This window comes from Engystomops pustulosus, chromosome 5 (genome assembly GCF_040894005.1).
Source record: "Engystomops pustulosus chromosome 5, aEngPut4.maternal, whole genome shotgun sequence".
NCBI lineage: Eukaryota > Metazoa > Chordata > Amphibia > Anura > Leptodactylidae > Engystomops > Engystomops pustulosus.
In genome coordinates, this window is record NC_092415.1 from 47,351,957 (window position 1) to 47,424,045 (window position 72,089).

The 72,089-nt window shown below is 42.9% G+C and overlaps 2 protein-coding genes across 3 annotated transcripts in view; one reads left to right on the top strand and one right to left on the bottom strand.

Annotated features, from left to right (window-relative positions):
- The window catches only part of UBXN2B (UBX domain protein 2B), a 27,646-nt gene extending 15,364 nt beyond the window's left edge, over positions 1 to 12,282 (top strand). For both annotated transcript variants that reach the window (XM_072151873.1, XM_072151874.1), the window contains exons 5-8: positions 1,942 to 2,051; positions 3,052 to 3,189; positions 6,427 to 6,588; positions 7,334 to 12,282. In XM_072151873.1, coding sequence (XP_072007974.1) covers positions 1,942 to 2,051; positions 3,052 to 3,189; positions 6,427 to 6,588; positions 7,334 to 7,496 — 573 coding nt within the window. In that variant the 3' untranslated portion in view covers positions 7,497 to 12,282. The remainder of the gene's footprint in view (positions 1 to 1,941; positions 2,052 to 3,051; positions 3,190 to 6,426; positions 6,589 to 7,333) is intronic.
- Positions 12,283 to 49,851: 37,569 nt separating this feature from the next.
- On the bottom strand, positions 49,852 to 53,956 carry CYP7A1 (cytochrome P450 family 7 subfamily A member 1). Its single transcript, XM_072151875.1, has 6 exons — positions 53,631 to 53,956; positions 52,582 to 52,822; positions 51,476 to 52,080; positions 51,250 to 51,380; positions 50,972 to 51,150; positions 49,852 to 50,868 (listed from the first exon to the last, which is right to left on the bottom strand). Exons 1-6 carry the CDS (start codon positions 53,708 to 53,710, stop codon positions 50,569 to 50,571), a joined length of 1,536 nt encoding a protein of 511 aa, XP_072007976.1. The 5' UTR covers positions 53,711 to 53,956; the 3' UTR covers positions 49,852 to 50,568.
- Between the last annotated feature and the right edge of the window lie 18,133 nt (positions 53,957 to 72,089).

Genomic DNA, 72,089 nt, shown 5'->3' on the forward strand with positions numbered 1-72,089 from the left:
CCCTGACCTCGGCGTGTACCTGGCCATTCTCAGCCTGCCACAGTGTCTCGTAACCCAACTTCCACCTATATTGAGACTAGATGTAATATCCCAAAAACCAAACCATCGAAATGCGGATCCCTGTTTAGGGGTTAAAGGGCAAATACTGACAGATTGTTGAGATAATGTATTTGGGATTAGCTCTAACACAACAACTGTTAACAATTCCTGTTTTGTAAAGCAATACCTCTTTGTAATTTTTTTACAAGCTATATTATCCCTTTATACAAGTGATGATCAACTTTACCAGTCCAAGGCTTGCATTGTCATACTGCTCAACTTCAAGGGACTACACTATTTGCAAGAACACTAAATGCACCAAAAAACCACAGCACAGTGCAAAATGTCACCCCAGAAACCAATTATTGCTTTTATTCAATAAGTTATGGAGACCCCAGAGCAGACTACATATACATTACTCATACAAGACAGTAATAATAATGGAGATCCAACAGCAAACTTATAATACTGGAGACCACCAGAACAGACTATAATACTGGACAACCAAAGAGAAAAGTATATTAAAGGAGACCCCCAAATCAGACGTGTAACATAAGAGACCCCTAGAGCTGAACATAATACTGCACACCCCAAGTACAGACGTAAAATTCTGGAGACCCTCAGAACTGACCATAATACTGGAGACCCCCAGAGTAGACATACAGGAGACACCCAGTGCTTACATGTAATATTGGACACCCCCAGAGCAGACATATAATCCTGAAGCCCCTCAAGGCAAACATATAATACTGTAGACCCTCAAGGCTGACCATAATACTGCTGGAGACCCCAGAGCAGATATATAATAATGGATACCCCCAGAGAAGATGTGTAATACTGGAGACCCCCAGTGCTAATCATTATACTATATTACTAGAGACACCCCCAGAGCTGACTATTATACACGGGACTCCCAGAGTTGATTATTATACAAGAGATCCCCAGAGCAGACAAAAAAAAAACATTTTCTCTCCTGCATCATCTCGTCCTTCCTGCTCCACATTGGACTTTCTCTTTCCTCTTCTGTGCACTGCCAGAACATAGAACCAGCATCAGGGCCCAGGACAGTGCGGTGCCCAGAGTAGAGGGAGACCCAGGAGCGGTGAGTACAGAACTGATGACCTAAACTCACTGCACCTGTGGTCGTCTTTTGCTCCGGACACTGCACTGGGTCATCAGGACCCTGAGAAGTTCAGTAGGAGAGGATACGGGATTGGTGAGTACATGTCAGATGTACTCACCTCTACCCGGGCTCTTACACCGATGAGCACTTCTATCAGTGATGGAAGTGCTCATTGGTCTTTACAGCCAGCGGAGTACGAGCCACAACTCATAGGCTCTGCAGGCTACATGCTCCCCGTGGATTGTGCAGCCCTGCTTTATACAGTATAATATAATGACACAATCTGCTGCAATAAAGTATTCATGAAGCAATGTATCACCGTAATCTTGTGTCTTTATCATAGTAGTGAGAGAATATACTTTAATGTATTTCTTGGTAAGTGAATGTCTACAGGGTCAGACGCTTTGTTTCATCATTACCTTCCTCGGCTTGTTATTACATATTCCTCTTATCTCTCAGATGCGTCACTGAGTGTTATGTCAAGGCTGATTGACCATTTCAAGGGCACCAGCCTGTCTCTGAGCCAACACGTTGGTCATCTTCTGTGTTCTCATGCCTGTGACTCTCATTGTCCATGAACTTTGACTTAGAGTCTAACAGTGAAAGTTCACAAATCTACAAAAGCAAATAAGAAGCCACTGTATATAGTTACTGTACAGCAATGTCTATATGGAAGACATTACAATGATTTCATGTAAAAGTAACTTCTATGATACTAGTGACAAAATTACATCATTTTGGACTGTAAATGTAATATTTTATTTTATAACTTTTGGCAGGTACAAATAGTGTTGAAATTATGGAGCAATGGCTTCAGTTTAGACGATGGAGAGCTTCGTTCCTACACAGATCCACTCAATGCTCAGTTTTTGGAATCCGTTAAGAGGGGGTAAATTACTTTTTATTTCTGTATACACATCTACCTCTATGATTTCTATAGTGTAACAGTTTTTGTGTGAAGAACACTAGGTGTAAAGGAATTTGTAAAGGAAATTCTAAAGGAAAGATGTGAAGTTGAGGGTCACCCCTTATGATAAGCCATCAACTTGGAGTCAATACAGGTTCTAGACTTGACAAGTACATGCAGGTCTGTAAAGACAACCAAAATATATAAACCATTTGTCAAGTGGTGGGAAATATAAGGACGTTCAGGAAGCCAAATGACATGAGGTGTGGTTTTCCTTGTCTCTTCTAGGAAAACCTATTTGTATATTTCCCAGAATCCCCTAGTGGAGCATCAATGGCTATAAGTCTCCACATGCCTGCAAAGCGGCCTTATATGGCAAACTCTCCATAAGGAGAACTCTTACTTCCTGACCTATGGTTTTTGATGTGATGTCACTAGCGGTCTCTTTATACAAACAGAGACCCACGGTGATGGCCAGTACCATGGCTAACCAGGAGTAGGTAAGTATAAGCTCTTTATTATTTTCACACTCCCCTCAGGAGCTATATAAAAATCCTTTATGGATCTAAGTGGCTTTGACAAGGGCCATATAGTGGTTATTTGGCAACTGGGTCAGAGAATCACAAAAAAAAATGGCATGTTTTATGGGTTTTCCTAGGAGGCTGTGGTAAAGTAATGACATAAAGTAATGACATAAAGACATGACTGCTGAAACGTGTTGTTTGAGTTTGTTCACCAAGCTATGTTCCTGTATTTTAATCTTGATGAATAAAAGAATGGATTTTATGTCAACCTTTGGACTACAAACTTTTGCTGTACCTAATCAAATAGTACAAATCGGCAAAGAGACACAATCTGAAATGGGTTGGGGCTTCGATTAGAAGCAATATTAAAAAATATTATTTGTAAATATGTACTATCGCCAATGAAAGAAAATTGTTATTTCACCAGTGTATTACAGTATATATTGTTTATATTCCAGAGAAATTCCTGTAGACCTGCAAAGAATGGTACACGGAGGTCAAGTGCGATTAGACATGGAAGACCATCAAGACCAAGAATATGTTAAACCAAGGCTAAAATTCAAGGCCTTTAGTGGTGAGGGGAAAAAACTTGGAAGGTATCAAAGTAATTTATTTAGTTTGAAATGTTGTGTTGTAGATATTGTATTTGCTCACATCTTCTGTATTTTGTGTGGCAACACTACATGTAGATTGAAATGCAAGCGTGTCTGAAATCAGAACCAAAACCCCAGTTTTGTTAAACATTTAGGCTCTGAATGGTGGCCATGCGAGATAATTCTATTTATTGCACTACTAATTTAAAATGGTTCTCCGACCTATGTAAAAAGCTGCTTGGATGTAGCAACTATATAAAGAAAAACATGATTCCCGACAGTGTTGTCCACCTGGACAACCTAACTTTTTATATGTCAGGTGACCCCTTTAAAGGGAACCTGTCACCAGGGACCTCATTTTCACTAAAGACAGGTTGCAAAAGCCCATTACACCTGCAGTGCATATCTGTCTTTCTGCTTTCTCCAAGCATTTGTATAACAATATAATTGTGTGTTATAAATTACCTTGCACTCTGACAAAATCCTGGGGTAGTCACAGGGGTTGGACTTTGGTTTGGATGCATTTAAAAAAACAACATGTGACTTGTCTGTGTTACTCACTCCTCAGATCTTAGCCCCCATCTTTGTGCTCCTGTACAGCTCCACCTCCTGCTCCTTCTCAGAGGTCACAGCCTGGTGAGATGACATCAGTGGGGGAGGGACAAGCTGTACAGGAGCACAAAGATGGAGACAGCCTGCAGCTCAGACAAGTCACATGTTGTTTTTTGAAATGCATCCAAACACACAATTATATTGTAATGCAAATGCTTAGAAAAGGCAGAGAGGCATTTTTGCAATGCAGGTGTCATGGGCTTTTACAATCTGTCTTTAGTGAAAATGTCTTCTCCATATTGGCGTTCTTATGCCATAGCATTGACACATAGGGGCACATTTACTTACAATGTCACTTGAGTTCACTAAAAGTGCATTGTCCCTCTATAATGCTGCATGCACAATTTACTAAGAATCATGAATCTGTCACTTCCCTGGTCCGACAGAGTTCACCTTCTTTTTTGTGGTGTACCTTTAACATAGTGCGTGCAACACAGTTTGAAAGTTAAATATGGTGCTCCGACCGAATATTTGTGTCGCATGCAAGCCAGCGCAGCTGCCAACAAAAGGGTCGCGTGCAACACAATCGCGGCACAGACACTTTTTAAATACCTGTGCAAGCCATTTTAGCCATGAAGAACGTGTACGGTCCAAAAAAAGTGCACTGTGTGGTCCTTAGTAAATGTGCCCATAGTGTAAAATCAAGTAAGTTGATCAACATCCGAGAAAACTTGAAACTTAATTTCAAGCCTTGCCGGAGTTCAACGTGGAATGAAGAGGTGTGTGCTTTTTCTAACATCTGGCACGTTTACAGTGCATTGGCAGCATAGCAAATATATTTTATGTGTTCATCCAAACATTTCTTCCCTTTCATGTGTCATTCTTTATGTCATTGCTTCTTCCGGATAATTTATTATACTCTAATATTTCCCATAATCGTCCTTGAGCTTACATACCTGCCAAAAAGGAGAAGACAGCATCTGAAAGAGACCTAATCTGAAAGGTGTTAAATAGGTCAATTAGGATGAAAAGAAAGAAATTAGATTTTTATTTCGTTATATGACCATTAAAAACATCTATTGTCACATTGGGGGACATGTATCATAGTTTTTTTTTCTTTGGTGTATATTTGAGACATATTTGGCAGCTCTTTTTCGCACTCATGTATGATCATGTGTTTTTACATGTTCAGTTTTGTGTATCCTGGCAGGCACAAATTTTGGCTTCTTTTTGAGACTTTTTTTTTTTGCAAATGTCTCAAATCCACATGGACACAAGCCATGTGAGCTGGTTATATGCAGGAGTGTAAACTACTGTAAATTTTGGATTTGAGGCCGTGTCCTGCATTTTTAAGCACTGTAGTCACACCCCATGAGTTGGCGACATATTAGGCTGCGGTCACACATTGGGGTAGATTTATCAAGTGTCTGAAAGTCAGAATATTTCCAGTTGCCCATGGCAACCTATCACAGCTCCCCTTTAAAATATTCATGAGCACTGGTAAAATTAAAGCTGAGCTGTGATTGCTTGCCATGGGCAACTAGAAATATTCTGACTTTCAGACAGCTTGATAAATCTGCCCCAATGGGGGTCATTTATTAAGGGCCCGATTCGTGTTGTGGCGCATCGGTGCTGGCATGCACGCGACGGAAATCGGGGGGCGTGGCCGAACGAAAACCCGACGGATTCGGAAAAACCACCGCATTTTTTAAAAAAAAGTGTTGCGGGACTCGCGCTTACCTTCACCAGGAATAGGCCGGTGAACTGTTAACATTTGCATTAACAAAACACATAGTAAACGCGATGTTAACGCATTCATGTTTTTACTGTATTATAAATGAATGTATTAATTAATTATTTATTAAAATTTTTGTTCCAATACATTACATCTGGTACTAAACTTTCTATGGATAGATTATCATCTGCATATTATTTGGAGCCATATTGTCACATTACTGCATGTATATATCTCTATTACATTCTGAGAGAGGGTTTTTGATTCATTGGGGCACATTTACTTACCCATCCCGTCAGGATCCCCGTTCATTGTCCGGCGAGGATTCGGGTCTGCTGCGATTCACTAAGATTGTGCGCCCGATATCCTGCATGTGTCGCTTCCTCCGCTGAGGTCCACCAGAGTTCACCTTCTTCTTCCCGGTGCATGTGAGTGCTGATATTGCGACACAATTTGCTTTTTAAATTCCGCAGTTTGTCCGAATCAGTGGGGTTGTCCGACCTCCATGCCCGCATGCCAGCTGGTATTGAAGCGACACAATCCGAACGCGTGCGCCAAAAACCCAGGGCAATTCAGCGCAAAACTGAAATAATCGCAAAACCCGACAAAAATGCGACGTTCAGACCCTAAGTAAATATGCCCTATTGTGTCCAGTTTTTTTTCTGGCTTTTTAGATGTTTTTAATTGTCGTATAACTGAATAAAATTATCTTGTCCTTCATACACATCTCATTTCTTTATTTTATTGTTAAATGTATCATTTCATGTGTGGACAAAATACTATACACACAACTAGTCCTTTTTCTCTTCTGATAAATAGGTCAATTAGGGTCATCAGATTAATTTCCGCTGACAGGTTTCCTTTAAGTGTTTGCATTTATATCCTATAACTGACACAATGATAGATTTGATGTAATCGATATTTGTATAATGGTTCGTACTTCTTCCATGCAGCTTGACCCCTGAAATAATCAGTACACCGTCATCCCCTGAAGAGGAACACAAACCATTTTTAAATACTGATGTTGAACTCGATGAACATGTTCCAACAACAAAGATTCAGATTCGACTAGCCGATGGAAGCCGTCTCATCCAAAGATTCAACCTCAGCCATAGGTAAATCCTGGTTCCTTAAAGGGATATTCCGGGAATATAAAAACCCATGATGCTATAGATAAATGAATATAACAAAACTCAATGTCATTAATCACAAAATGGAGCTTAAATAGTTTGATTTTATAATTCACAACATTTTATGGCCTCTCTAAAGTAGGTGAAGTTATCACCAAGATGGCCGCCACTGGAAACTACAAGTCCCATGACCCTTTAGTTCTCAGTAACTCCTCCTTCCTCTTATGCTCTGCTCCCAGTGATGATGTAACAGATTTTCTTGCTCAGTTACCATAGTAATGATGTGTAACTGCCATCCCTGCACATCACCACAACACTGGTCATACTGGATGCACTGCAACCAACCGACTACAGCCAAACTTAGTGGTGATCACATGACCTGCCCTGGCACGTGGAGGACATGTGATGTGGACATGTGACCAGCGGCCATCTTCTGTCCTGTGTCTGCTCTGCGCTGAGGAAATCAACGGACTGATTAAAGGGCCAGTAGCATTTTAATTCTTCATTACATTGCATGTCCGCAGCATTTTCTGCTAAGTGGAGCAAAATTTAAAATAATAGCAGTTTATAGCAGCAGCAACATACATATATATATATATATATATATACTCAAGGGCATAACAGAGGCTGCCTCATGTTGGAAGGTTAGCTAAAGGGAAGGGTTGAATATGAATCCATCATGTGCCAGTTATGGATAGATCGGATTCTGATCTTGGTTGTTTCCTTTCAGAATCTCGGATGTACGTCACTTCATCATCCAGGCTCGCTCAGACTTTGCACAGACTGATTTTGTTCTGGTGACCACATTTCCAAACGCAGAACTTACAGATGAAGAGCAGACACTAGAAGAAGCCGATATACTGAACACTGTGATACTACAGAGAATGAAATAACTCTGCCCTCACCCTGGCTGTAGCTGAAGAAATATTTAAGTGCCATTTTCTTCCTCCAACCAGTAGGATTTACATATTATCATTTGTATGCTGGATTTTACAATGCTTTTTTTGTCCCTTGAAGCCAATGATATAGTTTTTACACTCCATCCAATTTTATACTAAATGTAGATAAAAGGTCAATGAATTTTAGTGTTGAAGGAATTACAGGATATATATGAAGTTCCAGTGATTGGACTGCATCATGTATAGATATATGTATGTTAGATATAATATATTTTATTATAATAGATTTTCTTACTAAGCCCGTGAGCACTGATCATAGGGATCATCACTACAGGTGGGGTGTTTGGTCAATGGAAGAGCTTTACAATACAACTAATGTTTTAGCTCATGTGACAGTATCAAAACAGTATCATGGGCTCTACTGAGTAAAATTAGAAAGTAAGGGGGTTTAAAATGATCTTTATTTCTTTAACATCACTAGGAAGTTATAATTTGAGAACTTTCTTTCCTGGGCAAACACCTTTAATTTATATCAATACAGACAGAATCCAACTATCCTCAGAACAAGAAAGGTAAAGCTGTGAATAGTGAAATCATGTTCTACACCAAAGTAAGTGAACTCTTTGGAATTACTGTGGTCTGTTTGTTCTCTAAGTGACAGGAAAAGACAAACACAATGAGGGAAAATTATCAATGTGTCGCACATTAGACAAGTGCAGGTAAAATACAAGTCGGGAAAGTACCGAAAAATAGTCTAAACCCTTAATAAATGTGGCACAAGGCATTTCAGAATTCTGGTGCACACGGCTTGATACATCTCCCTCCATGTGACTAAACTAGAGACACATAAGCAGTTGTACTTGTAAGGGGGCATTCTTCAATTGTGGCGCAGGCTCCGTAACTTAGACTGGGATTCTAGATTGTGGCGCAAGGGCTTAATGAATTTGGAAAATGGTCTGAACTGACTCCACATTCATGAAGGTGAAATAGAACTTGGTAGAACAGGTTTTAGCTCATCGATTTGTGTGCCAAAAATTGTGCCAAAAAAAGGTGTCAGAAACCTAGAAGTGCAGGAAAAGTGTCAGGATTAGTAAGCTGCTTGGCACTGACATTTCATTAATATGCTGCACAAGGCGGATCAAAGAACTAGCAGAAAGCCAATAATGAATGCCACTCTTAGTGTCGTTTATTGAGCACATGGAGTCATTTGCAGGCAGAAAAAACATTAGATTTTTTTTTAAACCCTGTAGATCCCTCCTGTTTTTGTTTAATGGCATAACATTTCTCTAATGTGAAAAACATGAAAGAGTCTACATCCTTGACATATATATATATATAGTACTTGCAAATTGGAGGCTTTTCAATGGGACATGTTTTTCACTTACATCCAAACACATAGATGAGACTGAGATCGGTCGGGAGGCCAATTCAGCACTTATTTATTACTTAATTTTTTTTAAACTATGCATGAACTATGCATATGTGCCATTAGGGAACATACCATACCCCTGAGTGGGTGTGTGTAGTTTTCAGAAATATTGGCACATATCCTAGTGACATACATATGGATGCTGGGTCTTTCATTGCTCCTTGGTCTACATGTGATGCCCATTGTTGGCATAGCCAGTGGTCAGTGGTGGACAAGCATAAGCAGACAGGTTTGTGGCTCTGACATCCAGTCAGTAAGTATCATATTAGTAGGATCCAGAAGTTCTAATACAAGGTTGTGTAAACCGTAATCTAGACATGAGATTTCATCTGCAGATCACTGCCCATAGCTTTATTGAATTTTACTCATATGAAGCCATAATTTTCCAACATAGCTGGATATTTCTTTTGCTGTGGTTCACTTTAAAGAGGATCTGCCTGCAGTCATGACATGTCCGTTTTGGTAAATACTTACATCACCTACAAATAATTACAATTATAAAATCTAATGTGTGAAAATATTCTGTAAAGATGATCCAGAATTGTTCTTTTTTTCAGAAATCCAGTTTTTAATAAAAAGAAATGCCAGAAAAGGAGACAGGCCCTTATTAAAATATTTGAGACCTTATCAAACATAAATTGCACTTTATTGTTATAGGGGTGTTCCAGGTTCAGCACCCGCACTGACCATGAAGTTGAGCAGATGTAGCACTCCACTGTGTCACATCCATCGACCACGTGACCTTTTTTTGTAGTTAAGTCCGAGCCAAATGGCTGTGGAGAAGTTATATTAGAAGCTGCACTTTTTTTGCCAAACAGCCGATGAGTGGGGGGCGCTGGGTGTACGACACTCACACAACTGATATTTATCACCCGTCCTTAGGATTGGTGATATTAAATCCTGGAATATCTCTTTAAATACTGTGTACTTTCAATGAAAGACAATCATCTTGTAAATATCTTCATGAAATATGCCAGAGATGACTTTCCTTGTGTTGTTTATCACCTGTCCTATGATAACCCATCAACACACTTGTGCAACCAACAAATTGAGGTAACCCTTGGTCTGATTGGTTGATATGATCACATCCTCCTAATTTTTCTTTACATATACAGTATTCATTGTATTTTGTTTTGGCGGTTAGGCATGTGCTGGGAAAGAGATCAGGGGCATGATAACAAAATAATTAGGCAATAATCATTTATTCAGTTAAGGAGCATGGATATTATTAACACGGTGAAACTTAATTCATTCATGAATGATACTTTTAAGTCAAACTACAGATAAACCGGAGAACTTGAATGGGGTTGACCATTTCAATCCATTAAATATCAACTTTCATTGTGTATCAGTGTTTTATGTTCTGCACTGTTTTACAGATTAATTCACAAATGCCCATCATCCCGGCTAGACTCCTGTAGTTGTCTGGATGGCACTGGATACCCATGATATTGCAACATTTGACTGTGTGTTATATAAGAACTCAATAACTGTGCTAATAGATTAGCCTAAGCATCACTTTTCTTGTTCTGGACAGCCCCTTGAAGCCCTGTTGTACAGCCAGTCTACAGCTAACAATATTCCAGGGACCAGGAAGTATATCCCTTTATTCTGCAAGATTATTACTAGCCTGTCTTGGTATTGGTGACTGGTAAATATGTATACGTTATTTAATGCTTCATTATATATAACCCTGTAGAAAATCATGGTTTAGTATAGGGTTGCACTGATACCAGAATTTTGAGTGCGATACCGATACCCGGAAAAGTATCATAATACTCGATACCGATACAGTACTTTCAAGAAAGGTAAAAGGTCTAATCTGGATTCAGTGCCCTGGGATGCGTTTACATGGGCCATTCACATTGCGTTTAGAAACGCAATGCAAATGTCTGGGGGCAGGGCTCAGCCCAATCACATATGTGTTTCCAATGAAGGCATGTGATCAGTAACCATCAAGGTGAAGGTTGTCCTGGTAATGTTAATATAAAATGCATAATTTGTTTTGTGTCTTATACATTTTTATTAATTCAATTTAACTATATTAATTATATGTTTAAAACGTAAACAGATAATTTAGTGATATATTTATAGAGATCTATGAGAAGATCCATCTATATATCAGTGCATTGAGCTTATGTCACGGTGCAACTCTATGGAAGCTCTAGTCAGAAAAAATCCCCCCCATTGACCACCAGTAAGTCCATAGTCTAGTGGCAGGTACAGAGTGGAGGTTGTAAGTTCATATCTCCGTCTGGGCAAAAAATTATTTAATTGAATAACATGAAATAATTTAGAGACCTTGTGTCTGGCAAAGCCCTGGGAGATGTAGAAACAGCATACATGGACAGTTCATGGTATTTCCCTGATGACGTGGTTCCTTCTCTGTCGCTGCCCATCAAATCTATTCAAGGGATTCCCCAATCCAACACATCTATACAAAGGATTCCCTACCCGATGTCTCCTGCAGACAGATACTAGTCGTCTACAAGAGCAGAAGTCATTTAGTACCGAATATGATAGAATCCAGTATTGAACCATTCTAAGTATGAAAGTATCGCACAAGTATTGAGTGTTTGATGCATCGTGCAACCCTAATTTAGTACACGCTACACAGTTAATGTTGTTGTAACCCAAGTCATAAAGGTTAAGGGGTACTTGCCATATGGCGCACTAAAACAGCCACAGGTCCTTATAGCCCGATATTGCCACTATTCCAGGTCTGGTTCAAATAAACTCCTATACTTACCTGGGCAGGCCATGGGTGCATGACTAATAAAACCAAGGTGGACTTCCACCATGTCATTACACATGATCACTGAAGTCCATCACTGGCCTCACCTGTGTTGTCACAGAAAGTGGAGGTCAGTGGACTGAGGAAAGAGGTAAGTGTAGGTTTATTTGTTATTTTACATCTCCCCTGCTTCCTACAAAATAGTTATTCATCCAGCTCAACCGCCTCAAGGCCATTTTTACTATTTTATCACATTTGTTTCTGTTATGAAACTTTTAAAAACATTTCGACAACCCCTTTAAGATTCATTTTTTGCTAGGATTCCAGTTTCTAACTATCACACTTCTGTATTTTTGCTATCTACTGACATGGACATCCTATGCAAATAATAACATTAAAAGATTTGTTCCACCACTTTATTAGCGGTATTGCCACAACACTGGAGCATCATAGATTGTAAGCTCTTGGGAGCAGGGCCATTGCGCTTGTTCTGCTTTTTGAACTAATGACTCTATTACCATTCTGTGATGCCTGATTTTGTCTGTATTTGTCCCCCACAATTTGTAAATTGCTGCAGAACCTGTTGGCTCTATATAAATAAATATTTATTATCATTATTTTATGCGTTTCACGTGTTTTCCAGGTGACAGTATATAAAATGGAGTTGGTGCAATGAATCATTTACATGAGTAATCCCACACAATGATGTCATACGATGGACCATTAAGCAAATATTGGTTGTCTGAGGTTATGAATGCTTGTTTGTGTCGGTTGAAAATCCTGATATATCACTGTATATGGCCAGGTTTAATCAGACCAAGGACGTTTTTTATATTATCGTTCAATGTGACAGACCGTATTGTGTGTGTCTTACAGTTAGAAGTTACATTTTCCTGCTCAGCTGCCAGAGAACAAAGATAATGGTTGAAGACCTTCAATAAATTTTATTGCATACTTAAAGAAGATAATATGGGAATTCCCTTTTATCTCAAGGTTATGCAGATATTACAAGTATTGGACAATTTAAAGTCTTTTGACAACGTTGCAGTTATGATAATACAGATTAAATCATTGCTTGATTGTTAAGTGTTACTGTATTAAACTAGGCAGATTAGGCATCATTTTCTTTGTCACATTATAATTTATTGTTATATATTGTGTCATTTTTGCATTTTGGAATTTATTTTACACCTTTAAAGGAAACCTGTCATCAGAAACTGTCCTAATAAACTACTAGCAATATGTTGTCTAGCAGCTTTACACCTTACAGATGAGGTTTCTTTCCTAGCCCAGCGTGGTTCCATCACACAGAGAATGTAAACTGGTAGTATAAAGTCAATGAGGCAGAAAGTTTAACACTGAAGTCAAGCTCTACCTGCCTCTGAACACCTCCTCCTGTGACTTACATCATGCACAAGACTTCAGGACATCTGGTTAGTGATGTCTCTGGGTGCAGGACCATCAATTACAGTGAAGGGGGCATTGTGAGACAGGGAAAGCTTAAATTCAGTGTTAACTCTCCGCCTCCTTGACTTCATACAACCAATTTACACCTCACTTCAAAGTAGATTTTCTGGATGAGGCCACCACCCTCGATCATGAAAGAAACATTATCTGTAAGGTGTTCAGCTGCTTGATAACATACTGGTAGTGGTTTATTAACTATTCTTCTGCTGAAAGGTTTCCTTTAACCGGTTCGCGACCGCCCGCCGTGTATTCACGGCGGCGGTCGCGTCGCGCTGCATGGAGAGGGCTCACGGGCTGAGCCCTCTCCATAGCCGGTAAGTCTTTGCTGCATATTGCAGCAAAGGCTTACCGGTAACATCCGCGATCGGTGCTAGCACCGATCGCGGGTGTTTTTGCAGCGTGGGCTGCCGGCAAAGCTGCCGGCAGCCTCAAACAGATAGCGGCGCATGGGCGCCGCCATCTTACCTGGGATCGCCGCTCCCCGTGACGTCATCGGGGGGCGGCGATCCGTCTCCATGGTAGCCTCGGGTCTTCCGAAGACCCGAGGCTATTTCGTTTTAACCCCTTCATTACAATGTGCTGATAGCACATTGTAATGAATGAGGAAGAAAATCCCCATATACTGCCATACTGTAGTATGGCAGTATATGATAAGATCAATCAGACAACCTAGGGTTAAAGTACCCTAGGGAGTCTGAAAAATAGTATAAATAAAAATAAAAAAAAGTTTAAAAAAAAAAAATTATAATAAAAAAACCTAAAATTTCAAATCACCCCCCTTTCCCTAGAACTGACATAAATATAAATAAACAGTAAAAATCATAAACACATCAGGTATCAACGCGTCCGAAAATGCCCGATCTATCAAAATATGATAACGGTTTTTCATTGCGTTTAACCCCGTAACGGAAAATAGCGCCCAAAGTCGAAAATGGCACTTTTTTGCCATTTTGAAAAATCTAAAAAAATGTATAAAAAGTGATCAAAAGGTCGTACAGTCCTAAAAATGATATCATTGAAAATATTATCAAATTTCGCAAAAAATGACACCACCCACTGCTCCGTACACCAAAGTATAAAAAAGTTATTAGCGCCAGAAGTTGGCAAAATTAAAAAAATTATTTTTGTACAGGAGGTTTTAATTTTTGTAAATGTATGAAAACATTATAAAACCTATACAAATTTGGTATCCCCTTAATCGTACCGACCCAAAGAATAAAGTAGACATGTCATTTGGGGCGCTCAGTGAAAGACGTAATATCCAAGCCCACAAGAAAATGGCGCAAATGCGTTTTTTCACCATTTTCATTGCATTTGGAATTTTTTTCCCGCTTCCGAGTACATGGCATGGAATATTTAATACCATCATTATGAAGTGCAATTTGTTACGCAGAAAACAAGCCATCACACAGCTCTTTACGTGTAAAAATAAAAAAGTTATAGATTTTTGAAGGTGGGGAGTGAAAAATGGACATGAAAAAACAGGAAAGGGCCCGGTCCTTAACCGGTTAAAGATTGTGAGAATGACAAGTAATTGACGTGTATTCAGCTTGTTAGGAATAGAGGTCAATACTATTGTGTGGAATGTATGAAATATCCAAAAATTCAGTATAGCTTTTTTAAAATAGTAGTTTAGATCAAATTGAGACCACATCATGTTCCCCATAGAAGTCTATTACACCCAGTAATGGTGCGGGGAGCTTACAGTGAGGCTCATTTACTAAGCGTCGCATGCTCTTTTGAGCGCAGCATTTTCAGGACCAAAACTGCTTGCACAGGTATTTAACTTGTGTGTGTTCTGGGATCATGTCGCACGCGACCCATTTCTGTGGCACAACTGTGCTGGTCTCCATGGGACACAAATTAGGGAGTATGCTGGAGGACTGTCCAACTGATTAGCACTGAGCGTGGGATTTAACTTTCAATCCGCTAGCACCACAAAAATGATGTTGAACTCTGTCAGACCTGAGCGACACATGCAGGATATTGGGCGCATGATCTTAGTGAATCGCCGCACAGTGCATTATAGTCGGACAATGCAGTGAACTCCAGTGACCCTGTAAGTAAATGTGCTTGATTGTCTCAACGCACCGTGACCGAGCCTGGCAACCGAGCTGCGAAATATAGAGCAGGGGCTATACTGGATTTTTGTCACTTCTGCTCTGCTTCCTATAGAGAGGGGAGGGTTGAGGTGTGCATTAGCCCTCAATGTAAAAATGTATAGTTTGGGGTACATTCCCATGGTGGAATTTGGCATTGATTTTATCACTGTTTGAGCTTACCCTGATGCAACCTTACTTATTATTCAGTAGCATTCCAACTTTTTCTGTTGCTAACACAATTCAACTTGTTTGAATTCTATGGCTTTGCATACCAGGTCAAGACTGTAAGAAGGTTTTAATAATAGGTAATACAACTTCAGATGGACAACAATATGTGAAAAATTGCATTAACAAGGACATAATGCAGAAGCAGTCGATGAAGGAAACCATTACTTTTTCCATAAGAGCTGCTAATCAAATGCTCTTGATAATATGATAATCAACAGGTGTGACCACCTCTATAAAAGTATAAGATTTTGCAGTTGTCTGCACTGGACCTTTCAGGTGAGTGTTAGTACAATGCAGACGAACAAAGACCTTAGCAATGATCCTAAAGAAGCTGTTTTCCACCCTTCAATCTCCTAATGGGAGATTCCAAACAATTGGAACAATTGTCCTTCTACAGTGACGATTATTTACCATCAGAAAGCATTCAAGGAAAGTGACAATCTTCCTGGGAGTGGACATCACATCAAATTTACCCAATGATAAACTAAAGCAATTCAAAGAGAAATTGCCATAATGCCAAAATCTCAGACTCTACCGGCCTGAACATGTTAAATGTTCAAGCTTGGCTGAAATTGGGTCATGCAACAGGCAATGAACCAAAGCCCACAAACTAATCTGCAACAGAAAAATGGATTAAAAAATTTAAGGCAATGGCCCAATGGCAGTTCAAACATCAACTAAATGTAAGATCTGTAGTGAGAACTTAAGAGGAGTTTGTATAAAAACAATTAACATACATCTGACCAGCAGAGAATCCAAACAGAGTAGGCATAAGGCCAGACTTACAGGGAACCTGTCATCAGAAATTGGCCTAATATACCACTAGCAGTATGTTGACAAGCAGCTGAGCAGCTTCTAGATCATGTGTCATTTAGTATGGTGGTATTATACAGAAAATCTACTTTGAAGTGAGATGTAAATTGGTTTTGTGAACACAAGGAGGCAGAGAGTTTAACACTTTAGTCGGTTTTCCCTGCCTCACAATGCACCATTCACTGTGAGTGATGGTCCTGCATCCAGGGACATCATTGACCACAACTCCTGAAGTCAGGCACATGGTGTTCATCACATAAGAGGAGGTGTTCAGAGGCAGGGAAGATGGACTTTGTTAAATTCTCCGCCTCCCTGACTTTATACATCCAACTTACATCTGACTTCAAAGTTGATTTTCTGGATGATGCCACCCCACTGGGCCATGAAAGAAACTTGACCTAAAAGCTGTTCAGCTGCTTGACAACATACTGATAATAGTTTAATATGTCAATTTCTGATGACAGTTTAATAAGGGCAAATAAGGGCACTTGCTGTACTCATAGATCCAGGCACCATCACTGTGGTGATCTTATTATATTTTTATCATTGGCCCCCTTCCTTCTAAAATCAACTCTTAAAAAGATGATAATGAGCAAGGGGGGCGTTACTAGAGCCCTTTTTTGCTGTAGCTTCACAGGCCGTCTTACTGTGCATGACAAATACCCCCTCGACTGTCCACTTTCTCTGTCTGCAGCAGAGAGTTTTAGCACAACGTGGGAAAAGAAGCATCTGAATTACATTTATAATAGTTCATCAATAAGATGATTTGTTCTCCAAAATGTCTCCATTAAAAATTTCAAGTCAACTGGCAAAAGACAAGCTCTCATACAGTTATGTTGACTGAAGTATGGATGTATGTTATCACTGCTTATCCATGTTGCTTTAATGGGGCACATTTACTTACCCGCGATTACCCGCGTTCGCGATCCTCTGCGGTGGATTCGGGTCCGGCCGGGATTCACTAAGGTAGTTCCTCCGGCGTCCACCAGGTGGCATTGCTGCGCTGAAAAGCATCGATCCGCACTGGAATTCACCGGGCCGGACCAAGTGAAGGTAAGCGCGTCCCAAGCGACACTTTTTTTGTTTTAAATGCGGCGTTTTTTCCGGATCTGTCGGGTTTTCGCTCGGCCATGCCCCCCGATTTCCGTCGCGTGCACGCCAGCGCCGATGCGCCAAAATCCGATCGCGTGCGCCAAAATCCCTGGGCAATACAGGGAAAATCGGCGCAAATCGGAAATATTCGGGTAACACGTCGGAAAAACGCGAATCGGCCCTTAGTAAATGACCCCCAATATGTATACATCAGTTTTTCAGAGGGGGCAGTAGTTTAGTTTCCACCCCGACAATGCTGCATTTCTTTCGAGCACCGTTGGTATCCGGCCTTAGTAGGAAACTTCCCCCCACACTCTATTTACGGGTTCCTGCACGACTATGAGATTGATGTAATGGAGATCTGTATCATTCCCATGTAGGTATATGGAGCAATAGCCACTGGGTACTAGGGTCCTGCTATTTTGATATCTTGATACCTTCTTTTGACACCAGTGATTGGATTTGTCAACCCCTTCAATGAAGAATTCTTATATTTGCTGCTCGTATGATGTTTATTGAAGGTCACACCATTTACGTTTCAATTTTTGGAAAAGCTCCAAGAGATTGCAGAGGTTAGATTTTAAAGTTTATTTAAAATGTTAGTATAGATTGTACTCAAAGGTATAATGTCAAGACCTATTAACCCCTTACGATACATTAACTTTTCAGAAAAGTATATATCTTAAAAAAAAAAAATATCACACACAATCATAATCTAAAAATGTGGGAGATTGAAATTCCATAATGAATTGCGGTTAAAGGTTTTTTACCAACATTGATCCACAGATAACCATATGATCGGTGGGGGTCTGACTATTGGGACTCCATCATTTACAAAAGTGGACCATTCTATTTGAATGCTGGATATTGCTTATCATGGGGCTTAGATGTTTCAAAGCCTCAGTGGTGGCATTGGGTTGACAGTGAGAACACACTGCAGAATGTGACCAGCATAAGTCCAGCATTAGCAAATCAAAGAAGTAGCAGCACTCCATGTCCAATTCAAAGGTGTTTATTCACCAGGTAAAAATACAGCATGGGTGTCCTCTTATCACTGTGAAGTCACCCCCTTTAAATGGAGAGGTCTAGGTCTTTATTTAGGAGAACTTTATTATGGCAATTATGTATAAGTGCCCGGTTGTTCTCTTTACCCACCCATTTTTTTAAATTGTGCACAAATCTTAACATTACAATGTTGTAAAATGTAAGCTGCTTGTGATATACAGTATCGGACCCTCCCATGTTTCTTTGCTTTGTTTTCTTCTACTCAGGCCTGGCGTTACACCATGGCCAAGAGGTCAAAAGTATCCAGGCCTGGACTGGCTTCACTATGGCAGGGGTCTCTGTCCATACCCATAGGAGGCCCCTTTCAGTGGCTGTAATAGTACTTTATATGGCCGGAACCAGATGCTCAAGTACTATCTCTACAGGCTGCCAGTAACCTTCCCGGCGTATGTCACACTCTGACTTCGGATGCACCCATCCGGCGGCACTAGAAGACAGGTTGAGATGTATGATTTTTGGGTTTTTTTTGCTTTTGCAACAGGGAGATGTAGCCCAGTATATAAAAATCATTGGGGAGGCAGTTTATATAATTAATGAGGGGGCTAGGACATAAAATTCAAGGGGGGGAATATTATTAATGAGGGGGCAAGAATATAAAATTCATGGGGTGTGGGTGGTGTATATAATGAAGGGGCCCATTAATTAAGTTCATGAACTTATATAAAACTTATGGGAGGTGGAGTATATACAATTCATTTGGGAGGCTGTGTGTATACTGAGGGGTCCCATTGTGTAATTTATCTAAAACTCATGGGGCGGCAGTGTATATATAATTCTTGGGGTGGGGCAGTGTATATAATGAAGGGGTCCATAATGTAAATTCATGAAGGGGGGCAGTATATAAAACTCATGGGGGGCAGTGTATATAATTAATGCGGGGGCCCAGTACATAAAATTCAATTAGTGACTAACAGGTACCAATAGCCTCTGGCATGCTGATTTAAGCCCTTCCTGACATTTGACGTAATAATACTGCATGGCGGGAGGTGCGTTCCCGCATTTTGCAGTATTATAACGTCATGCTTCTGGTACCGGCTCCTGAATGGATGGCTGGCCCGCAAAAAATTGACAAAATAAAACATCTGCAGCGTTTTCTTGTGGGCTCTGTTTTTATGGGTTTTATTCTGTTCTTCAAATGACACTTTCTCTTTATTCTGTCAGTATGATCACAGGGATATCAAATTTATATAGGTTTTAACAGATTTTAAGAAATGTAAATCTTTTGTATGTAAATTCTGAGGCCAATAACTTTTTCACACTTTGCTGTACGGACCTATGTAAGGTGTCATTTTTTTGCGGTACATGCTGGCTTTTAAATTTATATCAATTTGGGACCTACATGACTGGTTGATAATTTTTTATTCAAATATTCATGGATGGGGAAAAAATGGTGATTCGGACATTTGTGTGCTATTTTCCATTACTGTGTTTACATTTTTCGGATAATTTTTAAAAATTTTTTTTACTATTATTTCAGACCCTCCAGGGTCCTTTAACTCTGCAGGGTCTGATTGCTAATATCGTATACTGCAATACTACTGTATTGCAGTATATAGCAACTTTACTGCTGATCTCTATTAGCCTGCCATCTGCTGGCTATTAGAGATCATTACACATGGCAAGCCTACAATTCTCAATGAGACTGTAGGCTGCCATGGCAACTGATCGCCACCCTCCGATGACGTCATGGCCATCCAAGATGGCAGCGCCCATGAAATGTTAAGTTAGGTGCTGTGGACGCCCTGGTATGCGAAGGGGAGGTAGGGGCAGCAAACTACTGTCCTGAGGGCCGCAGGCTTGAGACCCCTGATCCAGATGATCTACCGCATGAGAGAGAGTCATGTGGTGAGTAGTGACCAAAATAGAACTTATTGTTATAAACTCCACTTAACGTGTTTTGGGGAAGAAGAAGGATGAGAACAACCCTAAGATGACAGTGAAGCATCAGGGTGAAAGCATGATACTTTGGGGGTACTTTTCTTTAAATGGGACAGGATGACTTCAACATTTTGAAGGGAGGATGGATTGGGCCATGGATTTTGGCCAACTACCTCCTCCCCTTAGTAAGAGCATTGAAGAAGGGCTGTGTCCCGGTCTTCCATTTTGTTAATGACCAACTAGGGCAATTAAGGAACAGCTCTGGACGATGTATTTCAAGTTTAACCTCGTGAACTTTTAGGGGTTTCAGTTCTTCTGAACCTATATCGTAAAAGACCCTGTTGGATATTTATGGTATAAAATATATTTGTATACATTGATGGTGGTAAAACATATACAAAGACAGCAATTAAGACAATAGGATTCTTAGTTATCTTCCCAAGGTCCTGTATCAGCATGTAGAAACTTATCAGTTTTAGCAACAATTTTCCATTTATGACTGTCATCCTCTGTAAACAACTGGCAAAATGTACATATTCTCAGTATCTTTACTCATTACCTTCACAGTATTTAAAGAATTATTAACCAACTGCTGTGAGAGAGAAATAGTCTTACTGTGCCACATTTTATATCTATATATCCCAGCATAGCCTCATAATGCAACATTAAAGCCCATACCTGTGTTATTTGTGGATGACCCAAGATTCTCTAGCCTTTGTTCTTAGAGGTCTATTAACTACATACAGTATCTCATACATTTAGATTTTTCCATTTCTCCTCTTCTCTTCCACACTTTACTAAGATTAATGCCTTTTGTGTCATTCAAAGTGGAGAGGCTCAGCTCTCTAATTATCAGAACCAGATTATCTGGGGCAAATGGTTGCGCGTGCCCCGGGGCCCCCACCACTTTGCCCTTAAATGGGCCCTCACCAAGTATGGGAGCTTCCTGAGCTCGAATGGCCGCCTGAATCGCCCACTATGTGCTCCGTCATAAGTGTAGCTCGCCGCCTTTAACCTGGAAAATACCTTTAGAGCATTTGATCTAAAAAGTTTTCCTTCAGAGAACACTTTCCCCCATAGTATTTTAAAACACTTGAAGGCTAGGGCAGAGAAACTAAGACTGCATGCTTTGCCATGACTTCTGTTGTCATAACTGACTGTTTTTAGCCTGTGAGACATGCCTGAGGACAGATGGTCTAATTTCACCTGGCCAGGAGCTTTTGGAGGCCATAGTGCTGTCCTTCCAGCTAACAGTGTTGTGGTAAACTGTGCTGCTGCTGGTGTTGGTTTGGCAGAAGAGAAACTGCTTGTAGCTCCACTTTTGCCAAGTACCGGAGCTTAAGCTGCCTGGTTGTGGCCGCCACTGGAGCCTTGGTGCAGTGTTACTCCTGATTTATATTTTAGGTTCTACGATGAAGCTGCTACTGGGAGAAGACTATTTCAAAATAAACTACACTATTGTAAGAGGATCTTTCACAGATTTTGAATCATGTCCCTGGGTGAGACATAGAAGCCTTCAGCTTGGATATAGAAGCCTTCAAATTTGGGTGCACCTTGTGTGAACAAACATATTGCCGGATTGGTGGCAGTGCAGCCAATCTGGCAAATTGATGCCCCTAGCTACTAGCCATAGCTGTGATTGGTCGGGGGACGGACATCCATGGCAATATTTCCATATCGCCTGAGGTTCATTAAAACACTGGTGTGACAGGCCAAAGTATACCCCCAGCCAAGACTATACCCAGGGTTAAAGTGTCCTAGCCCAGATTATACCCCGGGTCACTGCAATATTAACGCATGAGCATAGCCTAACATTATGTTCACATTGCATTTACACAAACTCAGTGAAAACATAATGGGGGTCATTTACTAAGGGCCTGAATCACGTTTTTTCGATTTTTTGGCGGGTTTTTGGTGCACTGGACCGGATTGTGGCACATCGGCGCCAGTATGCACGTGACGGAAACCAGGGGGGGGCGTGGCCGTCGGAAAACCCGACGGATTCGGAAAAAACGATGTATTTTTAAAAAAAAACTTGGTGAACTTCAGTGGACTCCGACGGACTTCAGCACAGCAGCGACACATGGTGGACATTGGGCGCGTTACCTTAGTGAATCGCCGGAAGACCCGAATCAGCGTTGGAGAACCCGCCGCTGGATCGCGAATGGACCGGGTAAGTAAATCTGCCCCAATGTTCAAATTGCGTTTACATAAACACAGTGTAGTTATAGCCTTGATGTAAACTAAGTGCAAACATTGCACTGACATTGCGCTTACATAAATGTAGTGTAAACATGTTCAAATTGCATTTACATAGATGTGGCTTACATTAATGTGATGTTAAAGGAAACCTACCATTTGCTTTTATGCATTATGAACCAAACATACCTTGAGAATGCTGTAGCTACACTGATGCAGAAACATATCTTGGTTAAGCCCTGAAATGAGTGGTTATGCTGAAAAAGCAATTATAAAATGATGATAATGAAGCTCTGTCACTTTCTTTCACATTAGTTATGCACTGCACCAGAGGATGATGCAATCACTGTTCTCCAAGGCAGAATAATCAATTGGACTTTACTAACGCAGAAGACTTTAATTCTCATTTACCATTACTCATGTAATCTGGCTTTTGATTACTGTATGTACTCGAGTATAAGACGAGTTTTTCAGCACAATTTTAGTGCTGAAAAAGCCCTTCTCAGTTTTGCTCGAGTGTATATAAAATAAAAAACTTAGTACTCACCTCCAGAGCTCACCCTTGGCTTATAATTAAAAACACAGTACCGTGCACTAACCTAGTCATGGATAGCCAGGCTAAATTTACTGATATTGGGGCAGATTTACTTACCCGGTCCATTTGCGATCCAACGGCGCGTTCTCTGCGAAGGATTCGGGTTCTTCCGGGATTCAATAAGGTAGTTCCTCTGATGTCCACCAGGTGTCGCTGCTGCACTGAAGTTCATCGGAATGCACTGAACTTCACCAAGCCGGGCTGGGTGCAGTTAAGTACGTGTCCAGCGACACTTTTCTTTTAAAATGCGGCGGTTTTTCAGACTCCGTCGGGTTTCCACACCCCCCGATTTCCGTTGCGTGCATGCCGGCGCCGAAGCGACACAATCCGATCGCGTGCGCCAAAATCCCGGGGCAATACAGGGAAAATCAGCGCAAAACAGAAAAATTCCCGTAACCCGTCGGAAAAAGGCGATAGGTGGTCGTAGAATGTCTCTTGTGATTATTGTCACCTGCTGCTATATAAACGTAGGTGTCATTCAGATAACGAAGATCACGGCACTCTCAGTGTAGCCAAAAATGTATATGGATTTGGTGAGCAGCGGCTATCAACACACATATAAGGGGTATTGCAGCTCTACAATCTACTGCCTCGAATGGCCACTTTACTGGCTCGGGTTTCTGTCTCAGATTATATATGCTGTATGCTGCTCGTAGTGCTAAACTATTAGAGTGGTTAGGGTCACAGCTGCATACTGTCCCTAAATTTCACATCATACACACGCTAGCCCTAAAATTGGCCCTATATGTCAAGTGCAACACACTTCACAGCTCACATTATTGAATCTCTGTAACTCTGTTACACACATCCACACATAAGTCTCAATGTAGGTCACTGTATGTAGTTAGAGCGCTGGCTGACTAGGGAGCAATTCACTGCTAATTAAAATACTGAATTGCCCCCCCCCCCCCCCGACATGTTTCGCCAGATACACTGGCTTCATCAGGGGACTGGGCTAATAGTGAAATTAGTAAAATTGTAAAATATATTGAGTTAAGAATCCCTGCCGAGACACTAGGTCCCTTTTTTGGTGAATTGAAGTAGAGAGCATAGACGTGCCTCTGCCTGCACTTCCAGAAAGCCGGTACAGAAAAGAGAAGAGAGCTGGGGGAGAAGAGGACGCTGGGGTGAATGCGGGAGTTGAGTACTAAGTTTATTATTTCATCATGAAAGGGTCTCTGCTGGACATTTCCTTAAAGGGGGAACTGCCCCATTTTTTTTGTAAAGGATGTCTCTGTGGGACATTTCTTTAATGGGGTACTCTGGTTGACGTTTATTTTTAAGGAGGGCTCTGCTACACATTTTATTTTAATTGGGGACTCTGCTGGACATTTTATTTTAAAGGGGGGCCCTGCTGGACAATTTTTGTAAAGGTGGGCACTGCTAGGAATTGTATTAAAGAGTACTTGCTGCATTTTGCACCCTGGGCTTATACTTGCATCAATAAGTTTTCTCCATTTTTTGTGGCAAAATTAGGTGCCTCAGCTTATACTTGGGGAGGCTTATACTTGAATATATACGGTATTTATTATTGCAAATTAATTTCTACATTAACTGAGATCTTAAAGTTAATTAGGCAACTGCAACATCTGCTTTGTCAATTGTGATCAATATGATCAGATATTTCTCTTGTTTAAATAGACAGTAATAGAGAGATCTGCAGCCAACTCTTCGTCGAAGGGGTTTTCTTAGTCATCACTTTAACAAAACTCATATCCCCATGTTGTTGCCTATTCCCAGTAAAAAGGCTATTTTTTGTTTTTATCTTCCCAGCACAAATCATTTTTTCTAGAATGTTTGTTCAAATGCTGAGACTATAATTCCCATGAAGGGTTGCAAAGCAGGCTGTGTGCATGAGCTCCTCCTCCCTCAGCTCTTGTATTATGACCCAGTCAAAAAGAAACCCCAGAATAGCCAATAAGTCTGAGTATAATACACGTCACACTCTCAACCATGGTTTCCATGCTAGTTCATCCTCCCTGCCATTCTGCAGAATATACCAGCTGCAGCTGTTCATCCTCTCTCCCCTTCCCCTTCTGTGCAGGTCAAGCGCTCACTGACACAGTTAAAGGCTGTATCAAGTGCCTATTGCACCAGTACTTCAGGGGCTCTGGATTCTATATCAACAAACTACTGCAACAATAAAATAATTCTATGCATTCACAAATTTCCAGTAAGTAAATTGGTCACTTCACTGTATAATATTGCCAGGACCCAGGTTTACAAACAGGTCTGAGATCAGTGTATGTTATCAGAGGATTACCTGGAAAAATAGTAAGCTGAACTTGCTTGCATTTGACCTTGACCATAGCAGATGGCTATCTGAAATCTGTGAATTCAAACTCCACTGCTTACGTGGAATATTGGGCAATAAAACCAATACAGACTGTAGACATGTGCTTATGCTATTCAGCTGTTTTTTCCCATCACAAATTAGAGATCAAACAAAAAGGTATGTACGATAAAGATTTTAAATCTTTTGTATATTAAAATAAGCCTGCCCGAAGAAGTACTTTAAATTGTCGATGCGCTATTGTACTGGATGCCTTTACTTAAAAGGGTATTCTCGTCTGGGCATTCACATTTAGTTTCATTAATCTGCCCTATATATACATTTCTTCAATTAGATGTTATCAAAAATAATTTACCTGTGTGAAGAAAATTTTTATAAATATAGTCATATGGTCCCTCAGAAACTAAACTGTGTCCTTGGATACGACCACCTCTACTGGAGTGATTGTACAAAGAAACAAAAGGTTTTTGTATATGAAATGTCCGGGAGTTACTGTAGGTCCCACAGCCGTCCTGTGGTTATGAACGCTGAAACTATGTGGCCAGGCAGGACTCCTGCCAAAATGTGAGGTGGTCGTATCCGAGGAAGCTCTCTCGTTCCTAAGGGACAACATGGCTGCATTTAGGAGAATTCATACAAACAATACTAAGACCAACTGTGCAATCCAAACAAGGTGCTTGATCGTTATTTATTGATGCATTTAGGAGAAATTATCTTCACACAGGAACATTTTTTAAATAACATCCAGTTGAAGAAATGTTTACATGTGGCAAATGAATTTAATTAAATGTGAATGCCCAGATGGGAATACCCATTTAAAGGAAACCTACCACTTTAAAATTGTACTTATAAGCATCAAATACCGTGCACCAGCTCAGAGTGAGCTGGTGCTGTAGAATATCTTCTTTATATCCATAAAGCGCTGTAATGCTTTTTAACACTATTTTAATGTTTATATTCTAGGCAGCTTCGGCGCACAGTGATACGCGCTCGGCGCACCATTAAAAGCATTACAGCGCTTTATGGAAATAAAGAAGATATGCTCCAGCACCAGCTCACTTTGAGCTGGTGCTCGGTATTTGATGCTTATAAGTACAATTTTAAAGTGGTAGGTTTCCTTTAAGCATGTCCTCAAGGTCAGTCAGTAGAAATAATACAGTATGTAACAATACTTTGGTATAACAAAGAACAGGCTGTGGACCTTCTGCACCACTTAGGCTAGGCTGTGGGTACTCTTTGGAATCCAAGTTTGGAGTCCCTGTTGGTATTCCTCAATTAACCACTGTATTAAGATCTGCAGCTTGCATTCTAGCCAACACTAAACTTGACTTATAATGTGGAAATAAGAGTCACAATTTTTTATAGGTATATGGGTAAGATTTCACATAAAAGTCATACCCGATTTGAGGGTGCTAACAGTTTAGTGGGGCAAAACCTGGTGACATGTTTTCTTTAAAGTGTAACCATCATTCTGAGCAAAAAAAAAACTAAGAAACATAATTCTGCTCCAGGTGTCCCTGGGAATCATTCCTCAAAGTATTTTGCCTCTCAGTCCTCATTTAGTACCTTTTTTGACCCATAGCAAATATGGTTTCCAGCTCTCAAAAGAACTACAATCAGCAAGAAGGAGGCACTGAGCCATGAGGTAAACAGCTGTGAGCAGGGAGAGGGGGGTGTGTCTCATGTAGATTCTCCCTCCATAATCAGCTCCTCAGTGAAGACAGGATGTGCCTACCAACAGCTATCTGAGAGAGAACACTGACAACAGGGGGAAGGCTGCACTATACAAGAGGAAGGACCAAGATTCAGTTAACTAATTCAATTGCAAAAGGGCTTAAAATTACCTGCCCTACAACATATCAAGAGTTTTTTTAAATGACGGTTAATCTTTAAAGGGGTATTCTCGTCTGGGCATTCACATTCAGTTTGATAAATCTGCCATATATAAACATTTCTTCAATTAGATGCTATTAAAAAAAAATTTCCTGGGTGAAGATAATTTCTCATAAATGTAGTCATGTGGTCCCTTAGAAACAAGACTGCGTCCCTGGATACGGCCACCTCTGCTGGAGGTATTGCACAAAGAGGTATTGCTCTAGTTACTGCATGTCCTAGAGCCGTACTGTAGTAATGAACGCTGAAACCAGGAGGCCAGGCAGGGCTCTATAGCGCATGTCTGGCCACTACTGCCAGAGTGTGACGTGGTCGTAACCGAGGAAGCTATCTCGTTTCTAAGGGACAACATTGCTATGTTTACAGGAAATTATCTTCACACAGGAACACTTTTTTTTAATAACATCCAATTGAAGAAATGTTTATATATGGAAGATTAGTGAAACTGAATGTGAATGCCCAGACGAGAATACCCCTTTAAGTGCATTTGCCAGTCTGTGGTATTATCCATTTTTGTATGTATTTGAGGAATGTAGTAGACATGATTCCAAAAGGGAGTTGGGAAGTGGTATGCTAATATCCTGGGGAGTCAACATCACACCATAGCTAAGTGAGAGTTGAGTCTGGGAGAGACCTGTGCACATTATGTAATAGGGGGGGTTAAGGATAAGCCTGAGATTTTTTATGGCCCTTGCACCGCTTTGTTACAGTATACGGTGCAGTTCACTGCAGCTTTGTACACTCCATGCTGGATACAGACCATCCACTGATCAGACATTACTAGCCAATCATAAGTATAAGCCATAAAAAAAAGAATCCATGAAAATCCCATTTTTAGTAACGGACAAATTGTACTATACATATGTGTACTAGGAAGGGTCAGTACTGGAAGACCCCCAAAGAAAAATTCAAACCTAGAAGTTCGATTACCTGGTTGAAGATGGGTCAAAAAATTTGCTGTAAGAAGTAATTAACCCCTTAACGACCAGCTCCTTTTACGTTTTTTGTTTTTTATTTTTCACTCCCTACATTCAAAAATGTGTAACTTTTTTAAATTTTACCATGTAAAGAGCTGTGTGAGGGCTTGTTTTCTGCGTAACAAATTGCACTTCATAGTGACGGTATTTAATATTTAATTTCATTTTGCCATCACTATGGCACTAGTAGCTCTAATAACTTTTTCATATTTAGGTGTACGGAGTTGTGTTTCGGGATCGGGCTACCATCAGTGCAGAGCTTGCTCAGGAATGGCAGCAGGCAGGTGTGAGTGCATCTGCATGCACTGTGAGGCGGAGACTCTTGGAGCAAGGCCTGGTGTCAAGGAGGGCAGCAAAGAAGCCACTTATCTCCAGAAAAAACATCAGGGACAGACTGATATTCTGCAAAAGGTACAGGGAGTGGACTGCTGAGGACTGGGGTAAAGTCATTTTCTCTGATGAATCCCCTTTCCGATTGTTTGGAACATCTGGAAAACAGCTTGTTCGGAGAAGACCAGGTGAGCGATACCACCAGACTTGTCTCATGCCAACTGTAAAGCATCCTGTAACCATTCATGTGTGGGGCTGCTTCTCAGCCAAGGGAATCGGCTCTCTCACAGTCTTGCCTAAAAACACATCCATGAATAAAGAATGGTACCAGAATGTCCTCCAAGAGCAACTTCTTCCAACCGTCCAAGAGCAACAATGCCTTTTTCAGCATGATGGAGCATATTGCCATAAAGCAAAGGTGATAACTAAATGGCTGTGGGAACAAAACATAGAGAGTTTGGGTCCATGGCCTGGAAACTCCCCAGATCTTAATCCCATTGAGAACTTGTGGACAAACAAAAACCAACAAATTGTGACAAAATGCAAGCAGTGATTGTGCAAGAATGGACGGGTATCAGTCAGGATTTGGTCCAGAAGTTGATTGAGAGCTGCCAGGGAGAATTGCAGGGGTCCTGAAGAAGAAGGGTCAACACTGCAAATATTGACTTGCTGCATTAACTCATTCTTACTGTCAATAAAAGCTTTTGTTACTCATAATGTGATTGCACTTGTATTTCTGTATGTGATAAAAACATCTGACAAACACACATAGAAACCAAAGGGCAACAGATCATGAGAAAATATAATATTTGTGTCATTCTCAAAACTTTTGGCCATAACTGTAAATGAGTTCAAATCAGACAGCCTCGGGGCCTGGTATGACCTGAGGCTGTATTGTTAACCAATTGCCGCCCCCCCATGAATTCACAGGAGGTGCCAGCACCGACCACGGGTGTCACCGGTGGGTGTTTGCTGCAACATGGGTGTTTTGCTCAACAGCCCGTGAGCCCTCTCCATACAAGCACAACCGACGTGTGATGTACAGATACATCACGAGTCAGTAAGGGAATTAAAGGAAAACACCACCACCAGGAATCAGAAGTAGATCTAATGGTAGATTCCTTGTGTCTGCCTCTGCCCTAATCTGTTATTTAATCATCCTGGAACATAACCTAACTTGTTAAAAAACTTTATTTAAGTAATATGTAAATTAACTGCAGTGGCTACAGCGGCCTTAGCTTTCAGTGCCCGGCCAGGCTAGTACACACCCCAGTAGCCTCTGTAGTTAATTCACATATTACTAAATAAACTTTTTTAACAATTTAGGTTAGGTACCAGGATAAGGGCAGGGGCAGGGAGAAGGAATCTACCATCAGATCTACTTCTGATAGTACATTCATCATGGTAGGTTTCCTTTAAAAGGTTCAGATGTCTAAGGGAACATTTTAAAACACATGAGACACTATAAGGCCGCATGCAAACAACCGTATGGGGGATGTATGTACGGCACACGTGCGGCACTGTACTGCTCCATACATGGGGAAAAGATAGGACATGACATGTTACGGCCCATGCTCAATAGATCGCTATGGAGAGGGGAAGGGTCACCCCTCCTCGTCTCCATCGCGGCTGATGTATGCCCGCCCACCCCCAGCTATGCGGGCATATGTAATTTATAAATGCAGCCTAAGGGTATGTTTTACAACATGGCTGCATTCAAATATATCAGGGGCTTTTACTAACCAGAAGACAATTTACCCCACAGGGGCAGTATACCTCACTGGTGCTACACTACAGCAGCAATATATTACAAAGGTACCATATAGACTTTAGGGGGGCAAAAGTAAAAAAAAAAAAAAATGTAAGTAAACTGGAAGTCATCACATGTAATTATACTTTCATTACTTATTTTGTCTGCAGAAAATCTGCGTAGAAATGGTATCTACCACAATAAAGTGCTATTATTGGTTTTCTTCATTGTTTTTTTAATTGATTTCATTTTATTGGTTCTCCTGTACAGTCCCTTTAAATTGTATTAACTACTAATCAATTTCTTTTAATGGATAATATGAAAATGGTCCATTATCACTGGGTGAAGCCGCCTCTTGATGTTAGGAGCACACAGTTTCTTTTTCTGTAAACTCATATCTAATCTAGTAAATCATCCTTGAACAAGCTCACATGAGCTCAAGGCTTCATTCAAGGTTAAATAAAACGTCACAAATTGATCGACAGTTTCAGCTACAGTCTATTCCAATACTGTTAAATACAGAAATACAAATATCAGCTTGAGGGTTACAATGATTGCTCTGCTGGCAGACACCATTATCTGCTGTCAATAAACAGTTTAACTTTTTTTTATTTGTCTTGGAAAGGTTCCAGTTGGCAAAGAATTCTTAAAAATATTGCCTAAACAAACCTATTTAATATAAATCTATAAATGTAAACATATTTATAATATATATAATAAATATTTACGGCACATGTAAATATGCACCTGCAGTTAATATACTGCACACATAAACATATACCAGTGGGGAATATACTGCACATAAAACAGACATATATATGCCTTACTGTTTAAATCAGTTGCAGATGTCTATCCTGGTATCTATTTTGTTGAAGTCTTCTTCTCCACCAGTTTCAGACCGTCATGACAACTTCTCCCAGCCATAACATATCACTGCCAAATTAGCTGCCTATGGCTCCCTGCAGCACATCTGTAAAGTGCACCACTGATAATACCACAGTCACTTATAGCTATGTCTCATGTCACTGTGCTTTTAATATATGTATACCCCTCAAAAAACAACTCACCACATTGCACCTTGGCATATATTGAGTAATTCATATTCTCTGAATAAAGTATTAAATTGTTTTATAGCGCACCTTGAATAAATATTTTACCCGCTTAATTAAAGATATATACAGTACCCCAACTTAATTTTATACATACATATATTGTAAGGGATAAGCTAGTAGGAAGTCGTCTCCTGGGGTGGACAGGCATTTTTGTGAAAAAAGCAACTACAGTCTATTTGTTTAACACCTTATCACCGACGCTAGTTTTCAGCTCAATGACCAGACTTGATTTTTCAAACCTGCCCTGTGTCACGATAATTCGTTAAAACTTCAGAGCATTTTAACATATCCAGGTGATTTTGAGAAATGTTTTTTGTGACACATTGTACTTCATGTTAGTTGTAAAATTTAAGTGATAAGTTTTGCGTTTTGTTCTGAAAAAAAGTGAAAATTTCTTCATTTTCCAAGTTTGAAATGTTCTGCTTTCCAGACAAGTAAAACTATCCAAAAAGCTTGATAATTATCATTAACCGAATGTCTACTATAGACTACTTTAGGCTACATTCACACTGCCGTATGGGGGACGTATATACGGCCGATATACGTCCCCCATAGACGGCAATGGGCACACGGCGCCATACGGGAGCACGTATAGTACGGCGCTGTGTGCCATATGCGCTCACCTCCTCCTCTCCCCGCGCGCCGCCGTTGCCCGCCGTGCTACGGTACGGCGGGCAACGGCAGTGTGAATGTAGCCTTATGTTGAGATGATATTTTATGTGTCCTCTCATTTTTCCAGGATGTTATGAGGTGCAGAACTTTAGGTGCCATTTTTCTCATTTTCATGAAAATTGCCAAAACTCACATTTTGAGGGACAACTCAGCTTTCAAGTGACTTTGAAAGGCCTAAATAATAGTAAAACACCATAAAGTATAATTATAAAAAGTTCACCCCTCAATGTATGTAAAACAACTTCTATTAACTCTATTAACCCTTTAAGTATTTCACATGGGTTAAAACAATATGGACCAGCGATTTAGAAACTTTATGCCCAATTTCTCCCGAGTGTACTGATACCCCATATGTGGTGGTAAACTGCTGTATGGACGCACAGCTGGGTATAGGATCAAAGCAGCGCCATTCACAGCAGATTTGTATTGTCACATTGTACTAGCTATAAGTTTAAATTTTTTTGGTAATGCGAACATATGAGGACTTATTACAGGTACAATGTATAGATAATTCATTTTGGGGGTCTGTAGCTTATTCATGAGATTTTATTAACTATTTCAAGTGGAACACAAACAAAATCATCAATTTTTATTTTGGATTTTTACCACTCCCCCCCCCCCTCACTGTAAAGTAAAAATAATATTTTATCTTTATCTTTAGTTGTTATATTTTATAACAACTACTTACATATAAGCTTATATTTTAAGGACCCATTTTTATATGAATTATGCTGAATCCTGGAATACCCCTTAAACGGCCGACATAGATTCCCGATAGGGCGGTCATTAAGGGGTTAAAAAACAGCAGGAGCAAAACAAAATACAAAAAAATTAAGTCCTAGTTCTGGCCTTTTGGACACTAACTAGACAAGAAGCAAAGGGGCCCATATTTATCAAAAATAGTGCAAACTGTACTATGTGAAGTTTGCCTGTGAAGTGTGCAGGGGGCGCCAGATTCATGAATTGTGGTGCACGTTCTTCACTAATCTGACACCCCCTGCACTGCTCGGGAAGTGTGCACCACTATATATATATATATATATATATATATATATATCTGTCTGGGATCAAATACTTATTTACCCCATATAGTGGGGGTAAATAAATATCACATTGTATGATTATAAAAACAAGTTACAGAGGACAGACGGGTCATTTCTTGACCAAGTTTGCACACACTGCAGCACACTCTGTCTGTCACCGGGCAACATTTAATTTTAGCTCCCTCCAAAGATTTCTGATTTGTTTTAGGTCTGGAGACTTTGAAATGCTTCATGTCGAGCCGCTCCTTAGTTGCTCTGGCTGTGTGTTTTGGGTCATTGTCATACTGGGAGACTCAACCACGCCCCATCTTTAAAGCTCTTACTGAAAGAAGGAGTTTTTTTTTTCATGCAATACATGGCCCCATCCATCCTCCCTTCACTATGATGCAGTCATTCTGTCCCCTTGGCAGAAAACCAACCCGAACATATGATGTTTCCACCCCTATGCTTCACATTGCTCAGTCAGACAGTGCGCCAGATTTATCATGCAAAGTCCACCAGAATTGTTTTGCACACTCTATGTTAAAGGTGCACCAAAAATAGTCTGAGAAATCTGACAGGTCAATGCAAGGACTGCTATATTCATGAAGATCAGGTTCCAGAAATCCCCCGGCATTTAGTGCAGCCCTGTTCTTAGTAAATGTGCCCCAGTGTTCTTAGGGTTGTACTCATGCTTGTTCTTCCTCCATACCCAGACAGTGTAGTTGATACTAAAAAGTTGTATTTTGTTCTCATTTGACCACATGATCTTCTCCCATGCCTCCTCTGGATCATCCACATGGTCAGTGGGGAACTTCAAACTGGCCTGGACATGTGCAGGCATGAGCAGTGGAACCCTGCAAGCCAGGCATTACTTTAATCCATGACGTTGTATTGTGTTACTAACAATAATCTTTGAGACAATTGTTGCCTTCTCACCAGGCTGCTTGCCTATTGTCCTGTAGTCCATCTAAGCCTTGTGCAGGTCTACAATTTTGTCCCGGTGCCCTTAGACAGCTGTTAGGTTTTAGTTATGGTGGATAGGTTGGAGTACAAACAGGTTCAATTAATACAGGTAATGAGTGCAGAGTAGGAGGAGCTTCTTAAGGAAGAAACTAACAGCACTGAAAGAGCCACAATTCTTTCTCATTGGTATGCGATTAAATACTTATTTTTTGCAATAAAAAGTGAATTATTTAAGAATCCTTCAATGTAATTTTTTGGATTATTTTAATTCTGTCTCTAACAGTTGAATTGTGCCTACAATCAAAATTATAGACCTTTCCAATCGGCGGGAAAACTTGTAAATATGGCTTGGGATCTAATTATTATGTCCCCTGCTGTATATAATAAGAAACCCACCACATTAATTGTTTAATACAGTGACACCTAATTTATGTATGTCAACCCCCTAATAATAAAAAACCAACCAAATTAATTGTTTAAAGGGAACATGGAGTGGTAAAGTTCTCCGGTCGTAGCATACTGGTAGTGGTTTATTAGATCAATTTCTGATGGCAGGTTGCCTTTAATACAGTGACAACTAGTTTATGTATGTCATGTCAACCCCCTAAATTATAAATAGTAAATTATTTCTTTTATATACAACACTCCTAAATTATATACAAAATGCACATTTTTTATGCAATATTGCTCTTAGTAATTATGTATAGCAGTGGCACCCCCTAATTAATGTGCAGCATAAATAACCCTCATGAATTCATATGTAGTTCCAGCACCTACTCATTAATATTTAGCACAACACCCCAATCTCCTTTATTAAAATGTAGTAAAGTAGAACCTCCAACTCATTATTTATTATACTGTATAACACTCAGCACCCCTGCTTCATTAATTAATATCTAGAATAGCTTCCCCTCAGTAATTCATATTTAGTCCCAGCACCCATGACTTAAGCTACAAAAAATTAAAATATTGCTTATCTCCTGGCTGCCTCTTCTGCCTGGGATTCTAGTGAAAGATGCTTCGCTCATTATCAATTGTTTGTGCTTCTATAACCAACTCACCCCTCAGGGACCCACCATATTCTGTTTGGGGCCCATCACTCAACTGGCCATAGATGTAGCCCTGCTGGAGCTTTGTTATGTGACACTTGTCTGTGTCACTCATGAGGAGGGAAAGTGTGTGGAAAAGCCCTTAGGGAAGAGTCTGTGGACCGTCTGGACCACCACAGGAGGTGATGGAGCTAGCCGGAGTGGCACCTGGTCTTCGCCAGAGCCCGCCACAAAGTGGGATGGTCTTGCTGCGGCGGGTGCCACCAGGTTGTTCCAAGGGAGCGGGAGCGCGCGGCCTAGCAGGAGTACAGCCAGGAGCATGGAGAGGTGAGTCTGGGCCGGGGGGTGCTGCGCCACACAGGGAGGCACGGGTGTTCCCCCGATCCGTGACAAGGATCGCGGGTGCGTCTGTGACAGTCTGAACCCAAATTCTCATATTAATTTCCCCACATGGTTGACCCAGAACCTGCCATCAGTTTTTTTTTTAAATCAAATATTTTTATTGAACATTTTGCGTTTTAACCCCAACAAGTACAACACCAGGCCATCAGTTTTTTACCAGTAAACGTATTGACTAGTTACCACAGAAGTCTTCTCACTGTTTCCCATTCAGTTTTTATTATAAAAATCCATAGTTCATACCTGTGACTTGCAGAGCAGAAATTCCTGAGGGAGGGGGGAATGAGAGAGACGTTGGCTTAGTAATAATTAGAAGTTCGTTTGCATTATAATTCTGCCAGCAAAAGCAAGTTGTCTTGTAGGATTGTTCCCCCCATTGGGCATCTATCTTCATTTGAAAAGATAGATAAGATTGTGTACTCACTAGACATTCATCATCCTATAAACTTTGCATGACAAATGGGGCTACTTCTGTAATACAGGCAGTCCCCAGGTACAAGATAGGTTCCATAGGTTTGTTCCTAAGTTGAATTTGTATGTAAGTCGAAACTGTATATTTTATAATTGTAGATCTAGACAAAATTTTTTTTGCCCCAGTGATAATTGGAGTTTTAAGATTTTTTGCTGTAATGGGAACAAGGATTAACAATAAATATAGTATATTGGTAAGGAAGAGTCAGTTCACCTGGAGGCACAGAAGCATATAACCAGGAGTCCGTGTGTTTCTCTCTGTTGTGTATAAAACCTGATTTTCCTCTTATACTACAATATAGAAATTACCCTGTTTTTACCACAACCGGAGTGTCTTTAAGCTGGACTTCACGTATCTCTTATCAATAAATATAATGTATAATATAGCTATAGTAGAGCATTCAAAGATTCAAAATTCATTTGTATAATTCTCCCAGAGGGGACACACAAAACAATTTTTAGTGTGTTTGGTTTACAATCCAGGTGGTAGATTTACTTTAAGTTATGTCAGTTAATGATCCTTAGAGGTTTCAACAAGAGATTTTCCAGATCACCCATATAAACGATCGGGATGCAGAGCATGGATCAAGCTTCCCAGCAAAGCCTTGTTTCACACAAATCAAAAGTCATGATTAAGGACGAACCAAATGTCAGAAACACATTGAGGCACATTTACTTACCCCGTCGACGGAGTTTACCAAAAGTGCATTGTCTGACGATTAAATTCACTCAATTCACTTTCCCGCTCAGGTCTGACAGAGTTCACCATCTTTTTAGTGGGGCATGTAAGTGATTGGGCTTGCGACGCAATTTGAAAGTTAAATCCCGGGCTCAGTCCAAATCAGTCATAGCGTCTGACGGCACGCCCCCTAAATTGTGTTGCATGAAAGACAGCGCAGCTGCGCCACAATCCCAGTGCAGACACTTAAATGCCTGTGCAATCCCCGAAAAAGGCACGCAGTCCGACAAAAGTGCGCTCCGCAACCCTTAGCAAATTAGCCCCACTGACTGTCATGTGTGGTCTGATGTGTCCCTTGTAATAATGTGGGTTTAATGTGGATTTGAACAGAAGCTGGATTGTTGCCTTTTTTGATAAATGATCCTTAGAACCTTTTGTTATCAATAGCTAATGCAATAGCAGTAAAAGTTGGTTGATTAAAGGAAAAAAAATTGTCACTAACATTTAGACCACATTATAAATTGTACTTTTACTACATTTGCAAGGGTGAGCATAACTGGACTTTTGCCTTCTTTAGACTCACTTATTAGTATGTTACTATGCCAATGAGATAGGCCACAGAAGGGTTACTATAGGACATTGTCACAGGTTTCTATTAGATATTACAAGGTGTTGCAATGGTTACACGGAAAATCAATCTTCCAAAGAAACAAAGATTCATTTGCAATTGATAAATCATGAGAAAATGGGCAAGAGCTATTATTAACATCCACAGATTGCAATCTCGCACTGTCCAATAATGACTAATTCATATCTGTATTTACACAGTAATATATATATATATATATATATATATATATATATATATATATATACTCACCGGCCACTTTATTAGGTACACCATGCTAGTAACGGTTTGGACCCCCTTTTGCCTTCAGAACTGCCTCAATTCTTTGTGGCATAGATTCAACAAGGTGCTGGAAGCATTCCTCAGAGATTTTGGTCCATATTGACATGATGGCATCACACAGTTGCCGCAGATTTGTCGGCTGCACATCCATGATGCGAATCTCCCGTTCCACCACATCCCAAAGATGCTCTATTGGATTGAGATCTGGTGACTGTGGAGGCCATTTGAGTACAGTGAACGCATTGTCATGTTCAAGAAACCAGTCTGAGATGATTCCAGCTTTATGACATGGCACATTATCCTGCTGAAAGTAGCCATCAGATGTTACAGGGTACATTGTGCTCATAAAGGGATGGACATGGTCAGCAACAATACTCAGGTAGGCTGTGGCGTTGCAACGATGCTCAATTGGTACCAAGGGGCCCAAAGAGTGCCAAGAAAATATTCCCCACACCATGACACCACCACCACCAACCTGAACCGTTGATACAAGGCAGGATGGATCCATGCTTTCATGTTGATGACGCCAAATTCTGACCCTACCATCCGAATGTCGCAGCAGAAATCGAGACTCATCAGACCAGGCAACGTTTTTCCAATCTTCTACTGTCCAATTTCGATGAGCTTGTGCAAATTGTAGCCTCAGTTTCCTGTTCTTAGCTGAAAGGAGTGGCACCCGGTGTGGTCTTCTGCTGCTGTAGCCCATCTGCCTCAAAGTTTGACGTACTGTGCGTTCAGAGATGCTCTTCTGCCTACCTTGGTTGTAACGGGTGGCGATTTGAGTCACTGTTGCCTTTTTATCAGCTCGAACCAGTCTGCCCATTCTCCTCTGACCTCTGGCATCAACAAAGCATTTCGGCCCACAGAACTGCCGCTCACTGGATGTTTTTTCTTTTTCGGACCATTCTCTGTAAACCCTAGAGATGGTTGTGCGTGAAAATCCCAGTAGATCAGCAGTTTCTGAAATACTCAGACCAGTCCTTCTGGCACCAACAACCATGCCACGTTCAAAGGCACTCAAATCACCTTTCTTCCCCATACTGAGGCTCGGTTTGAACTACAGGAGATTGTCTTGACCATGTCTACATGCCTAAATGCACTAAATGTGATTGGCTGATTAGAAATTAAGTGTTAACGAGCAGTTGGACAGATGTACCTAATAAAGTGGCCGGTGAGTATATATATATATATATATATATATATATATACACATTGTGGGGATTTGGCCCAGTAGAGACCGTGGTAGCGGGGTGCTGTGATGCAGTTCAAGACAGTGACACCAAAGTACAGTCCAAAACAGGTCTCGCCTGCGTTTATTGCAGCAGAAACAAAATAAACGGCCTTCACATTCAGGCATTAAACAAACAAAATCCTACCCGTCAGGGTGCTAACTATACAGGTATTCCACTAACTCACCACTATACAAAATCACTTGGCTGCTCCAGGCACAGAGGTCAGGGCTGTGTGCTCTCCAGCCTCCTTTCAGAGAGAGACCACCCTCTCAATCTGCTCAGCAGCTTTATGCAAACTGATTAGGCTGCTCCCATCACCTGTGTCCAAGGTGCTGGACACCCAACCTCAGCACTAAGGCCTTGCATAATAGGAAAACCTAGGGGAAACATACCGCCCATCCACAGTTAACCCCTTCAGTGTCTCACATACCCTCCCCCTCTGTTTGACCCTGTGGGGGCGAACACTTTTGGCCATCAGACAGTGGGTACGAGACAGGGCATCAGCATTCCCATGCAGCTTTCCTGCTCAATGTTCTACCGTAAACTTGAAATTCTGCAACATTAGGAACCACCTTGTGACCCTGGCGTTCCTCTCTTTGGCCTGACTCATCCAGGTGAGAGGAGAGTGATCGGTCACCAGTGTAAACTGTCGCCCTATCAAGTAATACCTCAGGGATTCCAGAGCCCATTTAATCGCCAAGCACTCCCTCTCAACTATGCTATAGTTCTTCTCAGGGGGTGTGAGCTTGCGGCTCAGGAATGTCACAGGATGTTCCTCACCCTCCACTACTTGGGACAGGACAGCCCCTAAGCCCACGTCAGAAGCGTCAGTCTGCACAATAAAGGTCTTGGTGAAGTTAGGGGTGATCAGTACCGGTCCCTCGCACAAAACCGTCTTAAGTCGCTGAAATGCCCCCTCAGCCTCTTCACTCCACTTTACCATTACCGACCTGCTACCCTTGGTTAGGTCAGTCAGGGGTGCCGCTATTGTTGCAAAATCGGGAATAAATCGGCGATAATAGCCCACTATGCCTAGGAAAGCCCTCACCTGCTTCTTGCTCATAGGTCATGGCCACTGTTGTATCGCCTCCACTTTATTTACTTGGGGTTTGATGACACCTCGCCCAATACGGTACCCCAGGTAACGGGCCTCTTCCAGACCAAGTGCACATTTTTGGGGGTTCGCTGTCAACCCTGCTGCCCTCAGGGAGTCTACCAGTCACTTTTAGACTCCTCGATAACCCCCAGATCTAACATCTGCCTGACTTCTTCGGATATGGCTAGCCGGCGCGCTTCAGGGACCCGGTAGGGTTTTTGGTGTACCCGGATGTGGGGTTCGGTTATGATGTCATGCTTGATGACTGAAGTACGACCCGGTAACTTAGAGAACACATCAACGTTTCGGAGCACAAACTCCTTCGCTTCCTGAATCTGGGCCTTGGAGAGGGACTCTGAGATCCGTACTTCAGGCACCTTGGCATCGGGTACACCCACCTCCGGTGTCACCTTCTTGGGAACAGACGCTTTTTCTACTCCCACAGCCATCAGGGACTCTCTTTTCCTCCATGGCTTTAGGAGGTTCACGTGGTATATCTGTTCGGGTTTCCTCCTCCCCGGCTGAGATACCTTGTAGTTTACCTCCCCCACTTTCTCCATGACCTCATATGGACCTTGCCATTTTGCCAAGAACTTACTCTCAACGGTGGGCACCAGAACTAGCACTCTGTCGCCTGGGTTAAAGGTCCTGAGTGTGGCTGATCTATTGTAGACCCTAGACTGGGCCTCTTGTGCCCTTGTCATGTGCTCCTTTACAAGGGGCATTACCGCCGCTATGCGGTCCTGCATAAGGGAGACATGTTCAATCACACTACGGTGGGGGGTCCTCTCCTGTTCCCAGGTCTCCTTAGCTACATCCAAAAGCCCACGTGGGGAACGGCCATGTAACAGCTCAAAGGGTGAGAAACCCGTGGAGGACTGGGGAACCTCACGTATGGCAAACATCAGATAAGGCAACAAACAATCCCAGTCCTTCCCGTCTTTGCTGACCACCCTCTTTAGCATCCCCTTCAAGGTCTTGTTAAACCTCTCGACCAGGCCATCTGTCTGAGGATGATATACCGAGGTGCGGAGCTGTTTAACCTGGAGTAATTTACACATCTCCTTCATTACTCTAGACATGAGTGGGGTATGTAGGTTGATGACAGCAGTGGGATATTCGCGAGTGTCCCCATGTATACACAACACTCCCACTTTCCGCCCACTGTATAGTCCAGGATCAACCAAAGTTCCCCGCACCAGGGTGACCAGACTCCCTGAGTCTAGCAAGGCTTCCACCGTGTGACCCCCGATTGTGACCATACACACTTGGGGTTCTGCATCCATGTCCGACCCGGCTGCCAGAACCGGCCGGGCAAACAGTGACACTCGCCGGGTCTGGTTGCAGTCCATTGGCTCCACTGACAGGGGACAGTTGGCAGCAATATGGCCCATTTCATGGCATCGCCAGCACAGGATACGACTGTGACCTCTGTCACGGGCCTCGTTGGGTTTCTGTGTATCCGAGCCCCCCAATGAACCCTCTCCCAACCTGACCTGTCTCCCCTTTTCTGCAGTAGCAGTCTTACCAGATGGTTTGGTGACCCTGTCACTGGCACTGCTTCGTGCGGGAGAGATAAGTAGAAAATCCTCCGTAGCCCGATATCTCTCTACTAGGGACACAAGTTCCTCGGCATTGGTTGGACCGGCCTGTCCAACCCATCGCTGGAGCCGAGAGGGCAGAGAACGGATGAACTTGTCAAGACCAACTCTCTCGACCATTTGTGCTGGGGTGCAGTCCTCTGGTTGTAGCCACTTCCGGACGAGATGGATCAGGTCATGCATTTGGGAGCGCGGGGGTAGTTTTTCTGAGTACGCCCACTGGTGGACCCGGCTGGAACGAACTTGTACGGTGACCCCAAGACGAGCCAGAATCTCCGCCTTTAGCTGGGGGTACTCACGGGCCTCCGTTTCACTCAGGTCGTAGTAGGCCTTCTGTGATTCACCTGTCAGGAACGGTGCCAAGACATCTGCCCACTGCTCAGCTGGTAACTTCTCTCGCTCAGCTACTCGCTCGAACACAGTGAGATACGCCACCACATCGTCGGTCGCCGTCATCTTTTGTAAGGCCTTCTGCACTGCAGCCTGTGCGGAATGCTGGACATTCGGGTACCCTTGCAAACCAGTATGGGACTCCTCAGTAGTCGTCGCTTGTGGTGCTGCCATAACGCCAGAAAACTTTTCCATCATCAGCTGGAACATGGCTCGGGACTCTTCCTGCTGTTGCTGGAGCATGGCTTGCTGCTGTCGGGACCTCTCCTCCTGCTGCTGGAGCATGGCTTGCTGCAGCTGCCGATCAGCCCGGGACTCTTCCTGCTGCTGGCGGAACCTCTCCTCCTGCTGCTGGCGGGACCTCTCCTCCTGCTGCTGGAACATGGCTTGCTGCTGGCGGGACCTCTCCTCCTGCTGCTGGAGCATGGCCTGCTGCTGCTGCCGATTAGCTCTGGCCTCCTCTTGCAGGTATTTATTACCTTGGCTTTATCCTGCAATTTGCCTGCTGCTTTCACCCAGGCCATGCACTGTTGCAGGATGTAGCGAGCCTTTCAGGTGTGTGTCTTTTTTGAACTGCCCGCATCCTCCACCATATGTGGGGATTTGGCCCAGTAGAGACCGTGGTAGCGGGGTGCTGTGATGCAGTTCAAGACAGTGACACCAAAGTACAGTCCAAAACAGGTCTCGCCTGCGTTTATTGCAGCAGAAACAAAATAAACGGCCTTCACATTCAGGCATTAAACAAACAAAATCCTACCCGTCAGGGTGCTAACTATACAGGTATTCCACTAACTCACCACTATACAAAATCACTTGGCTGCTCCAGGCACAGAGGTCAGGGCTGTGTGCTCTCCAGCCTCCTTTCAGAGAGAGACCACCCTCTCAATCTGCTCAGCAGCTTTATGCAAACTGATTAGGCTGCTCCCATCACCTGTGTCCAAGGTGCTGGACACCCAACCTCAGCACTAAGGCCTTGCATAATAGGAAAACCTAGGGGAAACATACCGCCCATCCACAGTTAACCCCTTCAGTGTCTCACAACATATATATTTGGGGTGTTACAGGTTGGGACGTAAGGATTATCTCACAAAATGCACATCTGATTGAAAAACTAAACATACACTCACCGGCCACTTTATTAGGTACACCTGTCCAACTGCTCGTTAACACTTAAGTTCTAATCATCCAATCACATGGCAGCAACTCAGTGCATTTAGGCATGTAGACATGGTCAAGACAATCTCCTGCAGTTCAAACCAAGCATCAGTATGGGGAAGAAAGGTGATTTGAGTGCCTTTGAACGTGGCATGGTTGTTTGTGCCAGAAGGGCTGGTCTGAGTATTTCAGAAACTGCTGATCTACTGGGATTTTCACGCACAACCATCTCTAGGGTTTACAGAGAATGGTCCGAAAAAGAAAAAACATCCAGTGAGCGGCAGTTCTGTGAGCGGAAATGCCTTGTTGATGCCAGAGGTCAGAGGAGAATGGGCAGACTGGTTCGATAGAAAGGCAACAGTGACTCAAATCGCCACCCGTTACAACCAAGGTAGGCAGAAGAGCATCTCTGAACGCACAGTACGTCGAACTTTGAGGCAGATGGGCTACAGCAGCAGAAGACCACACCGGGTGCCACTCCTTTCAGCTAAAAACAGGAAACTGAGGCTACAATTTGCACAAGCTCATCGAAATTGGACAGTAGAAGATTGGAAAAAAAAAGACTGATAAGTCTCGATTTCTGCTGCGACATTCGGATTGTAGGGTCAGAATTTGGCGTCATCAACATGAAAGCATGGATCCATCTTGCCTTGTATCAACGGTTCAGGCTGGTGGTGGTGGTGTCATGGTGTGGGGAATATTTTCTTGGCACTCTTTGGGCTCCTTGGTACCAATTGAGCATTGTTGCAACGCCACAGCCTACCTGAGTATTGTTGCTGACCATGTCCATCCCTTTATGACCACAATGTACCCAACATCTGATGGCTACTTTCAGCAGGATAATGTGCCATGTCATAAAGCTGGAATCATCTCAGACTGGTTTCTTGAACATGACAATGAGTTTACTGTACTCAAATGGCCTCCACAGTCACCAGATCTCAATCCAATAGAGCATCTTTGGGATGTGGTGGAACGGGAGATTCGCATCATGGATGTGCAGCCGACAAATCTGCGGCAACTGTGTGATGCCATCATGTCAATATGGACCAAAATCTCTGAGGAATGCTTCCAGTGCCTTGTTGAATCTATGCCACGAAGAATTGAGGCAGTTCTGAAGGCAAAAGGGGGTCCAACCCGTTACTAGCATGGTGTACCTAATAAAGTGGCCGGTGAGTGTATAAGTGGATTTTTCACAAATCCCTTGATACCAAACATAGCCCCTAACTTAAAAAAATGATATAGGAACCCCCATTTTATTGCAGATTTGGATCCTCAGGAAAAATATTTTTTTTCAATTTTGGTTACAGATGGCGCTGCATTCGCCAAAAATCTAAATGTGTGCAAAAATTTTGGAAAAGGGTTTTTTTTTTCAATTGAAGAAGCTTTATTTCAGAAAATGTATATTCAAACAAATACATTAATACACACATCTTGAGCCTTCCTTGAATCAAAATACAGGTAGCTAAGGGATAGGTACAAAACCGGGTGAGAAAAAAAACAGACACCACATCAAATGGACTTAAAGGGGTGTTCCCACAAAGAGAAGATCCTTAAACGTACTCAGTATAACAAAATACACATTCTCTAATTCACTGTTATTAACAAATATAAAACATTTTGCAGATATAATTCCAACCAATTTCTATCAGTCCTGGTGTACATAGTTTTGGTTGCCCCTAGACCCGACCCTGTATCTTCTGACTTTAGGGTTGGCAGCCATCTTGTCTGAGGCTCACTGAGCTTCTCTCTTCCTCTATTTCCTGCAGAGGCCCCACCCCCCTGCAGTCTAATACCAGCTCTCACACAGAGACACAGACACTGGCTTCCTGCCAGCAACCAACACATGCAGATAAGCCTATCACACCCGCTAACTGCATAAAACGCAACTCTCTCATTACTGATCCATTCTATGTCCTATCTCCTGTCTGTTATCCAGCAAACACCAGATACCAAGCTCTAGGCTTCTCTGTAGTCACTCTCACCTTGGACCTTGTATATAAGATGGCGGCTGATGACTGGTTCAAGCAGCAGATTAATTTATTTTGTTCCCTTATAAAGAATGGCTGGACCATTATACAAGCCCTTACACCTTGTGTCACCCTTTCATTCTCATTGACTGTAAGCTCTTGTGTTCCCCCTCATTCTCATAAACTGTAAGCTCTTGTGTCACCCCTTCATCCTCATAGACTGTAAGCTCTTGTGTCACCCCCTCCTCCTCATAGACTGTAAGCTCTTGTGTCACCCCTTCATCCTCATAGACTGTAAGCTCTTGTGTCACCCCCTCATCCTCACAAACTGTAAGCTCTTGTGTCCCCCCTCATCCTCATAGACAGAGCATCACTGGTTCAAGTTCATGTATGTATAAGTAAAAAACACTAACATTTTAAAATGAGAATAAAAAAAAAATACATAAAAATATAAGCCCCTAAAATGTCACTTTCCCATAAAAACACTTAATAAAGTATAAAAAAAAACACTACAGAAACCACCAGAGAAATCCCTATGTGTTACATCCAGTGACTGCAGGTGACGCGTCCTCCATCTTCTCCATTAGGCATCACCATCTTATGTTTCTTATTGTCCCTAAATCTTGGTTCCCTGGCAGTGTTATCCTGCTGCCGCCCCTAACAATCTCCCCCAAATACTGTAAGTCTGTGTTCACACATCTGTCTTGCATTTAAACAACACCAGGTGCTTGTTACCCATCACATGTGTATTACTGGAAACGCAAATGAGATCAAACCAAGGCCTGTCCCCACACAACCCCCCCCCAGTAAGTAGTGTACCCACACAGCCTCCCCAGTAAGTAATGTGCCCACACAGCCCCCCAGTAAGTAATGTACACCACACAGCCCCTCAGTAAGTAATGTGCCCCACACAGCCCCCCTAGTAAGTAATGTCCTCACACAGCCCCCCAGTAAGTAATGTGCCCACACAGCCCCCCAGTAAGTAATGCACCCACACAGCCTTAAGTTATGTGCCCCACACAGCCCCCCTGTGAGTAATGTGCCCACACAGCCCCCCAGTAAGTAATGTGCCCCCACACAGCCCCCCAGTAAGTAATGTGCCCATACAGTCCCTATCATGTCTCCCCCCTCACCTCACAGATGCAGGTCTGCACATGTGCGCTACTTACATGTGCGCTGAAGGTCCTTCAGCCTCCGGGAGTCTTATTCTCCCAGAGGCTGCAGCTACTGCTGGGGAAACCAGTGAGTGCACTCGTTCTGATCACAATCTGTGTCCTGAGGACACGGATCATGATGAAAGAGGGGAGGATGCCCGGGCAGAATGGCTGACCCCCCTTGAGGGGGTCTGGTGGGTGTTTCCAGAGCCCCTCAGTGCTGCAGCCTCACAGGCTGTTATAATAAGCAGAGCAGGTCTCTGCTCAATGTAACAACGAGTGAAAAGACAATACTGAGGGGCTCTGGAAACACCCACCAGAGCCCCTCAGATTAATTAGCATAATTTTAACCATTTGTTTTAGAAGGAAGGAGGTCATGGATAACAAATATAAGAAGGTTTTCACAGTTCTGATTTCTGAATCTATGAGGTAGTATCCTTGGTTAATCATGCTTGATTTTGATGGTAGATTTTCTTTAAGCCTTTTTGAAAAGCTGTTTAAATTTTAGATATATTGGAATAATGTCCAAAGGTTAAGAATAGACTTTTAGTTTAAAGTGCTGGATAATAGAGTCACCTTCTCCATCTAGAGATTTATGATATGAGACGCTTATCTGTGATTATGGTGCAGTATTACACAGTATATCCTTGAACGTTATACATCTGATCACCAATAGCGATAAGTTGGATGAAACATTCTTTCTTGTAAAATTGAATGACTTTTAATCTTCATTTTGCCATCTTCTGGCGCTAATAACTTTTTCATACTTCGGTGTACAGAGCTGTGTGTGGTGTAAATTTTTGTGACTTTTGATGATTTTTTCAATGCTAACATTTTATTTTTTTTTATATTTTTCAAACCCCCTGGGGAACTTTAAATCTAGGTTGTCTGATTGATCGTACCATATACTGACATACTACAGTATGGCACTATATGGGGATCTACCACATCATTTCTTACAATGTGCAAATCGCACATTGGGGCAGAGTTACTTACCTGGTCTTTCGCGATCCCGTGGTGTGTTGTCTGACGAGGATTCGAGTCTGCCATGATTCACTAAGATTGTGCGCCTGAGTTCCTGCATTCGTCGCTTCTGCGCCGAGGTCACAATTCAAAATGTTAAATCCCGCGCGTTGTTCAAATCCGTCGGGGTTGTACGACGGCCCACCCCTCGATTTCTGTTGCGTGCAAGCCGGCGCTCATGCGCCCAAATCCGATCGCATGCGCCAAAATCCAGGGGCAATTCGGCACAAAACGGAAATTGTCGGGAAACCTGACGAAAATGCGCTCCGCGGACCCTTAGTAAATGAGCCCCATTGTAATGAATTTGTTAAAACGAGACAACCTCGGGTCTTTATATGATCCGAGACTGTCATAACAACTGTCATAACAACCTATGAGGCCATCGGGAGTCAGTGATCAAATCCAACATTGCGGCGCCCACTCGCCGCCAGGATTTAAATGCAAAGCTACAGGAAGCATTAATATGGTTAACACCCACGATTGGTGCCAGCACTGACCAAGAATGTTACTGGTGGGTGTTTGCTGCAATATGCAACAAACACCCACCTTTATGGAGAGGGTTCAGCCCGTGACCCCTTTGCATACATCGGGAGCTGTTGTGTGACGTACGATTACTTCACACGTCAGTAAGGGGTTAAATGTACTGGGCATAATTGGCTGAAGAGAGTAAATGGACTCAATGATATATGGAAGAGAAGGGTTATAGCTGTAAAAGTGAATGAATTGACCATGTGTGTTTTGCCACTCCCCTCCATAAATCAGATTTTCATATTATCTTATATTCTCTCTGCAATAAAACCAGTAAATGGAAGGCCTTTTCCTGCCACAAGTGTACTAAGGTTACCTTTCTTGAACATAAACCTGAGGTTACTATCAGTATCTATTTCTAGAGGTTACATTTGTTCATTGTGTTTTGTGCCGTTTATTTGCCACAAAAGTGACTTTTGCAAAGAAAACAAAATGTTCATTGGCAACAAACTGAACCATATGATTTGTACAAACATTGCCCCCCTTCTCTCTGTAGGAGTTTCTGTGAAGAACAAATAGCACTGTAGGTGAAATGAGGCATCGCAGCTGTTTTTTTTGCTATGATTTTTTTAAGGAGAAAATAGGGGTGGAATAGCACAAGAAAGAGTAACATCACAATCCACCAAACCTAGGCACCTAGTTGTTGTTGGATGTAAGAAGCATTAGAAACAACATATGGGGTGGATAAGCCACAATAATAGGTCAGTAAGTGGCCAGGCTAGAAGGCTTCCAGAAAGTGTTCCACCACAGAGAACAGAAAAATAAGGTAGAAGGGAGGAAGAAACGAGAGATTGGTGGAAAGAGGGGGAACGGGAGTAATCCTGTGTGGGCAAGCCAAACAATGGTATCTGGAGGGAAAGAGGCTGCACTTCAGGAGGAGTGGGCCACTATAGAGATTATAGAGTTATCATTTAGAATAGACATAAGCTATTTTTTATTTAAAATGGATGCAATAAAGATAAGGTACAACAATCACCAAACAATTTGCAATATTAGCAGAAACACAAAGCTAATATTTCCAATAAAAGAGTTCAAATCCCTATGATGGTAATTCTATTACCTATTACCGTAAAAGTGAACGGGGGCACAACTGTAATTAAATCTACTGGCCAGAGTAGGAACATGGATCAAACCGCTTCCAGCTCTGTTTCACTGTCCATCAATAGTTTTCCCATTCTTTTATTTACTTTTCCAAAAAAAATAGAATGGGGTGTACACGCCACAACCCAGTTCTCAGTCTGCAGCCAGAAAAAACAATTATCAGATCCCAGAGCAGCCCGATTGTACCTGTGCTGGAAACTAACCAGCAGCCGTGCACTGCAACTCCCCAAATGTGCATTGACCTCATCATATGGTGTGTACAGTACAGAACGTATATGGGAGAAAGAATTGACGCCACGGTCACATATAGTCATAATACCATCACTAGACATTTGAGTTGCATCACTGAGAACAGTTTTAGGTTAACTGAGATGCCACCGCCCTTTCAGACTGAGGGCATGGACACACGGAAATGGGCATTTCCCTGGCAATTTGCATATAGCATGTGCATAACAGTGGTGCGGAATAGTGAAATAAAATAAATTAAAAAAAAAAAAAAAGTGCATTGTAAGGCTAAGTTATACCACTTTATTATAGGAGCAGCACAATTACATCAACGGAAGCTCTGCATGTTAAAATGACTGACCCTCATAGTGCCCAAAAATTCCCACTGGCCATAAAGTGATGTGTTGGGCTTCTGTTATAGTGTCTTTCATTTTACTTGATGAAAAGACCCTCCAGGGAGGACATCCCATTTTGCCCCTTTCACACTTGCCGTGTGGGGATGTATATATATAGGTGCCCGGCGGGAGGGTGCCACAAGTACCGTGCATGGAAAGAAGATAGAGCATCCATCCTCCTCTCCAGCACGCTGCCGTATACTTGCCCAGCTATGGCTGGGTGAGCATTCGTTAGGTGTGAAAGTAACCTAAAGCTAGTATGATAGCTCCCAATGAAGAATAACTTTCCCATTATGAAGTGTTTAGCTGTTATCATGTAAGATACATCCCAGAGCACAACTGAATACAATGGTTCCAATCATCCATTTATTAAAAATAAAAATTTGTTTATTTACAAGTATTTTACTCACAGAACAGATAGACATCCAAAGTTTGGAAAAATAATACATAACAGATATGTCATATATACAAATCTGAATACTCTATAATACAGTCCGGGGTTGTGTAATGGTCATTCAGATCCAGTCAATATAATATAACAGATGCGTTCATTGAACTCCTTGTAGAGGACTTATGCTCACAAATGATCATGTATAATGTGATTTATAGTTAAAACACTATAAATGCTAAATATAACACTCCAATCATGTCTTACAATACGCAATTTCACAAATAACTACAAAATATACAATATTTCTACTTTATAAGGCTCTGTTCACATGTCCACTGTGCTATACTTGTACTAAAAAACACATCCACCATCGCTGTCATGGAGAATGGAAGCCATGACGGTTATGGAAACTAAACCTTATCCATCTTATATTGCACTTAACGCAACCTTCAATTTTGTGATGAACAGATCATTTTACATTACATAAAATAATGTGAGTATATGCAATGTACAAGCTTATATGTCCAGTAATAAATCTGAGATGTATAAAATTGGGTACCACTATATATATTTTCACGGTACATAGAAGATATGTACATAACATAGTACATAAATCTGTGAAGGGTCTATAGCAGAAGTATGATATACACTAAGGGGTGTATAGAAATAATCTACAGTGTAATTTAATAGGTTTTAAGTCTATATCTAAAATCAACATCATAGGTTGGCTGTAAGATACCCAGGCCTGCGCGGGACTGATCAAGTGGTGGGGATTTAGCATTTTTATCCACAAGTTCCAAATCAAAGTAAGAAATCATCAGAGACAGTAATTGTTTGATCTCATGCACTGCAAATTCACGTCCAGGACACTTTGTTTTTCCAGAACCAAATGGCAAGTAGTAATATTTTAGCTTCTTTCCTTTAAGGTAAAAATCTGTCTTTTCTTTGCCATTCTCATCCAGGTATCGGTCATATTTGAAGTTCTGAAAAAGAAAGATATGGGCACGTCAGTAGAGGATAAGCATCGAGATTTCCTCTACAGAAAAAGTGCATAGATGGTCTTGAAATACACAATGTAATACTCACCATTGGGTCCTCATAAACTTCAGGATCAAGATGGACAGTCTGGGGGTAGATGGCGACAATGTCATCTTTACGGATAGAATATGACCCTTTTTCATCAAGCTGTAAAGTGAAATTCTCCTTGGCCACTCTGATGTTGAGAGATGCGCTCGACAGCCTCATCGATTCTTTGATTATGCTATCTGCGGAGGGGACAACCAAAACAAATTTAATTTAGGGACTACTAGAAGATGTGATATATTCAAAAAGCATGAATTATCCATCATTGTAGTCATACATACCTAAAACTGGCATATCATCCAGCAAATGGCGATTCAGACAAATGTTCTTGTCATCAAAGCTCACTTTTTGGGACGTTTGTTCCAATATCCGGTTAACTTCCTCGGTGGCGGCTTTCATCGCTTTTGGGCATCTGTTCAATCATAACATTTCATCATTATATTTAGAAATGAGTCAGTTATTAGGAAACACTTTTAAGAAATAAGGACTGTAGCAGATTTTTCTTACCTTAGGAGGTAGTAGACACTCCAGAAAGTTGCAGGAAGGGTGTTAGCTTGAGACGCCCAGAGGAGAGCCAAGTGGGTTTTTGCCTTCTCAGGTTCATTTAGGGTAGAAAGAGTGTCATTCAGGAACATCCTAAGGCTGACGATATCTGAGAGGTTGTTTCTATTCCTAAGTTTCTCATGGAGAAGATCTTTTGCTAGGTTCTCCCGGGCACTGTAAGCTGATTTGAAGACATGTATGGGTAGACCTGCCACTAATGCAGGGAAAATCTTGTCGAATTCTTTGAAATTTTCTATGGCATTAAGGATGAGGGCTCTTTGTGCCTCCTGTCTCGCTAAACTCTTGTCACATTTTGCATTCAACTCATTACCGAATAGAGTCAAGTAACCAGACTCAAACATCACTCGGTAACAGAAGGCATAGAGACCTTCTTTTATCCATTCGTTTGATTTGGGTGCAATGGGCTGCAACATTGTATGCTGAAGATTCTCCATCATAGCAGAAATGAGAGAGTCCAGGGCATCTCCCTTCATTGTCTTATTGAATGTTTCATGAATATTCTCAGTGGTTCTGCCATCAACAGGATTCATGCTGCTGTGTCCAAATGCCTGGCAAAACACAGAGTTTATTCTTATTACTACACCATAGGGGTAAGTTATAGAGGAAAAGTTATTAAAAAATATGCAAAATACTTTAATACAAAGAAAAATAACAATTAAAATTACATTTTGTTGCTAATAGCTTGATGGACTCATGGACATTGGACAACTATGTGCATGGACCAATATTAACTCTAAGCCCCCTAGGGTAGATGTATAAATGGGAGGTACATATATGTACTGCATTGGGTTATAAGGGCTATGGACACATTGATCTGTGTATCAATTATCTAGAATACAACAATGCCTTCTAGGAATAAGGTACAGAAACTATAAAACTCTCATACTCATAATATCTATGAATAGAGCTTACCCCTATCTCCATGACTAAAGGAAAGGTTGAGTTTTTACAACTGCGTTTTACAACATAACCACACGGATCATTAAGATAACACTAACTGGATAATCAAACAAAAGAGTATTCCACTGTAAAATACACAATAATCTTACCTTGGCAGATGTTGCAAAGTGAAATTTCTGCCAATCGAAGTGTCGCCCATGACGCATGACTGCATTAAATGAAAATGGGTCAATCACGAAATGCACAAATTTTCCGGCAATTTTGAGAGTGAAGACGTCTCCATATTTTTTCTGCCTTGATCGGAGAAAATCGAGAGGATTGGCACCAAACTGCATGGCACATCCAAGGTAGGGAATTAAGCCATTTTCCAGAGGAGGCTCTCCTGGCTGCCTGTAATGGGAGAAGCATATGTACACATACAATATATCAGCTGAATGAAAGATACATATCTAAAGGACATCTACCTCTAGGATGAAGGATTGTAAATCAAGTACACTGACATACTGTTTTATGCCCCCTCTGGTGGGATCTGCTTATCATTTAGTTTCTTATTACCTGGTTTTTACCAAAAGAGGATTGCAGAATTATACAAATTCTCCAGGCTCTATAGGTTTTAATGGAGCCTGGAGCCTCTCAAGATCGTTTGCATAATTTTAAAGCATTTTATTCTTAAAAACAAGAGCATAAGAAGCTTAAAGAAAAGTGGATCCTGCCAGAGGGGGCACACACCAGTATGTCATTGTGCTTGGTTTACAATTCTTCATCCTGGTGGTAGATTTCCTTTAACATAGAATGGAATGTGTATGTATATAATCCTATACAATCACACTAAATGCTTATATTGCTGGGTAACATAGCCATATATTTACTCAACTTGTTTTTTGGCAAATACATTCTGTGCTGCCATTACACAGAGGGTCAAATAAACAGGTAAAGACAAATATTTAAACAAGGTGACTTGGAAAGGTTGTTAGGACTTTAATTAGTATTATGCTAAAATGTATTCCTAAATATTTCAATAATATATATAAATTTCATTTTTATTCCATCTTGGCATAGACAGATGGCAGTTTTGATGTTTTCTATCTATAGATCTGGTGTAATATATTTATTCATCAGCTATTGGTATAGCAAACTGGATACTGAATTAAAATTTGTTAAAAGCGATATAATTGGAAAAAAAAGTTGTGTTTCTTACCGTCTTCTAATGCCTACGATAAGCCAGAAGAAACAGCACAAAGCCACCACTAATCCCCATATCAGCGAAATAGTCAGCATCTTTTCTGATGGAGGCTGGAAGATGAGCACGCTTTAAGCTGATAGCCAAGAGCACTAGTCCTAAAGGAGAGCGGCCACCACTTATATACACCCACAACTAGAGGGGCTGTTTAACTATTGAACTAAGGTAGCCATGAAAAGGTATTGATTAACCTCTCCACCCATAGGTAGCTTGGCTTTGTAGTCCGCACAGGTATCTTTAAAAATTGGAAAAAAAAATCATCCTAGACCATTGCAGAAATGGCCTTGACCGTAGTCCATAGGTATGAGATGAGGTTCCAATGTAAGCAAAGAGTTGTAATAGTAGATAATTTGAAGGTCTCTGGGGTGTGTGCTTAATACACGTTTACTAGATACTGACTATAGTTCAAGTCCAGTGGTTACTGTAGTGCAAATTCAAAGACAAGTATGTGTGTGTTATGTGTGTCTGTCAGGGCACTTAGAGTTATGTATATCCATCTATATATATATATATATATATATATCTATATCATATATATATATATATATGAATCACCTCTTGTCAAATACATATTTTTGTTAAATTCACACATGCTAATATCACCAGGCGACATATTAAAAGGAGTCGTCTAGTTTCAGCAAATGTTACTTTTGTTATGTTATTGCTTGTATAATGTACAGTTATACAATATTTCAGTATACTTTCTATATCAATTTCTAGTTCACTGCTTACTTTTATTTAGAGATGAGAAAATGTATTTGCTGATTTGTAGATTTCTTGTTATATAATAAATTATATAATATATGGGTATATAAACCCCTAATGTGCTCTAAAAACAGATTTTATTATTTACAAAAAGGAACTCATTTTGTTCATTTTTTGCAAATTTTTAAAGGGAACCTACCACCACAAATCTTCCTATAAAGGTAGATCGGGTGGTAGGTGGATCAATGGGACGTGAGGATAGCCCTTTTAAGGGCTAATCCTCACGTCCCCACACTTTTTTGTTAACTTTTATTAAACTTGTGCGGCTACTGGGGCGTGGAGTAGCCGCATCTGAGGTTACACGAGGCGGCTACTCCATGCCTCTTTTCCCCTCCTACTCACCATCTTCGGCGCGCAGCTCAGCGTAGCTGCGCGCCCTCGTCCGGCGATCCTGCCGTCTGCGCATGCGCAGAAGAGCAGGCCCGCACCTGTTTCGGAGCAGTGACCGCGTAGCTGCGCGCCGAAGATGGTGAGTAGGAGGGGAAAAGAGGCTACCGGGGCGTGGAGTAGCCGCCTCGTGTAACCTCAGATGCGGCTACTCCACGCCCCAGTAGCCGCATAAGTAAATTTGCATACAAGTTTAATAAAAGTTAACAAAAAAGTGTGGGGACGTGAGGATTAGCTCTCAAAAGGGCTATCCTCACGTCCCATTGATCCACCTACCACCCGATCTACCTTTATAGGTAGATTTGTGGTGGTAGGTTCCCTTTAAATTAGGTTTAGGTGTAGTCGGGTTTAGCATTAAAGTGAATTTTAAACCTAACTGACTCAATTCGGACCCAAACCTTTTGCAAACTTTGGCAAAGCTTTGGAGAATCAAATCTGTAATACTGACGTACCGTACACCTGTGTGACATCACATGACCATGGACTGACTTCTATCCACAGGAAGTAAACAATGAAGTTTGTTATTTTATCTCTGCACCTTGAAGACTATTACAGATGAGCAGTATATTCACTGTATATTGAATGAGTAATTAAACGTCCTAGGGTTAAAGTACCCTAATGGACCTGAAATAATAGTGACCGCTTCAAGATGCCTCCTGTATGGAGAACCTGGTCACATGTGTTGCTCAGGTGTGATTTTGGCCCATACACTCTTGAGATCCAGAAGCTTCAGTTGGCTCCTTCTATAAACTCTGAGCTGTGGTTCTTTTTAGAGTTTGTATAATAGATTCAGGTCAGATGGTTGGCCTTTCTACCAGCCTTATGTAACTTTCTCTGAAACCAATTGAGACATTTCTTCAGTATTTTACAGGTATGTCTAACTGTTGTTCAGAAAACTTTAAACACAATTGAATATTCTTTTTCTTCGGGAATGTAGTTTTGCATGGAAAGTATTGATACAGATCATGGGGGTTGAATACTTCATTCTCTGAAATGATTATACCTGCCAGTTCCTGGGCTTTCTGTAGCTCTCCATGTGCAGGCATTGGCTCTTGGACAACTCTCCTGGTGATTCTTTTTACTCCTCTGTCTCAAATTTTGTGGGAGAACACATACACATACTTTTCACACATAACCAAGATTATGTACATCCATGGTTTAATTTCTTTGCCCTGGTGGAATGGATTGGTTGTCAACAACACCTGGTGGGAATGTCACTAGAATAGTGCCTTTAGAAAAACGTTTTGAAAATTGTTGACCTGTTCAATACTTATTTGACCCTCTGTAAATGTCTTTGGCTTATACATCATTCCTTTGCTTATGCCTTCTCCATAGATGCTCATACTGTTGTCTGTAGGTTAGTAAATTCAGCTAACAAAAATGACATAACTTCAGATTGAAATAAACAAACCTGAAAAATAACCTAATTCATTCCTTCTACAAGATTACAAAACCAACATCCCTGTACAATTTTCCATATTTTTATGGTGGACATGTTGGAGGCTAAAACTACAGACATGGACTAGCCGTAGCTCCTGTGCCACAGCATCGTTACTGTCAGGATCAGTGGATCCTCTGGACCACCGCGGGAGATGGAACTAGCCGACACCTGGGACCGGAATCCAAGTGGCACCTGGTTTTCACCAGAGCCCGCCGCAAAGCGGGTTGGACTTGCTGCAGCAGGATACCACCAGGTCGTTCCCAGGCGTGACCAGCCCGCGGTGGCAGCCGAGGTCGAGGTACCTTAGCAGAAGACAGTCTCGTAGTCAGGTCCAGGCTCGGGGTCAGGGCAGGCGGCAGAGATGCGAGGTCAAATCCAAATCCGGGGTCAGCAACGGGAGGTCCAGGCAGGTGGGAACGGGAACACAGGCACACGGAACACAGCAACACGGAGGAACTCGGGTAACACGGGAACACAGGACTCAGGAGCGGAGACACACAGGAACGCAGGAATACACAGGAACGCAGGAATACACAGGAACGCAGATAATCACCAGGAAGCCTTCTCTTAGGCTGTAAGGCACAAAGATCCGGCAGGGAACACAGGAAGAGGCAGGATTCTTAAAGGTGAGGTGTTCAGCCAGTGCACCAATTAGCGGTGCGCTGGCCCCTAAAATTTTCGGAAGGAGCCGCGCGCGCGCCCTAGGAGGCGGGGACGCGTGCGCACGGCAGTCCGGGCAAGAGCAGGAGCCGGGAGAGGTGAGTGAGACCGGGCAGCAGCGGGGGCACACGGAGGAGCACGGATGCGCCCGCGATCCGAGACAGGGATCGCGGCAGCACCCGTGACAGTTACTCCATGTCCCAGTAACCTCTAAAGAACATATACGGTAAATATATAAGATAACATTTTTATAAAGTTCTGGGAAACTCATAAAAAACAAAGAGCTGGGAAATAATACAGGAACCTGCCACCCGATCTACCTTATTAGCTTATAATACACAGAATAGCTGAGTAGGTAATTAAAGGGGACAATGGCTCTTAAAAGGGTGACCCAGCCTTAAAAGTGCTAGGCAAGAGCGTAACAACAGTGGTAGCAGCTATAGCAGTTGTTATGGGGCCTGCATTGTCAGGGGGCTCAACCATCTGACTCGACATACAAGAGTGGAGGATGTGCACCATTGTATGAATATTATGCTGTACATTGTACATCATAATATGTATATAACAGTGCACAGCTTCCACAGTACACAGCGTGAAATGTCGGGGGAGAGGAAGGGGACAGCAGAACAACAGGACTAGGAAACTCTCTAATTCCTGCCATGTACTTCCACCATGTGGTCAGCAGCTACTGGGACAGATCTGTGTAAGTGTATGAATGTATATATCAGTACATAAATCTTCATACATAAGTGTATAAGTGTGTGAGTATAAAAATAAGTATATTTTCTGAGGGAAGTCTGCTATGGGCCCTGCCTCTCATAGCTACACCCCTGGCACTATGAGCTTGAAGGTAGCAGGAACAGCCAACCAGGAGGGAATCTGGGCACAGAATTTAGTATTTGACAAATCCTAGTTACTATAAGTAACTATTAATAACAAAGAACCTCCTAAGGTCCAAATATTTGGATGTCTGCATGCCTCATCATGGGGCATACTGTGACTAAAGATATTAGACCTGAGTATGGAATCCAGTGGCCTCTGATCACGATAGTATCTGTTATCTGCTAAGGTGATAAGCTTATGCCGAATAAGTGAACGTATAGGGCTCTAAAATGAATATGAGAGGCCATAAAATGTATACACGTGGAGGGAAAGCAGATGGAATTCTGCTAAATGGTCTTACAATGACAAGAATGAATAAAACATAGTATGCATTATACTTTAATATGACTAATACATTGCTGCTGTTTTAAATGGACCAGATATATTATTTGTAAGCTGCCAACAGCTATGGTATCACTTTACATTTTACAGTATTAAGATGACAATAAGACAGCGGTGGTAACCCCAGAAATCCGAAACATAGGGGGACGGTTATGATACGCTGGTGCTCTGGCCAAGAGGCCTTGGCTACAATCTTGGAATATAAATGAATTTTTTTTAATGTCCAGCAACTTTTTACAATACACACAAAGGTACATATCACTATTGTGCGTATGAGACTACTGTATGAACCCTTTTAGGTGGTATGAAGTCACCATTTTTCTGTAGTAGTCTGAATAAGGCCTCTTGCACATCTACAGTGTGCAGAAATGAGCTGCAAACAGGGTGACATTTTTGGCAGATGGAGATGGGGAAGGTGAGTGCTGGTCACCCCTTCCATATCCATAGAAAGATGAGCAGCAAATCAGGAGAGGATTAGGGCCTGCTCTATCATTATAATGTGCCGGCTAGGTTACGGGTGCACAATAGACTAAAATGGCCCCCATTTACAGTTGTGTTTATGAGGCCTAACAGTAACTGGGTCATGTGATAGTGGATTTCCGGCAGTCTATATAACACTGGTACAGGAAAAGGTATAGTAACAACTCCCAGGGGCCTATTTATTTGGCAAGACTGTAGGGACCTGTAGACCAGCACCATAAAAACTGAGAGTATGGGTATGTGGGTAGGCCACAGCATTTATTTTTTGGAAAAAAACCTTAGTTAATTAAATAACAAAACATTTAAAGTGCAAAACAGTTGAAAACAAGAAAAAACAAATCTTCGTAGAAAAAACCTTTGCCCGAAATGGCGGCTGCTGGATGGCAGACATCATGTGGGGACTTTCCTTTTACCTATAGGCATGTGAAACTCAGCCAATGCTGTGACATCTGAAAAGACAGAGAAAACAGCCAGAAACCGGAATGACGAGAAAATCCTGAAAAGAATTATATCTTGAGGGCAGGGTGGGTGGGTGACTTCTCGCCGCCTGGTCCAGACAGAAGGAAAGAGGATCCTCCCACATGCCCCCAATGCTTTTAAAACCACGGGGCGGGCTCTGCAAGCCAGCCCCCCACCTCCTTCTGCATCCTTTGAAAATTAAATAAAACTCCCCCTACAGTCCCCCGCTCCTTCTCTATTTGATTTGGGGCTAGTGACTACTGGGAAAGGCAAGGGAGTCAAACAAGACAAAATTTCAGCTAGGCTGCTAGGCCCTGCTGTAAGTTAACAGAAAATTCACATAAATATATATGTAAATTAAAGGGAACCTACCACAACGAATCTACCTATAAAGGTAGATCGGGTGGTAGGTGGATCAATAGGATGTGAGGATAGCCCTTTTAAGGGCTAATTCTCAAGTCCCGCACTGTTTCAATAACTTTTATTAGATTTATATGCAAATTTTCTTATGCGGCTACTGGGGCGTGGAGTAGCCGCATCTGAGGTTACACAGGGCGGCTACTCCACGCCCCGGTAGCCTCTTTTCAACTCCTACTCACAATCTTCGGCGCGCAGCTCCTCGTAGCTGCGCGGCCCCGTTCGACGAACCTGCCGTCTGCGCATGCACAGAACAGCAGGCCCGCGCTTGCGCGATCGCTGCTCCGAAGCCGGAGCTGCACAGGTGTGGGCCTGCTGTTCTGCGAATGCACAGACGGCAGGTTCGACGGACGAAGCTGCGCGCCGAAGATGAGTAGGAGGAGAAAAGAGGCTACTGGGGCGTGGAACAGCCGCCCTGTGTAACCTCAGATGCGGCTACTCCACGCCCCAGTAGCCACATAAGAAAATTTGCATATAAATCTAATAAAAGTTATCGAAACAGTGCAGGGACGTGAGGATTAGCCCTTAAAAGGGCTATCCTCACGTCCTATTGATCCACCTACCACCCGATCTACCTTTATAGGTAGCTTTGTGGTGGTAGGTTCTCTTTAAGGATGGAAAGGTAAAAATGTAAGTAATAAGTAACAACATTGGCCAACATTTATCAAAACTATTTGCAGTTTGCCTGTGAAGTGTGCAGGGTGCGTCAGATTCATGAATTGTGGTGCACGTTCTTTATTAATCTGGCGCCCCTGCACTGCTCGAGAGGTTTGCACATTTCTTTGGTGCACTTTGTTAATGCTGCAGAATTGTGGCACAAACTCCGACTAAGCAGGTGCACATATTTTCCTGACTTGTCGGACACAGAGCAGCCGCGACATAAAACTAGCACAAATACTTCATAAATACATGTACAAGCAGTTTGTAGGTTCTTTTCAGTGCAGCTACGACACAAAACTAATGCAAACACTTTAATAAATGTGGCCCATTGTCTCCATGGTGATTATATAGGTTAGATTGCTGTATGCCGCAATAAAAGATTGGAAAGCATCAAATGTTCTCATTTTACTGGATAAGATTCCTCCCCATGCATCACACCATAGGAGGAACACTGATTTCTGCTGGAAGTAACACTACTATTACCATAAAGGAGGTAATTGTTAGATATACCCATTTTCTTGGAAGTGATAACATAACTAAACATTAGCTATAAGTATTAGTTTATTGTGGCTTGAACTATGCATTCACTAGACACATGGCATGACACATACAAAACATCTCAAGTTGGCTCAAGTTTTCATAAATGAATAATGTTGATCGGTGGGAGTCTGACTACTGGGCTGGTGGTGGGAGCAGAAGTATGCACACACAACCCTCTGCTCCACATAGGGGAACCATTGTCAGAAGTGGATTATAATATGGGCAGTTTTGGTGGCAGCCCAGGCCTCAAGGTTTCTAGAGGCTCATTGTCACTCAAAGCACCCACAATGTTTGATATTGCTCTGTAGACATAATGGGGCACATTTACTTTCCCTTTTCCCAGTGCCTGTGCAATTTCTGAAGCTGGCAAATTTTTATATGTGAAAATTCACCGGCTGCGTTTATAAACCCTGCCCAGGGGATAACATATGGAATTGTAAAAACCCCTGTAACACTGGACTTATGCATTTCACATAGTAAGGACATAAAAAGATATCCTAGGTATTAAGAATGGAAATCTGTTCCAATCTGATGTGAATCTGATTTTACCATACAGTTACATTACACTGCCTGTTTAGATATAATACAACGAATATAAGTCACTGAATATTATTTCATTTCACATATGTGATCTACTCTGACAGCATTCAGTAGTGAGCAGAATTTTCTCTGAATTCTCTTTCCTACGGTTTATAGTTCTCAATACAGTAGACATACTATTGGCATCCATCAATCACAACACCTTGAAGAGAAGTAATATAATTGTCAAATATTTACAGAATTTCTATAATTATTGCTGCTGGTTATAAGAAATATACAGAATCTCCTGACAAATACTGACAGCTGCTACTGCCACCTAGTGGTCAGACTCAGAACTTCTGTTTCCCAGAATACAGAATCCTTTGGTAATCATTCACACATTCCACTAAATATTCATCCACTAATATCCATGAAGGCTGTTAGGATAAGAACCTATAAACCCACAGGTTACAGGAAGGAACGCCTCTGTGTTTGCCATTAGGCACTTTAGGGTCTGTGTCTTGGGCATCCAGTTACTGAGGGGTGTCTTCATGAATACTTGTTATTTACACTTTTTAAAAATATTCAATCCATTTCTTTGACAGAATGCTGCTACAGATTAAAAACGTGTCATACATTATAGGAGAGGTTGCCCAGAGTGTCATAGTATATAGGAGTAAAGAAATAGAGTTAATAGTATATAGTGTTTGCGTGGGTTTTCACTGGGTGCTACCATTTCTTCCCACACTCCAAAACATACTGGTAGGTTGTTTAGATTTTTCATTTCAATACTTTTTATTAGAAAATTTTTAACAATATAAGATGTACAATACAATAAATTGTCTCTGGAGGTACAAGCAAGTGTTTTATAAATCTTATCCATTTATACAATGTCCCCGCGCAGGGGGTTTTGTCAGCCTGGGCATGTTGGTAATAATCAGTAGCATATGATATCTAGCTTATGTATATTCCAATCTTATATATTGTAAGATAGGATACCTTTATACAGTACATCATTTGTTTAGAACCTAAACTTGAATAAACTTCAAGAACAAACATAAAGAAAGGTGAACAGAGCACAGAGCATTCCATTTCCATAGTTGTTTCTAAAATCTAAGGATCATCCCATAGATATTGGGTCGGGGTTATTATACAATGGTTGTTTAGATTTTAAGCCCCATGGGGACAGGGACCAATTTGGCAAACTCTGTGCAACGCTGCGTAATCTGTGTGCGCTGTATAAATAAAGACTTATTATTATCACTGCAGTCTCCACCAGTTGGGGCTTTATGGCAGAGTGTGCCGACTGAAGCTTCTTGCTAATCAAAACATGATAAGGAGAAGAACAGGCCAAGGACAATCATCTATAACAAGTGTCAGGTAGAAACTTTTACAGGCAAGTTACACAAAAATGGCTGAATCATGACATTAGCTAGACAGTGGTCAGCATGACCCCCGGCATGACCCCGGCTAATACTAAAATGGCCGCTTGATCTCCAAAATGGCCGCTTTTGGATTCTCTTGGTCCAAGATGGCCGCTGTAGAGGAATAGATAATTAACAGCCTCAAAAAGGTATCACCTGATTTCTACTCTTTTCTCTTCTCTTTTTCTCCTCAGTGCAAGACATATGAAATCCGCCTACAGTTTCCAAAAAAAATAAATAAAAAAAAAATTAAGATTTTCTGGTCTGATGAGACGAAGACTGAACTTTTTTGGTGGTAATTCTAAGCAATATGTGTCAAGAAGACCGGGCACTGCTCATCACCTGCCAAATAAAAGAACTCTGTGACCATTCAAGGAACTCTGTGACCTACACCCAATTGAGCATCTCTGGAGAGACTTGAAAATACTGAGCAAAGGGACTGAATAGATATGAGATTTCAGATATTTATGCTAATGTATTAAACATTTCATCTACATTTTTCCTGTCAAGTTGGGGGTGCAGAGTGTTCATTAATGTCTCAGGAGTTTTTCCGTTACATCTGAGTTTAGGTCTTTAGTAAAGTTTCACCTTTTTGAACAAAAGTTGCAAAAAAGTCTCACAAAAATTGCAAACAACTAAGCCTAAGCCTGACAAGAGCAGATATGGATTTGAGCTAAATTTGAGACTTTTTGTAAAAGTCGCAACTTCCACATCTGTAATAGAGAGAGAACTCGGGGAACACAGTGCAACACCCTCGCCAATGCAATGGCGAGGGAGTGTTTGCGAATACGTCCCACCTGCATGTAATCACATCACACTACATGGTCCTTATAGGACATAGGGGATATTGCAGTGGTGAATCCTGCCTGGCAAGGCAGAAGTTAAGTATTTTGTATGATGCAAGATGCTATTGTCCAATGATCTGTGTTACATCCTGTGCTCTGTAAGCTGAGATGTGATTGGAGGAGCAGCCACCACCTGACCAAGGGGAAGTAATAAAACCCCCTGGCCAGGAATGTTCTAGGTCTCAGATCTGAGAGAACACTCAGAGAGATTCCAGTGTAGGAGAATCCTAGAGATCAGTGAGTGAGTGAGCAATCTCTGTCTAGCCCATACCAGAGCAGGAAGAGCCTAGCCCCTGCCTTTGAAGAGTGGAGTATAAGACTAGTTAGTATAGTGAGGAAAGGGGTATCATCTTACCTTTAAAGGTGATACCTGAAGCCCTACAGGACAAGCTGAAGCTTCCTATCAGGACACAGCTGCCTCCCAGCCTGCCCTCTACATCCAGGCTGGTGAACTATCTCCTGAGGCTCCCTCCAAAAGCATCTCAGCACTCCATCTACCTGTTAAAGGCACGTTGCTGCGGTTCCTGCCGGTTCAAATAAAGAACTGTAAGTTGTTTTCTTCAACTTCTGTCTCCGTCTGGTCCCTGCTAATACGGCTGCCTTCATCACCGGCACCCTGTCCATCACCCAGAGACCCACACTCGGGACATTAAGGGGTTGCCCCAGGGAGATCCGCTATAGCAGCCTCTCCCTCATCATTTCTTGCCAACACCACCCTGCTGGAGACCTGCCAGGCTGTAGGACAGCCCTCCGGTTCCCCCGTACCAAGCACCGTGACAATAGCGTGCTTAGGCCGCAACCGCCAGCCACTCCGGTACCGCGGGCCCCGGCTGTCTCCAGGCCTCACCTCAAGGGCTAGGCCCCGGTGGGGGATGTTGCAAGTGGCGTCACGAACAGGATTGATACTTCTGTGCCTTATTACGGCATTAAAGACTTTCCTTTATTGAAAAGACTGTGCTGCCTAACCCTGCTGCCATCCGGGTTTAGGCCCAAGTAATTGTGTGTTTCTGGATTGAACTGTGTTATACTGCTGCCACGTGCTGTCGAGCTCCGCTCCAGCACTCAAGAGGTTAATCCCTGCAAAGAACTTTGTCAGCTCTGCTACATCCGGCGCTGCTACGCCTGAAGCATTTACCTCAGAGGCGTGTGGCGCAGCAAGTATTTCCAGCCCGCCAAATCCTCACTGGCGGGAACTCCAGAGGCGTCACTAGGCTCCGCCCCCTGCGCGAGTGGCGCGAACTACCGTGGAGGAGGAGCTGGAGCGTGTGCGGCCGGCAACGAAGAGGGTTAATCGGCCATCTTGGATTTCGGCGCAGGCCGCGCCTGAAGCCTGCCAGCAGTGTGCGCCTCATCCGGAGTTCCGGCGCACGTGTCCTGCGACTGGAGAACACCGCTGAGCACCACTGAGCCCTGCTGCCTGCCGGACATCGGGAACGGAGCTGTCCTGTCACCGCGGCTGATCCTGAGTGAGTACCGCTGGGGAAGTTAAAGGGGGGTAGAGATTGTTTCTGACGCTAGGTTATTGGCTCACCTCCCAGGGAATAGTGACTGTGTCTTAAAGTGCCCACGTCCCATTCTAGCCATCGCCCATAGCAACGGACATTGTGTAACCCTACAGACTTCCCTCAGCTAGGCCAGTCATGTCCGCCCAGGACGAAGATACGGGACTGGAGCAAGTCCCGTCCCCTGGTCCCTCCTCAGGGTACCGGAGCATGTTAAGTCCTCCAGAGAGTCCCTTCAGCCCTGCTACAGCTAGTGTCCCTGGGACTCCCACCATGATGCCTCTGACTATGCCCTACTATCTGGGGGCCCCCTGGTTACCCTACTACGAGGGAGAATCACATACTCTCCCTGAATTCAGGGACAAGTTGTTAGCCACCTTCGCCTTGCTCCTGTTCACAGAGGAACAGAAAGTTGGCATCCTCATCGGGCAGTTGAAAGCACCCGCTCTCCGGGAAGTCAAGTCTTGGCCCCGAGAACAGTGTCAGAATGTGGTCCAAATTCTTGATAGGCTACGCAACACCTTTGACAAGAGTACCGTCTCCGAGTTGAAGCAGAAATTCTTCGGGAAAAGACAGAAGCCCCAAGAGTCCCTCCGAGACTTTGCCCTATCCCTACAGGAGACATGGAAGGCCATCACCTGCCTTGAGCCCAAAGACGCTGAAACCTCTGACCAAACAATTTATTAATGGACTTGTTGATAGAAATCAAAGGTGTCAACTAAAATCATCTCTTCTCAACATGCCCAGGCCTCTTTCCTTGAGTTTAAGGAAATTGCCATTGACATATTAGGAGACCGACCACCTACTGGACCGCAGAAAGAGCCTGAATCCGTGGAAATGGAAGAATCTGCTCTCGCTTGCCATCCCACGCAGTCAGCATCACCTACTCCTGCGGCTATGGAAGTTACTGGCATAACAGGACCGGTCCCTAATCTGGCGGACACCCTGCATCAAATACTCGATCGGTTGACCCAGTTGGAAGTAACTGTCTCCGCTATGAGGAGGAAACCTCCAGAGAACCCGGTACGGTCAGCTACTCCTCGTGACTCTCCGACTAAAGAACGCCCAAAAGAAGCGAAGTCGTTAAGCACCTGGAGTCAGAAGAAACCCCGCCAGCGGTGCAGCTACTGCCATAAATATGGGCATGAAGAGAATGGTTGTCGTCGGTTAAACGACAAACCCTTGGAGCTAAGGGACGACCTCCAAGGGAAGAACTTGTAAGTCCCCGAGATGCTAACTGGATGCCCAGGTTCGTGGGGACTCGCCCTATGGTTCATGTAACCATCAATGGAGTTACCCTACCGGCCTTAATTGATACCGGCTCTCAAGTGACCACCCTCCGGAGTGCTGCCTTTGAGAAATGCCGAGGAAGAGCATCCTTAGTCCAGCCTCCCAAGGCTTACTTGAACATTATTGCTACGAACGGAAAGCCCGTACCCATCCGTGGCTACTGGGAGCCCACGCTAACCATTGGAGACACTGAGTTAACCAGACAGGGCGTAGTGGTGACACGTGTGCCCGAAAACGGTAACTTCTCCCTGGTACTGGGTACCAATGTCCTCCGCAACTGCTACCCTGAAGTGCTGAAGGCTCTCCACGACTCCCTGCCAACAGTGCCCAACGGTTCCCGGAAGGTAATTCAGGAAACTATGCAGGTTCTAGCGGCGCAACAGAAGTTTGCTGGCCCTAATGGTGAAATCTGCAGAGCCCGGATCAAGGATCCCCAACCTGTCCGCCTTCAACCTGGGACTGAGACGCTAGTATGGTGTCGAGCCTGCATGGGCGTCCAAGGTCAAGACTACCAGGCGATAGTAGAACCTCTACCAGCTGATGAAGACCTGCCCATTCTAGCCGCCAGGAGCCTAGTCACTGTATCCCGAGGACAAGTACCCATTCGATTACTAAATGTGGGAGACTCCCCAGTGGATCTGAGAAAGTACCAAGCCGTAGCCACTCTCTTCAGTGTCCATCCTGAAGACTTGGTGGAAACCTCTCTGTCTGCCTCCCAACAGTTGGAAGTGAAGCAAGGTGCTGAAGACGAGCCTGCCGAGCAATCCTGGTGGCTTGAGCTCAATATTGGAGACGACGATTTTACTCCTGCAGACCAAGTACAAGGTGTCCTGGATGTCGTTATGAAGCACCACCGGGCCTTCAGCAAACACCCACTGGATTTTGGACAGACTACTCTGATCCAACACACCATCCCTACTGGCTCTCATCCCCCTATCAAGGAGCGATACCGGCCCATACCTCCAGCCCGCTACCAAGAGGTGAAGAAGCTGGTACAAGAGATGAAGACAGCCAAGGTTATCCGGGAAAGTCACAGCCCATGGGCTGCCCCGCTGGTCCTTGTGAAAAAGAAGGATGGAACCCTTAGATTCTGTGTTGACTATAGGAAGATCAACAATATCACCCACAAGGATGCCTATCCTCTGCCTCGAATCGAGGAATCCCTCGCAGCCCTAGGGTCAGCTGCCTACTTCTCTACCCTGGACCTGACCAGTGGCTACTGGCAAGTGGCCATGGCGCCAGAAGACAGAGAGAAGACGGCTTTCACCACCCCAATGGGCCTGTTCGAGTTCAACAACATGCCGTTCGGGCTATGCAACGCCCCAGGCACATTTCAACGGCTGATGGAGAGATGTTTGGGTCATCGCAACTTCGAGACCGTCCTGCTATATTTGGACGACATCATCATCTACTCCAAGACTTATGAAGACCACCTCCACCATCTGGCTGAAGTCTTCCAAATCCTGACCCAACATGGGTTGAAGGTCAAGCCATCCAAGTGCCACCTGCTACAACCTAGCGTCAAGTACCTGGGACATGTGGTGAGCGCTCATGGAATTGAGCCAGATCCAGAGAAGATTGCAGCTGTCCACTACTGGCCTACCCCATCAACCGTACGGGACATCAAAAGCTTCCTGGGATTTGCCAGTTATTACAGGCGTTTCATCCCGAAGTTTGCCCAGCTGGCGGCTCCCCTGCAAGAGCTTCTAAGGGGCCTGCCAAAAGAGAGCCAACGTTCCCGAGTATCCATTGAGTGGACGGCCGAACGAGAAGCTGCCTTCCAGATGCTCAAGCAACGGTTGACTGAGCCTCCGGTGTTGGGATATCCAGACTACAGTCTGCCTTTCACCCTATACACTGATGCCAGCAAGCAAGGCCTATGGGCTGTACTATCCCAGCTCCAAAACGGAACTGAAAGGGTCATAGCCTACGCCAGCCGTTCCCTCCGAGAACCGGAGCAAAACGACCAGAACTACAGTTCCTTCAAGTTGGAGTTTCTGGCGTTAGTCTGGGCTGTGACCGAAAAGTTCAAGGACTACCTAGCCGCATCATCTTTCACGGTCTTCACAGACAATAATCCTTTGGCGCATCTGAACACCGCACGTCTTGGAGCACTGGAACAACGGTGGGCCTCCAGACTTGCCAATTTTAACTTTACCATCAAGTACCGGGCTGGTAAGACCAACGACAACGCCGACGCTCTGTCCCGTCTCCCTGACCAGTGGGAAGGACCCTCCACGGATGCTCAGTGGGAAGATGTCGAGATGCCAGCATTCTATGCCCGGTTTGTGCGTCAAGATGCCCAGAGAGTTTACTCCCTACCGACAGAGGCAGCGCCAGCTACTCCTCAAGAAGAGTCAGAGCCCCCTGCGGAAAAGGACCTCTGGATGAGTCTTCAGGCTGATAGCCGTGCCATAGGAGAAGTAATGGACTATCTCTCTAGTGGGCGGGTGCCTGAAAGAATCCGGCGCAGAAGAGCTGATGGAGAACTGTCTCAATTGTGGCGCCAGAGAAAGACTCTGAGCATGCATCAGGGTCTGCTAAAGAGAAGAACTCTAGACCCTATCACTTATGACCGGCTATACCAGATTGTGATTCCCAGGAGGGACGCCAAGATTGTACTGGAAATGTACCATGACCAGTCCGGACACTTTGGCGCTCAGAAGACTGAAGCCACCCTCCGAAGGCGATTCTACTGGGTCAACATGAAGTCCGACATTGAAGCCTGGTGTCGAGAATGCCCAGCCTGCGCCATCGCTCGAGGAGAGCGACACAATCAATGGGCCCCTCTACGTCCCATTGTGAGCCAACGGCCCTTGGAGATCCTGGCATTGGACCACGTGAAGTTGGAGCCCAGCAGATCCGTTCACAGTTATGCTCTTACGATCATCGACCACTATACCAAATTTGTGGTTGCAGTACCTGTCAGAGATCTGTCTGCAAGGACCACCGCAGCGGCCCTGTGGAAGAGCTTCATCCTCCCCTATGGCTGTCCGGACCAGATCCTTACAGACCAAGGAACAGCATTTGAGTCCCAAGTCTTCCAGGAGCTGTGCACTCTATATGGCTGCAAGAAGCTGAGGACCACAGCCTATCATCCCCAAGGCAACGGGCTTTGTGAAAAGATGAATCAGACTCTAATCAATATGCTGAGGACTCTGACCCCTGCAAAAAGGGCTGACTGGCCAAAACTGTTGCCCGAATTAGTGTACCTGTACAACAATACCACTCATTGCTCCACAGGATACACCCCGTATTATCTGATGTTTGGAAGACACGGCCATCTCCCTGCTGATATGACCTGGGACATGGAGTCCCCTGATTCCCAATCTTTACTCCCCCAGACTGACTGGGTTCACGAACACCAGAGGCGCCTGGCGGATGCCAGAGAAGTTGTGGATCTGCTGTTGGAAGAGGCCCGAGAGAAACAAAAACGAGACTTTGATCGTAATGCCTGTGCTGAGCCTTTTTCCCCAGGAGATCGAGTGTGGCTGCGCAACAACCATCCCACCAGTAAGCTAGATGGGCGTTGGGAGCGTGAGCCATACCTAGTTAGGGACAGTCTCTACCCTGAAGTCTACGAGATTTCAAGAGGAGACCGTCCACTACTTCGGGTACATAGGAACCGGCTGAAGAGATGTCTTCATCCTTTTGCCCCTATGCCCACACCTCTCACCTCGACCCCCAACTTACAGACCTCCTTGTGTTCGCCTACCCCCAGTTTCTTGGAACTTGTGACTGTGCCTCAATTCTGTTTTATTTCCACTCCAGTAAGAGGTACCCCGGAGAGACCATCATCCCCACCGCAGTCTCCAATACTGCTGCCTGTGGAGGATGATCCGGCTCCACTGTCTGCAACCCCTGAAGCATCAGAGCCAGCTGAGACTCCGACTCCAGCGCCTGAATCAGAGGAGGACGATGAGGAGATTGTTATCTTCTCCCAGCCGGAACTGCGGAGGTCTCAAAGGGAGACAAAAGGTAAAGCTCCTTTCTGACACCGAAGTACTTACCACCGAAGAAGATACTGAGTAACCCCTGAAGGGCTGTAGCCCACTTCAGGTACTGTACCATGTGTACATATAGTATATTTATCTCCATTTTCCCTAAAGAGCCAGAGACTTTCCTGAGACTCTCACCCTTATTTATCTCAGTCAAGAGACTTTCCTTGAACTGCCTACTGTAATGTGCTATGATAGCACCCCTTCCTCTGCCACAGCAGAGATTCTTACCAAAGGACTCTGTCCCTCTACACTAGAGGAGACCCTTTGCTTCTTATTGCACTTTTCCCCACATCAAGGGCTGTACCCAGAAGATGGACTTCTGTGAGACTTATGCCAACTCCAAGGAAAAGTTGCCATGTAATTTATTATCATTTTGCACTTAATGCCTTCCTTTTAGGTATGGACATTCTACTTGCACTCTTTATGCCTTTTCTTTGCAGGAAAAGAGACATTTACTATCTTGCTACCCTGAGTAGCCTACCTCTGTAACATTTGTAACGTTTTAAGATGTGTACCCATTGGGCTCCTAAGCCAATGTGAATTTACCACCTGTTTGCACCCTGTCATTTATGCCAGTAGTCTGCATTAACCCTTTCATAGGCTTTACAGGTTGTAGTGTGGCTGTGTCGGACCGTCTTTTTGTGTAAAACACTGACCGCTACCTGATCCCTCAAACCGAGGTTTGCACATGGGGGTAGTCCGTAAACTGCGGGTCTTTAGGGGACCGGGGGTGTTACAAAGATAGCACCTGGATGCCACTCATACATGGGTAAGGATGCCAGTCAGGAGGTACTTGTGTCACATATGCCAATGTAATGCATATACACATACTATATAATTGCCGCCAGGGAAGAAGCGTTGATATAACAAATATACAGGCCTTGGTGCAAGGAGTGGATTACAGGACATGACACCACACCTTTCCTACTGTACAGTTCGGTTTAATGGCGTCAGCGACCAACTGTCTTACTTAGCATTTACATATCCGTGTCTTAGCCTGACACCAACCCAGGTGCCTGTCTCCAGGACCATGGGCGGTTTGTCCCTACACCTCACATAGCCTGCACTTCCCAGAAGTGCCCTTATCCACCTCTGCCCCCTCAAGCTATCTGTAGTCGAGCCGAGGGCGGCTCTTTCAATTGCCCCCGGGGTATGCAACACCCTCGCCGATGCAATGGCTAGGGAGTGTTTGCGAATACGTCCCACCTGCATGTAATCACATCACACTACATCAGGGGTCTCAAACTCAATTTACCTGGGGGCCGCTGGAGGTAGATTCTGGGTAAGGCTGGGCCGCATCAAGTTTTCCACACAAAATGCGCTTACAAAATATCATTATTCAGATTCAAATGTCATGGCGTCTCCCAGCGCAAGGAAAGCCCCGAGCTGGGAGACGTGTTCTCTCTATGAACGCGTCCTGTGCACCGAGGGGTCCCAAGCTCCTACCGCACTGAGCCCAGGACACTCCATCCCCCCCCCCCCCGGTACTTGCCTCCCATCGAAGAAGATGAAGTCGCCGCTCTGACCTGCACCAAGTGCGTTCAGAGCGGCGACTTCATCTTCTTCAAGTACCGGAGGGAAGGGGATTAACCGGTTACGGGCCCTTTCCTGTTTTTTCATGTCCATTTTTCACTCCCCACCTTCAAAAATCTATAACTTTTTTATTTTTACACGTAAAGAGCTGTGTGACGGCTTGTTTTCTGCGTAACAAATTGCACTTCATAGTGATGGTATTAAATATTACATGCCATGTACTCGGAAGCGGGAAAAAAATTCCAAATGCAGTGAAAATGATGAAAAAAA

What these genes read in the sequence shown, in the direction of transcription:
- CYP7A1 (XM_072151875.1), bottom strand. Translation starts at nt 53,710, where the DNA reads ATGCTGACTATTTCGCTGATATGGGGATTAGTGGTGGCTTTGTGCTGT. An exon ending in ATCGTAGGCATTAGAAGACG is followed by an intron (nt 52,823 to 53,630) that starts GTAAGAAACACA and finishes CTCCCATTACAG; the next exon opens with GCAGCCAGGAGAGCCTCCTC. An exon ending in AAGTTTATGAGGACCCAATG is followed by an intron (nt 50,869 to 50,971) that starts GTGAGTATTACA and finishes TTTCTTTTTCAG; the next exon opens with AACTTCAAATATGACCGATA.